We start from the raw sequence: 72,089 nt of genomic DNA on the forward strand, positions 1-72,089 counted from the left end.
ATGACTAAATGTCACTTCATATTTCATAAATTTTTAAAATTTTACTATGTAAGCTTTATAATTTCGATTAATAATTGCATTAACAATGTTAGTGAATGTAGTAAGATAATTAATGGTTTATCTAATATTAGATATTTAGGTTATTTCTAAATCACTTTTTTAATATTATTTTAAACATCTGTTGGGATTATTTCCTATAGTTTTGCTCTCAAAATTTTAAATTTGGATGTTTTCAAGTTATAAAGAAAAATACACATGTATTTGGACATCAAAATTTGATGTGTATCAATATGTTTTGGAGGAATTGAATAAAAAAAGGAACCTTATTTGTTCATCATGTATGTGTTACCAAGGTTATTTTCTTGTATTATTTTATTCATTGAACACCTTTTTTTTTTTCAAATTTTCACATCTTTTGTATGTTTATTTATTGGCATGTTGATAATTTTGTTCTAATTTTATTTCACTTGCTGTTATTTTCTTAACCTATTTTTCTTTTCTATATTAGAATTTTGTTATTCAAATATACTAATTTTTCAGAGTTCTAAGACCTTATTTTTACCCAAATGTGTTTGAATTTTAAAATATTTTCTCCTTTACCTCTCTTATGGTTATTTTAAAAACTTATACTCACCTACCCATTGCATTTATTTTGGTTTGTAATGTAAGTTTTATGTCTAAAACACATTATTTCCTTCAAATCCTAACATGTCATATCAGTGTCTTTGACTAAATGAACTATTTTCAGATGCATAATTTTATCTATTCTCTTTCAGATTTTCATATCAGCAACATATTGTTTTAATTATTATAGCTCTAGAAGGGATTATTATCTGATAGGGAATTTTTTTCTTTTATTCTTCCTTTGTTGACTAAATATTTTCTTTCATTTTTTGCTATTTTTCCTACTAGACAAAATTGAGATCTGATTCTGTTTTCTATAATTGCATTATTTATATTTTTGTTATTTTTGTTTTGTTGAGTTGTATGCTTTCTTTATATATCTTGAATATTAGCACTTTGTCAGATAGATAATGTGCTGATATTTTCTGCCATTCAGTATAGTTTCTTTTTGTTTTCTCCCCCCACACCATCTGTTGTATCCTCTTCACCCTTCCCTTGCTTTCTTCATGTTAACCCCAAAGCCTTTACAAAAGTTTAGAGATACCTGCTGGTTTTTGAAGTGTTGTATGTTATCAAATTTTCTGATATATAAATGTCCAATATTTGTTTTTATCATTTTGACTTGCTTTACAACATATAATTCTCTCAAACACCTTCCATTATTGTTGAAAACTGCTGAATTTTGAATTTCCTTATAGTTGAATAATACTCCATAGTGTGGATATACATATCTTCAGTCAGTCTTCTGTTGATGACTATTTTAGGCTACTTCCAGATCCGAGTTGCTGCAAGTAATGCTGCTATGAATGTTGTTGAACATATAGTTTTTGCATTGATGGTTTCACATTCTTTGGATAGATACCCATAAATGGGATCCTTGGGTCATACTTATTTCCATTTTTAGATTTTTAAGGAAAATCTGCATTGTTTCCATAATGGATGTACAAGATTACATGCTCACCAGTAACATAATAGGATTCCTCTTTCTTTCCTCTTCCTGCTGTCTTGAATGTTAATCTTGAATGGTAAAGGATTCTATGCTCAAATCATTCTCCTTAAATACTTTAAATATCTTCTGCTAAATCCCTTTGTGCTTATAATGTTTCTACTGAAAATTCCATTGAGGGTCAGATTAGTGTTCATTTATAGTCTGTCCTTTTTTTCTCTTTTAGTTTTTAGTATTCTGTACTTGTTTTTCAACAGACTTATTATAGTGTGTCTTAGAGAATGTCCATCTGATATTAATTTGTTTTGAATATTTTGTGCCTCTTGTATCATGACATGCAGTTCATTTCTGAAATTAAGATGGTTTTCAGCAGTTGTTTCTTTAAATAGTCTATTTCTTTCTTTTCTCCTTATGTTTTTTTTTTTTTTTAAGAAGGATTCTGGATTATCCCAAAGGGCTCTTACATGTCTTCATTATTTTTAATTCTTTTTATCTCTCTGTTGCTCTACTTGTGTGTTTTCTTACACTGTGCTTTTGAGCAACATTGCTTGTGTTTGTCCATTATTGAGACTCTCAGTTGTATTTTTCAAATTCTATCATAATGTTTCTTAACCTGTTACTTCTAATTGTAACTGCCTCATACTTTCTTAGTCTGTATTATGTTTGGTTTTACATCCTCCATATTTTCTTGAGTTCCATAAGCATCATTATAATTATTAACTTGAATTCCTCTTCAGACATACTCTGCAATTCTACTGGATTGAGACTCTACTTAGGATTTTCTTTTGCTCCAGAATTTGTGGTATGTTCATCTGTCTCTTCTTTTTTAATTCTTATGGGTTGTAATAGGGATGGACTTTCACACTGTTGCATTTACATCTGTTAAAGGAATCAGAGAACTGGTACCAGCCAAGGCTAGTAGATAGAAAAGGACTGGGCTGTAGAGATGCAAGGGATCCCCTCTAGTGAATACAAGCTTCCCACTGCACATGGGTTGTAGACCCAGAGTTGTTCTCTTTTCTTTGCCAGAACAGAGCCTCATCCGGGATGTTTGCTCCTGTTGTTAACAGGTCCTTAAACTCTAGTTTATGCACGTGTTCATGTGTTATCTTGCTTTTCACCCAGCCTTCTTTATGAAGAGATAAAGTAGATCCAAACTCTGCCTGTTAAGTTTCCAGCTAGTCTGTATTGAGATACTCAGTCTCAAGTCAGTTCTTTACCCCAGCTCCTACAGTTCTCAAATACTGTTTGTCCTGGGCTCTGACTCTGTATGCCCCGTTATCCATTGCAGTGTTGGGTCTCGAATCTTGAAAGTACTTCATTCACACTTCACCAAGTTTCAGTTCCAGGCAATGTCCTATCACCTTCCTTACCCTGTCCCCTCCTCATTCTCCCACTATTCCTTCTGGTAACTGGTATCATTTTCAGAGTCTAAGAATTATATTTGCTGTGCTTGGCCAGTTTGTTTTCTTTATTGTTTATATTCTACAAACAAATGAAACGTCTAGTAACTGTTATTTCACGTTCTGACTTATTTTACTTAGCATAATCATCTAAAGATCCATCCATTTTATCTCAAGATACACTATTTCATCTTTTTAAATAGTTGAGTAGTATACCACTGAAGATATATTACACAATTCCTTTTTTTTAAATATTTGTTTATTTATAAAAGAACCAGAGTACAGGCCAGATGTGCAGGAGGGTGAGGGGATTCACCAGAGACAGAGCGGGGAACAGAACAGGCAGACTGACAAAATACACTGCTGAGGGGAGCAGCAGGTAAGACAGGAGAGGTCTGCCATGCCGTGTGGGTATCTCCCTGGGCCAGCCAGGATCAAACCCGCACTGCAAAGGCTGCGGACAGCTTCACAGCTCTGCGCTCAACCGCCTGCACCACCAGGGAGGCCCTCCACAATTTCTTTATTCAGTTATCTGTCAATGGACATTACTTTATCATTATGAATAGTGCTACTGTGAACATAGGAACACATAAATCTTTTCCTATTAGTGCTTTCATGTTCTTTGATAACTACTTAGCAGGGTTGTTACCATTATCACTTTGCATGAGGTTATCCTTCCTTCTTTCTCCAGAACAAATTTTGTCCACTGCTTCAGGGAGTCCAAATTCCAAGCCCTGTCTCCTTGCTGCTTCTCTGTGGCATGGGGTACATGGCATGAGGCGCTTGGTGTGGGGTGCTAGGCAAGGGGTCCTGGACATGGGCCAGTAGGCAAGGGGTGAAAGTCTTAAGCTAAAGGGCCAAGAAAATTGAACAAGTGGTGCCAATCAAGGGCCACTGGGCTCACATTGTGTGGCAGGCCTCCTTCCTGAATCTTCCAGCTAAGAGAGGGGAGGCAAACATACAACCTGTGCCACCAGCAGCCAGATTTTCCATAACTGAACCAAGAGTCCCTGTACATGTGTACGCTTGTCTGTGCTACACCCTCACAGAAAATTCTCACAGGAAAAATTTACTGTACAGTCCATGCACAGGAGCATCTGTGAGAGAGCCCCAGCCTGTTCTACTGGGGCACTGCCCTGACTGCAAACCACCCTGCCACTCCCTGGCTGTCCCCACAGCAAGTCACTGACCACAGTGTAAAACCCCCTGGGGAAATTCTCCCATTTCTGGTGAAGGACTTTTGATTTTTTTTTGTTTGTTTGTTTTCCCACAGTAGCATGCAATAGGTCCAAGTTGTTTAGCTTTGAAAGTTCTTTGAGAGTATCATAGTTTTAACATTTCCTAATTTGTCAGCTTTCTTAAAATCCACTGCTTAATAGGGCCTCCCCGGTGGCGCAGCGGTTGAGCGCTGGGGTGCAAAGCTGCCCGCGGTCTCTGCCGCACCGGTTCAATCCCCGGCTGCTCCCCGGCCACCGGAGGAGGGTCCCACATGGCACGCAGACCTCTCCTGCCGCCCGCTGCTCCCCTCAGCAGTGTACTTCGGTCCTTCTGCCTGCTCTGCTCTCCGCTCTGGCTCTGGTGAATTCTCTCACCCTCCCCCGCTTCTGACTGTGCCCAGTGCATGCATAAAACAAAAAACAAACAAATAAATAAATAAATAAAACATGCCTCTATTAAAAAAAAAAATCCACTGCTTAATATTTCAGCAATTTTAAAAATTGCCAGTCTGTCAGAATTTAGGGTTATTTCATTGTGCTTCTCATTACACCCAGTGGGAACCTCCAGTCATCAATTTGATGCAGACCTATCATCCTAATTGCTGGGAAATATTTAAGTCTAGAATCATGTCAGTGAAAATTCAAAATAATTTTAATGTTGCAAAGCTTTTATGGGTAGTAAAAATTCGGAAGAAATTAGAGTCATGTGAGATTTGAGATAATCATTTGGTGAACTTCACTTGAATTAAATTGGTAAATAATACATATGACTATAAATGTTATCATTTTTGTCACCTATTATATTTTCATTGATTGATTCAACAAACCTGTTAGGAAAAATAGGTCAGGTACAATTACATTTTTTACTCTATTCTTATTTATACTGACATTGCTTTTCATTCTGTAATAAATCTGCTAAAATGCGTAATCATTTCTCTGGTATTATATATGTAAGAGACCTAAAAGAAGAAAGTGACATATCATATAAATATTTCTTTTACATTCTTTTAAACATAGATCCAGGTGAAATTTGAGATAATGAATTAATAATGCTTTATAAAGTCTTGTTATCTGAGGAATTCACTATACCCCTAGTTTGTTTCTTGAAACTAAATTTGAGAAAACAGAATCTGAATTTAGCATCTTGTCATCATTCAGAAGATTTGGCTATTACTCTAAATCATGTACTGTAAAGTCAGAAACTTATTTTGCTTTGGAAAAAAGAAACATTTATTAACTGTTTTATGGTGATCCTGAAGACAGAAGAAAAACAACTGTGTTTAACTTTAATTCACTGTTGGCTCTTTGTGTTAGTAGTTCTAAACACATATTGTACTTTCAACATCTTTTCTTACAAGATGTTTAAAACTGCCATAGGAAATATGGATGTGAGAATTTAAAAATATTCTGAGTTCAGAAATGGTTTATGTAAACAATTCAAAGTCAGCAGAAGATTTTGCAGAAACCCTTGTCAGATTACTGCTTTCAGTTTATTGCCAAAATTTGGTCTCAGAGACATAGTGAGCCTAAAGGGTGGCTACAAATATAAATATTTAACTTCTGTAGCCTCTGTAAAAGAGGTTGTCAACAGAACAGTTGCTTGGAGATGATCATTGAATTGGTCCTACAATAGTATTTCACCCTCAATTATATGCCAATCATATGCACCTTTTAATTTATTTAAATATTTATTTACTTAGAAGAACTGGGGTGTAAGTCAGAAGTGCAAAGGGTGAGTGGATTCGCAAGAGATAGAGTGGGGAGCAGAACAGGCAGATCTTCTGAAATATACTGGTAAGGGGAGCAAGCAGTGATACAGGAGAGGTCTACTTCACCAGGTGGGTTAGCTCCTTGAGGGATTGAACTCAGTTGACAGTGCTGAGGCTTAACCCCTAGGCCACCAGGGAGGTGATAGCACTGAGACTTAAGTCCTAAGCCACCAGAGAAGCCCCCAGTATGCACTTTTATAGGCCAGTCTGAAATTCCTCCTCCATAGATTTGAAACAGATTTCTTTATGTAATTATTTACTGTAATGATAGTAACATAATTTAAGAATTTTGTTGTGGTAGGTAGTATTCCAAACATGTTCTGAATATTAATTAATTCTCCAATTCTATAAATAAGGGTTCATTATGCTCATTTTACAAATGACAAACTGAAACACAAAGTAATGTTTCTTATTTTGAATTTAGGCAATGCACAGTATAGAGACATTCTTAACCAGTTCCTTTATACTTCATCTATACTCCTCATAATTATCTTTATATTCTTTATTATAGGTTAATGACTTTAACATTTCACTCCTGAAATCTTTCTTTTTCCTTTTTATATTAGTTATGGCTTAAAAAATTCATTACTTTTGTTTGTATTACTTTAGAAAACCTTGAGCCATTCTCTGCACACTTGTGTGGCAACACAAGTGGCCACACGCCACACAAGAGTGGATCATTTTCTAAAGCATAATTTGTGAAGACAACTTGACAATACCTCTTATCATATGGTATAAGTTGCCCAAAATGCCTAACTTCCCTTATTTTCAAAATTATGGATTCTTTAACATGCTATCTATCAGCCCTCTGAGACATAACATGAGGTAATCTCTAAATTTTAATCTCTAAATTAAAATTAGACTTGTGAAGGCTCAGCAGAATATAGCCACATCAGCCCATTTTTTATGATAGATAATAATTTAATAGATTGCCTTTGAGTCATTGCTAATAAGCTTGCAAAGAATCTTCATTCCAAAAGCACAAAGATAATCCTTTGAGGGGAAGGCAATGTAACAACTAGCTGGAATGTGTTGACTAAGAATAAATAAGAGATCATCTGACTTCTTGCAGATATTCCTCTGCATGAGAGAAAAAAATGCAAACTTTATAGCTAAGGCTATATCTGATTTATTGTTGGATTTGCCTGGTGTAAAAATAATTGTCATAAATTACTCTGAGAAGAATCTAAAAACATCAAGAATGCTGCAGTATTTCCCTTTTGGTATATAATCTTTCATTAGTAAAGAATGAAATAAAGCAGGCTCTGAAAATTCTTCCTCCCACATCGGACAAATAGACCCTGTGCAGGATATTAACAACTTGAACGAATGCCAAAAATAAGCAATGTTTGGAATTTTAGTAGCACTCATAAATACAGGTAGATGTGATATAGCCCAGCACTGGTTCTTGTTTGGCTTGACCAGGCTTTAGGTTAATCATGCTGTACAATAATCCAAAATAATGGTGAGAAGACTTAAAGAGAGTATTGTTTAACATAGAATGGGATACTTACTATACATTAAAAACTGGTGGTTATTATAATATAGAAATAATGTAAGATTGATACACCAATCAATTAAGTCTATGCCAAGAAATACAAACTGTAACTTTTGGTTCAAGGATGTCAAATTCAATGCAAATCCAATTCTGTCTGCTTCTTTTGCTTTCCTTCTGTCATATCCCTGCTTAATTTCCACACTTACCCTGAGAAATCCTTTAGCTTTGCAAAACTGGATTTAAGTCTTTCAGACTTAGATAGCATGATACCAGACCATAATAAAAACAGAATAAACTTTCGGTACATTTCAGGCCAAGAAAAAACAATTTGTGTTAAATAAAATATTTTTGTGCTACGGTATGAATGTTTTAGGAAGCTTTAGTATTGGAAATACTTAAGTTAGAATCTTGGATGTGATCATTACTTTTTGAATGAACTTCAGCAAATTATTTGGAGATTTACCTAGGATAGCATATATTTGCTATTTAGAGACTTAACTAGGATAGCATATATTGCTGTTGTACCCAAGTTCATAAGATTACTCCAGCAGAATATTGTTCTCAGTTCCATGTGATGTAATTTCTAGTAATTAGTATCTGATATTAAGGACATATATATTTTCATTCCTTTTTGTATTTGTACTGTTTCTGTTCAATAATTCCATCCCTTTGGGACAGATAACAAGTAAATGTTACATTAGCAAGAAATCTATCAACAAACTATAAGCCACCTGTGTTAATTGGTATTAAATATTTTCTTGGAAAATGGTCAAGTATTAAAATATAAGTTAATATTTGTTAGATATATGTGGAAACACTTTTGTTATGTCTCTCTTAATAATGAAATGAGTAGTAAAATATGCATTCCTATACCATACTTTTGATATTTCCCAAGGCTGTATTAACTGGTTTTACATTAATTCAACAATAACCTTTTCCACATGAAATCATGCTTCTTATTCAGCAGCTATCAAACTATGTTGTAAGTATCTGTCTTCATTCTTACTTAAATAAAAAAAAAACCTTCATGTGAGCAAGGAACATATCTTTCAAAATAAATGTCTAAAAATATTTCAGAAAATTTTGATTTTTCCGACTGTGGCTCAGGTGGTATTTAAAACAAGGTAAAAAGAAGATAGTATACTGGCTACAAATGCATTTTTTTGAGGCTAATAATTACAAATACTTTTATAACATACATTTTTCCAATGTCCTTATACAGGAAATGTCCTTATAACCCAACAGCTTTTCAAATAAAAGCTCATCAAATGGTTAAGTACTTCAAATAAAGGATAACTGTGAATGAACCGTAACAGTAAGTGAAGAAATAAGCAAATGAAAATTTTGCATGGGTGGGCCAAAAACAAAAAATATCTTGTGGCAATTAAAACACCCAGTGCTAAATGGTGGCTAATCTCCCATTTAAACAGTGTGCTGGGAAGGAGATTACAGAGCACATAAATAATTGGTCTATGCAATATGGTTCAGAGTGGAGATTGCAAGTGGTATTTTTGCTTTTAGAAGCCCAGGCATATTCATAGCATTCATCTTGTTTATTCATGAAGTCAGAACATCTGAAAGTGGAGATTTGGGGGTCATTAAACTAACATACCCAAGTTTGTTCTCTCTCTCCCACAAGGCATGTGTGTCAAAAATGCAAATGTCTTCAAATATCACAATACAGTAAAATTTAAGTCCAAAAATATCATTTAAATCTCATCACCTCAGAAGTCCCAAATTTCTTAATCTAAATCAGGTTATAGATGAGACTCTTGGTATAGCCCATCCTGAGGCACAAATTCTCTCCATGTGAAAATCTGTGAAACTCAAGAGAAGTTATCTGCTACCACAGTACAATGGTGGGGCAGACACAGGTAACATTTATAGACATTTCAATTCATAAATGGAGTAAAGGAAAGGAAAAAGGATCACCAGTCCCAACCAATGTCAAAATGCAGTTGAGATTTCAGCATTGGATTTCAAAGTTTGTGAATACTCCTCTGTGATACTTGGATTTGCCTTTTGATTTTATGACTGAGTCTTCCCTCTGAAATTGAGTCTATGCCCTTGGAGTCATTTCTTTTTTCATCAGGAGTCGCAAGTATCTACAGCTGAATAGTTGAGTCTTTTCAGCCTGTTTCCTGCTTGTTGGATTTTAAGGGTCTTACAGTATTCTTTCATTTTGACCTTCCTACTCTTTCAGTGCAAGATGGCAATATTTCTCTTGGTATAAAATTCTCAAGAACTTTGTGAGTCTCCTATGTACATCACAGGAATTAATTCCATTATACAGGAAGTCCTTTCATAGGCCTTTCTTAGATAATCCTATCTCTATTTTTGATTTCTGCTGATGAGGTTGAGAAAATGCATGAGTCACCTGCTCAATTCCAACAAAGATATCTCTCTATGACTTAATATGCTAGCCTTTTGAACCTTCCAAGGAAAGGGAAAAGGATGTCTGCCACACCCTTGGCTTCTATTCAAGAACAAGCTTTCTAAACAGTAAATTTCTTGACTTTAGTATTACTTTAGTATTACTAGCTATTAATAATCTGAATAGCTAATGATTTCCTGTTTCATCAAGTCCTGACTATTTTTTGATTATGCTCTTCTCTTTACATTTGCATTTTACTATAAGAAGCAAAAGGAAACCAAGCTACATATTCAAAACTTTGCTTGGTAATCTCAGAAAAAATATCCAGGTTTATTGCTTACAAATTCTGCTTTCCAAGTAACTGTAGGAAATACATTAAACTTCCTGTAACCACATAAAAAAATTTGATTCTTCCAGTTTCCAATAATACACTTCTCATTTGCTTCTGAGTCCTCACAAGCTGTACTATCCTTTGTACCATAGTCAGTTTGGAATGGTTAAGTCTTTAATACAGTATAGTTGTCTATACCATACTCCTCACTTTCTTCTAAGTCTTTACTAGAAGTTTCTTTCAAATTTGTATTTCTAACAGTTTGTTCAAAGCAATATCAGTTTTCCTATCATACTCCTCAAAATTCAGTATTCATCCTTTACTCTTAAAATTCTGGAGTCAGAAGTCCAAAATGTGTTTTTCGGCTTCTAGAGGCTTCTAGCATTTCTTCACTCATAACACTTTATTCTGTTCTTACCAGCAGTATAACATATTTACATTCACACCCTTCTCTCCCCTTCTCCCTTCCTATATCCCTCCTTCTCTCTCTCTCTCTCACATCCTGGTCACTATGTTGAAGACATAGATAGGGCTATTGCAATAGTCACACAAGTAAGTGATGGTCACATGGATTAGAGTGGTAGCAAAGTGGTAGTGGTGAGAATTTGTAGTTCATTTTGGATGCACTTCTAAGGTAGAGCTCATGATTTGCATGACTGGTTATGTTATGAGAAGAAGTCAATCGGAATGACTTCAAGGATTGGGTTGCACATTTGATGAATGGAGTCACCATTTACTGAACTGAAGAAGGTTGCAAAACAAAAGCAAAGTTTTACTTTTGGATATGTTCAGATTGGGAGTTTTATCAGATATCAAGTAAAGACCATGTGGAGGCAGACTTTAAGGAAGATTAGAATTCAAGCCAGAGAGGACCTCCACGGTGGCACAGTGGTTGAGCTCTGGGTTGTGAAGCTGCCCACAGCCTCTGCAGCACCAGTTCGATCCCCGGCTGCCAGGTGAGGGTCCCACATGGCACGCAGACCTCTCCTTCCACTCGCTGCTCCCCTTAGCAGTGTACTTCATTAGTCTGCCTGTTCTGATCTCCGCTCTGGCTCTGGTAAATTCTCTCACCCTCCCACGCTTCTGACTGTACCCAGTACTTGTATGAATAAATAAAATAAATCTAAAAAAAAAAAAAGAGTTCAAGCCAGAGATAGGCTAGCAACACATTTTTAGTAATCTCAGCACATAGATGACATTTCAAGCTGTGAAACTGGATGAAATCTTCAAGGGAGCCATTTTAGAGGAAAAGAGGTGCTCTAGAATAGAGCAAAGGGGTACTTTTGTGTTTGGAGGTCAGAAATACAAAGATAAATTAACAACTGAAAGTGTTAACAAGCAGGCAGTTGGAAATTATAGAATTCAAGAAAGGGTGATTCCTGGAACCAAGTGAAGATGTCTATCAAGAAAAGAGTGACCAAATGTGTCAGATACTCTGAGACATTGAAATAACTCTTCATTTTGGCCTCATGGAGGTGATTATGTTTTAAAGGAATTAGGGATATAAGTGCCTGATTAAAATTACTTCGAGAACTCCACATGCTTTTGTAGTCCACCCAACAGCAAAGAATTCTTACTTCATTTCTAAACTTTGATGAATGCTTAAAACTTTATGCTATGTAATTTGGGGTTGACTGGTAGTATAAATACTCAACTTTCTTTGAAATTGAATTAAGACTTTAAATTTGGTCATCTAGTGATTTTTCACTTGCAAAACCTCAAAAATGTTCTAGCTTTAAATTGTCTAAATTCCTTACCTTCAGTTATCTCTGGTTCATTACAAGACAGATGAATTCATAAAAATAGAGATTAATGTAACTGAGGAAAATTCCATTTCTCTGGGAGAACACAGTTTGTTGCAGGCAGGATAGTTTGAAATGCAATTTGCTTTAACTTTTACCCCATTTCTTTATGGTGCTGACAGAGATCAAATATCTAATAGTCCCAAGATTAGTTATGGGGCTCTTTAGTTGAAAATACATTCATTCCTGGACTTCTTCTGGTGCTGCAGTGGTTGAGTGCTGGGCTGCTAAGCTGCCCGCAGCCTCTACAGTGCCGGTTCAATCCCTGGTGGCAGGAGAGGGTACTATATGGCGCACAGACCTTTCCTGCTGCGCTCGCTGCTCCCCTCAGCAGTGTATTTCGTCAGTCTGCCTGTTCTGCTCCCCGCTCTGGCTCTGGTGAATCCTCTCACCCTCCCACACTTCTGACTGTACCCAGTGCTTGTATAAATAAATAAATCTTAAAAAAAAATACATTCATTCCTGAGACTAATGAATATGTTACTAATTGGCGTGGTTTAACTGTATATTCCCTTTCTCTTCTTAAATTCATCTATTAAAAACATTGTTGATTTATATGTGACTACATATATGTAAATCATGGGAATTTTATATTTGGTATCTTTTGCAAAAAAAAATAATTATAAAACATAAAATATTGAAAGTCTGGGTCTCCCTGGTGGCACAGCGGTTGAGCGCTGGGTTGCGAGGCTGCCCGCAGCCTCTGCAGCACCAGTTCCATTCCCAGCCGCTGGACGAGGGTCCTACATGGTGCGCAGACCTCTCCTGCTGCCCGCTGCTCCCCTCAGCAATATACTTTGGTCCTTCTGCCTGTTCTGCTCCCTGCTCTGGCTCTGGTGAATTCTCTCACCCTCCCATGCTTCTGACTGTACCCAGTGCTTGCTTGTATAAATAAATAAATAATAAAAAAAAATATATTGAAAGTCTGAACCAAAATACTCCCCTCAAGCATTCTGTCAATATTTATTATAGATTCTTTAAAATAGAATGTGCAAATGAAAATTATCCCATATATGCCTCCTACATTATACTCTTCTGCTTTTCATTTCCTTTGTACTGAGGGGAAATTTATAGAGTGTATGGAATAGATAAAATAGCAGGGGAAGCTGATAGGAGGAAGGAATGTGTAAAAGAAATTTGACAGATTGAATTTACAATCTGAAGATAGAAATCATCTTTCATGTATCTGGCTTCTTCTGGACAAATACTAGGTTTTTAAAGGGTTAGAATTTGCTCTTGATGCCTCTTCTAATCTTGCTGTCTGCCCACTTTCCTCTTGTTGGGGATGTTCTCCTTGTAGTGCTATAGATATATGGTTACATATTTGATACCCTTCTATTTGAAATTCATCAGTCTTGATTACAAGAATATTTTCTCTGCTAGGTCATAATGCATGCTCTTGGATTTTAATCTGACAAAAAAGTTGTGTGAAAAACAGTTTAGTTTAACTTTATGTTAAAATTAAATAGACAACCCACCGGCCTACGCTAAGTTGAAAATAAAAGTAAGCAATAAAGAAGGAGAACTATATGAGGAAGAGCTGGCATGTGGCCAACTCTGATTCATTTATTAAGCACCAAACTGATTCCAAAGATGTACAATAAGGAAAGGGTTCAGTGAACACAGTGCTTGAGAACATGGGTCCAATTGGTTGGGGGAAAATGGTTGGTTAATTTTCTGGTCATGACTTAAGTTTTCATAGTCATCTATACTTTATTATTTAATGTTCATGGACTCCAAAGGGGCTATCAAATGATATTAGAAATCAAATAGACCCAAGTTCATACCATATCTCTGACACTTACTGAGAAATTAACAGTTATCTGCTTTCTACATGCCTCAGTTTACTCAAGCATAGAAGGGAGCCAATCCCCAAATCATGATATTATTGTGATCAGGATAATATCAAGCACGCTATGAAGAAGGACTAGAGTGAAAGGTAGACTCTGTATATATATTGAATATATATATTCAATTGGAAATTTGACAATATGTCCTGGAAATAATGAAGTTGGCATATATAATAAGCATAAAAAGGAAATTTGGGGGAAACTGCTTCTTAAGGGTGGACATTTTTCAGTCTTAAATAAGAAGACTTTTTGATTTATGCTATTAAAGTACTTAGTGCAGAAACATATTGTTACCAAAAAAAGTTTGAAATCTCAAATTCACTCACTAGGAATCCTCAAGGTAAAATAATAAATCATAGAGGATTAGTAATATCACATCAAACTAAATGTTTACTATATGAATTATATTTTTATGCATTATTTCTGGTAACTAAGATTATACATAAAAGGAAAAAAGCTATATTACACTTCTATAAATGAATAATCATTGTATTTCCCACTCTATATCCATTCACCCATCCATTATTCTGTCCATCTGTTTTCTATGTGTGTGTGTAATATATATAAATATATATGTGTATGTGTATAATCATAATTACAAAATGCTCAAAATTAAATGTTAACAATGTCTAGTCCCCCACTATCCCAAACTGGATGTTCCTATTTAAATAATTTGGTAGGTTGTTTTTGGAGTCTGGGAATGTTGTAGCCATTTATTTATTAGAATAATTTTTAAGTAACCTAGATACAAAAAATAACCTACCAGATCATACCCCCTAGGAACACTCCATTTTCAGATAGCAAGGAAAATCTTATAATCTAATCATAATTATACTTTGAAATTTATGGGGACTATATATACAAAGTTGGATTGAACAGATTGCATATAGCTGGGGCCACTACTTGTTCGTCATGTAGGAGTGTATGACTAATGGTATTGTTGACTGTGCATGAAGAAGTCATGACCAAGAAATAATGTCTAAATTTGTTCTAGTCAACCTAATAAATAAATCACCATATACCTCAATTATCTTATAGAAGATGAAACTTTTGAATGTCAAGAATACAAGTGACAAAATTAACTGTTATCAGACTTTGGTTTATTGTAAAATTTAGCAAAGTTTATCTTATAATCCCTGCCCCCTTGCTCTGAAAACAAAACCATAATTATTGCTTATTCTTTCCCCCTACTTTATTTGTGCAATTGTAAAAGAAGGGAGAAAAATCATTGTAATAAATAAAAATAGAGATGTAAGAGAGAAAAATAAGTCAGTCCAGATGAGAAACATTAGAAGCAACAGAAATACCACCAAGCAGTTTCAAAATAAGCTTCTTTTTAGAAGGTTGTCATATAAAAAAAAATCACACCAAAAATATAGCAGCGCAGAAGAAAGATAAATACAAGTTAATTGCACACCGATCCCATGCATAAAACTGGGTCATCAGCCAAAGCAGTAGTATTCAGAATTCAATTTGGGATGCTTGTGCAGTGCCTGCGAGTCCTCTATTATGGAGCTGTCACTGAACTGGTCCAAGTCTGATGGGGTCTGATGGCCTGGGACATCATCCACCAAAGTGTCCAGGTAGCTCCCCACTGAGATGCCATCGAGTCCATCACTGCCATCGTGTAGGCTGTTGTAGCTGCCCTGTAAGGAGGTGCTCTGACTCTCTAGCAAACTGCAAAGGCTGCCGCTGAGACTGCTGCCTCGGCTGGTAATGGTGCCTTTCTCTTCAATCATCCACTTGATGGATTCAATGCTCTCATTGATGACAAGTAACTGTCGCATGAGTCTAACATCTGTGGCTCTGAGGTTAACCTATGGAGAAGGGGGTGGAAGAGGAAAGACATGCCATTTATTCTACATCCTTGAAAGACCCAACATTCATGAAATTTCTATCTTCAGCAGTTCATAATTTTCAATTCACAGAACAAAATAGAATTTCACTTGATCTCCGGATCTTATTAAAACTATTGACCAGTGGTAGGATAATCAAAGAACTCCCTCTCTTTTACATGTATCAGGGTCTGAAGGGGACAATGAAAGTCCCATTACATCTCTGGCTCTATGGATGCTGCCAGGAAATGTAATATTGAATGTCAATTTTTCTGCTAAGAAGTTTACTCTTTCCCTGACAGGATGAGTAGTTTATTCATGTTTAACTGGGAGAGTATGTTGTTTTAAGAGGTAGGGAGAAGAGGAAAATGTAGAAATTGTGAATCGTCATCATCATCACCACGATTCGATTCTAACAACTCTTATTTACTGACTGCTAATGTGCTACCATATATCATTATACAAACTCAATCTCCATTATAATAGTGACCCTGGACCGCGGACATTATTATTGTTATCTCTATCTTACAGAGGATGAAACAAATCTACAGAAAAGAGGAGTACAAATAAGGTCTGTGTTCTTTGGGACTATAATGACATGTATAATGTGGAATAATGCTTGTGTTATTTAGGAAGTATTAAATTGCTGTAATATCCCCTGAATCCAAAAGGGTGACAATATATAGGCTGATCTACTTCACATGATGAAGTGTACAGATATTTTCTGTAAATCTATTTGCTTCAGATATGTCAAGTTCAACCCTAATCAAAATTGGGATATGAGATTCTGAAAAGGTTCTAGAATTCCTTTAATTGCTTTCTAACTATTTGGTCCTTATGATAGTTCTAAGGTACTTTAGAGAAATGTCTTTATAGTCACAAGATTTTCTCTGTAGGCCTACAGTTTAATGGAAACATTTGCTAAGGTTGGGAGTGGGAGATGGAAAAATTCTCCTGATTACCCCTTTTCTTGTTAGAATTGAAGAAGTGTGGCTCCTATGAATTCTAGTACTGGAAATAGGAGGCAGGGGCATATTTGGCCACTAGAGGTCCTAGGTTCAAAATGGATTCCTATTCTTTCAGTTGGGGTCTTTAACCCAGGATACTGGGCCTTGTTAAGTATAATGATATATAGCCCTGGATCTACTTCAGATTGTGAGTTCTGGAATTATCAGTGGCACTCTGTCTTGAATGACTCAAGTCATAATGGAGAAAGGATACTATTGTCTTCAAATGTATGCATTCATATAATAAAAATATTTCCTGGTTGGTAGTTAATCCATAACCAAAGGTGAACTTTGGATTGAGTGAATGTGATACACAAACATTAGGTGAGGTGGAATTTCTGTCAGTGGGTTCAAAGATGTAAGATTTTTTGTTTATTAAAATATAAATTAAATTTTCTTAATTTTACTAGAATATTAAATAAAGTGAGTTAAGTAACTTCTTTGTAGTCTATGAAAAAATAACCAAACAATAAATTATGTAGACAGTAATTGTGAAAATAATTCCTCTCTAAGGTGTTCATGAACAGAGATGTGAACTTGGTGAGTTTTGCCATCATGCTTTTCTACTTTGCTGTCGTCTCAATTCCCTTGCTGTAACATATTGGGAGGGAGACTTTCTGGAAGTCTTTATGTTTGAATTCATCTACACACCCCATGAGCCATTAAGATACTGTTCAAGTAATGAGTAATACAACAAATATTTACAAACGACAAAAATTTGCCTAGATTTGCTGAGGAGCCCAGAAAATCAATATGAGCCAATGGCTTACAAAATTCTTTAGTTAGGCATCACTAGCTGATAAAACACTGTGCCCATTTTAATCATGGTGTCATATAAATGTGATCATTTCTTAGCAACTCCCAAAATGAGCCACATCTGCATTTGCTAGCATCCCCACCCTGTCCATGAAATAGTTCTAGCCTATTCCCAGCTCTCAGCATTCCATGAATCTGTTCACTTGAAAAAACTTATTTTTTTCCCAAATCTTCCTTATTCTTGAAGTCCTACTTCTAGCATGCACTGCTTGCTGATTCTAGCCTCTCGTAAGGGCTACTTAACTTAACTTCTATTGTCCTTTTAGATTTTATCTCCTGGTATAGCTTAATTGTTACTGTCTTTTATTCTTATCTATTATTGTGTCTTTCAGTTATTTCTTCAACTAATCTGTAAGTTCCTTAAAGAAATCATGGCTTACATTTCTTTCATATCCCAAGATCTACATTGATTGATTGATTGTTGTTGTTGTTGTTTTAGAAATAGGCATATTTTTAAAATTTGTGAAAGTTCAACACTTTTGACAATATAGTGACACACACTCATGGTAACTATGTCACCCTAGGGTTAAAACATATTTTGGTTAATTTTTTGGCAGCATTTTTTGTCTAAGTTACACAGTGGATGCATCATATGCTGATTTTTCAATTTTATTGTGCCATACAAATATGAAGAAAGCTGACTATGAAGTAACAAAAGCTTCCTTTGACCATGAAGTGATTTATTTAAATAAAAAATTCTTTTTCTCTGGAAGGCAAACATTCACAGGCCATTGAACCACTACTGAGGAAAAATGACGAAAGCAAGTTGAGTAGAATGTGTTGCTCTGACTGCTAATGATTACAGATTCAACCATGTCTCACTGTGTCCTCCTGGAGAGAAAGTAAACAGTGTCAAACTGTGGGAGTGCTGGGCCAGCCGGTTCACACGGATGCCTGTCCAATACTTGGAGCACTCAGAGCTCCAGGTTGCTTCATACTACTTTCTCCTAGAACGAAGGTGCAGTTACCCTGTTACAGATGAACCTTGAAAGTATGAGCAATCCACCACAGGCTAAATGACAATGTCGCTCTGTCTGCAGTTGCAGCCCCGCCTTTCCACACTGTTGTTCATGTCTGTCCTTAAGAAGTCTGCCTATTGATGAACAGAATAGCCTTGCTCAAAACTGGAAACCCGAAGATTTTTTTTTTCCCATAGAGATCTTATATGGCCCCTTGACTTTGTTCTTAGGAGATTGAGAGTTAGGAGGGTCTCTTTTTGGCCTGAGTTTTAGTATCTTCTCTTTGGAGAGCCCCTTCCTGAACCACTGTGATTTCCAATCCCCATACCTAGTTTTATACTACATTTATATGCTTTTTTGTTGTTGTTGTTGTTCCCTTCATAATATATATGATGAGCTGAAATCAATCAGCTTATTATTTGTTCATTTAGTATTTTCGGTTTCCGCTATGAGCATGTAAGCACCAGAGTGCAGGGGATTTCGTCTGTCAAGTACTCTGTGCCCAAGATCAACAAGAGTGCTTGGCACACAGTTTGTGCTCAAGGGCTGAATGACTGCCTCAAGGTGAACCATCTGTCAGGGATGCACTTTCCTTGGGTTTTGCTATGTGGCAGTGATACGTGACTCGAGAGGAAAGAAAAAGGTAGCTCCAGGAAGTAGCATTCCACTGTTGAAGTATTTCCAGCATGCAAAACCATTCCGATTCATCCACAGGATTCAGACATGAGTAACTGGCAGAAGGTTATTTCTAGTTTAAATGTACAGATTATGAGACAGTATCTCTACAAGGAAGTGAACTTCGAGGTATGACTCACTCTCTAAACATAATTGTGTTTCTCCCAAAGTGATAACTGGTGCTAGCTCAGCAAGGTGTTCTGTAAACACTTGGTGAAATGAGTTGAACAAATAAACAAACAGGACATTTGTCCTCTTTAAAAAAGTTTGCATTCATTGATCCATAGAAATGGATGCCCTTTCTTTTACTCACCCCCTCCCTCTCTGATCATTACAATTATTACAGTGTGGTCTACGTTCATACTTAAGTTTCTCATGATACAGAATCATAGCCTAACACCCGAATGCTGAAATTGAATGTCAGCTTCAGACAAGTGATGAACTGGGTCTAAGGTAGAATTTGAGATGAGAGATCATGAAACAGCCTTAATAATGAACTTTTCTTTATCCAGACTATGATTTTAATAGTGATAGAATATAAAGTTTATGAATTAGTACACTGGAATCCAAGAAAGAATGCATTCAAATTTTCTTTTAATCAGGGAGTTACTAATCAGCTTGGCTACTTCTGTTGTTTTGTATGAGGAACACAAGATGTAGTTCTAGTCTGCCACAATCACTGTCGATGTATGTGACCTTTGAACAAAGTGGCTTGGCATACAGGATTTCAGTTTCCAAGAACAGGAAGAAAATCATAAGGTTTTATTCCAAGCTCCAGTAAGCCATAAGATTTAGTGGATGTGGTAAAGCAGTTTGTGAGCAGAGAATAATTTCTTTTCAATAGTATGAAGATTTAAAACAATTGAGGAAGCCATCTATCACTTTGTCTACTCTTTATATTGAGACTATATTATTATTATTTTTATTTATTTTTTAAAGCTTTATTTATTTATACAAGAACTGGGGTACAGGTCAGAGGTGCGGGAGGGTGAGAGAATTCACCAGAGACAGAGCAGGGAGCAGAACGGGCAGACAGACCAAAGACACTGCTGAGGGGAGCAGCGGGCGAGATAGGAGAGGTCTGCCAAGCCATGTGGGTATCTCCCCGGCCAGGGATCTAACCCATGCTGCAGAGGCTGCAGACAGCTTCACAGCATGGTGCTCAACCCGCTGAGCCACTGGGGAGTCCCTGTTATTATTTTTAAAGATTTTACTTATGCATACAAGAGCTGGGGTGCAGGCCAGAGATACAGGGGGTGAGAGGATTCACCAGAGACAGAGTGGGGAGCAGAACAATCAGATGTACAGAAATATAAAGCTGAGAGGAGCAATAGGAGAGACAGTAGAGGTCTGCCGGCCCATGTGGGTCACCTCCCTGACTGGGGGTCAAACTCATGCTGCAGTGGCTGCTGATAGCTTCATACTGCTGCATCATAACCCTTTGTGCCCCCAGGGAGGCCCCACAGAGCCTGTATTTCAGATGTTATTTGATAAGAAGTTTCTGTAGATCACATCTTCCCAGAATTTCCCTCCTTTCTGACATAATCTCAGATTCTATGTCATTCCTGTGGTCATTTAACTATTAAATTGTTTCTGCTATGAGAAAATTATGTGGCTATAGAGGTGAGAAAATAGTCAACTTTGCTACTCAGTAGCCTCAGCAAAAAAGCTAGTGAGTTAAAAGTCATGGCTGAAGTCAGAAGTTTAAACTCTGTAAGAATTTTAATTAGCTTATCAAAAACTCTTTGTAATAGTAATTTTGACTCTTGTCATTGGGTTTAAATAAAACTCCTAAGGATGTTCTCTTTCATGATAATATATATATTTACATATATAAACTCTTTCATATGTCTATATATTAACTGAAATGTGCATGGGAACTGCTGAATGATTATATCTTCCAAATAAGGACATTTTCCAATGTATTTTCTCATACTGGAAGCTTGGATAACATCATGTGCTCATATTCCTCATAAATTTCTCCTTCACTGTTTTTTATCCTTTATTGGTAAGAGTTGACTAGGTAGATAAAAACAGTCCTGCTCCTAGTTATACATTCCTGCTGTAAGATCTACAATATCCATGACCTAAATACCAAATGTTATAATATAAATTGGAAAGGAGCGAGACTCCTGGCAAGCCTATAGTCACGTATGTGAATAAGGAAAATAGAGTAGATTTGCCTTTTCATGTGATGCTCTAATCCCAGTTTCTAATAAGGAGAAATCAATCAGCGTTTATTTTCAAATTTGTAATTGGTAGAAGGCTTCTTTTCTAGATGTATTAATTTCAAATGTAAATAAATTTCAAAGTGTATATGTATATATATACAATGTATATATGTATGTATGTTTTATTTTATTTTTTTAAAGATTTATTTATTTATATAAGAACCGGGGTATGTATGTTTTAAAAGAACTGTTTAAAGGTGCTTGGAATATTTCCAGCAGTTTGTCTCAATTGATTTGTGTCTTCTATTTGTATAACTCCCTCATACCCAAATTTGCTCCCTCTTCAAATTCACGACATCTTCAATTTGATGATCACAAACGATTTTCTGCCTACCCATCCTTAAAATTTCCGGTATTTTCATTAACCGGTATATTTATAAAGCACTCTTCTAACTGCTCAGAGGATCCATAAGGATAGTACTGTCTCTTTGTAGTCTGCAAAGACAGTGTGCATTTTCATCCCTTGTTTTTGGTATGGAATGCTTCAGGAAGAAAGCCTGTGACCCTTTATAATTTAGTGCTGCTCCACCAAAGGTTTCCTCTTCTTTCTCAGTCTAATCAAAATTTATAACAAAATTTCTTTCTGATTGGGCAACAGAGGATTCCATTTTTATATCAGTCAGCTTGTCTCCCTTCATTTCTCTGGTTTATATGTGGTAGCGAACAGTAACTGAAACAGTTCACTCTTTCCCCAAAACCTTATAGAAGAATAATTTCCCCAAAGACTAAATCATATACATAGAAACACTGTCCTCAGCAGTGCTGACTGATGGATGTTGTTTTGATAAATTGGAAAGCTGCATCTGGTTTATTTGAAAGGGGCACATGTGATTTCGCAGAATCTTAAACAAAATTCCTACGCTTGGGCCTGCTCATGAGATCTGCACAATTTCTGCTGGGTAGGCCTCTAATTACCAAGGAGGAGAGGAAGCTTTTCTTATTCCATGAGGCTCTAGGTGCAGTTAACACTTAGTTGTCTATGCTCTCCACTTCTTTTCTATATTCTAATATAGTAAAAAGTGTTTCCTTGAGCAAAACATAATTTTGTGCAAAACTTAATTTTGGCGAATGCAAGAGACTATATGTCATTTGAGCAGAAATTCACTTGGCATGGTTTAAGAAAAACATGGACTCCCCACATTTGTAACAGGGTAGCTCACACAGAGCAGCCAAGAATTATTTCTATTACCTTATAGTAAAAGTTTTTTTCAGTTTGTGGATTTTCTGATTTAGAACTTCAAACAGTATTTTTATTTGGAAGCTAGGATATGGTACTGAGTCCTCTGAGATATGTAGTGGGGGCGTTTATACTGAGAGGAAGGAGGATGCGGGGGTGTGTGTTGTAAATGTTTAACAACTGGCTCCTTGGGAAACACATGCATGTACATGTGCATGCACACACGTATACACACACACAGTTATAATAGGAATTGGGCTGATAGAAAAGATGAGTGGCACTCATTTTACAAATAATACCTATATTACACAGTAACTTTTGTTGTAAATTCCATATAAGTAACTGATTCTCAGAGAATGTTCTAGTTCATTTTTCCTGAACTCTCATATGCCTAGTAACCTATGGCTGCAGATAATCACAATTTAACAAATAGAGTTGAACACAATCCATTAACTCTTTTCTGAATTTTTTGGTTATTAAATTTAATATGTGATCTGCTATTAAATTATTTTTCACCTTCGTGCAAATTTTCATGAAAAAATCTGTTTCTGCTTTCACACCTAGTTACATAGAATTATATTGTTTGTCAGTGATGGGAATGATTTGGCTGAACTGAATAATAGTTTTTGAATACTGAAGATTTCCCATTTTCTGTATGTTATTAGTAACATAATAGCTGTGGTCATGACACAATTTTAAGTTTAATATGAATATAAACATTTTCTCCATCACTGTGCTAAGATAATCATGAAAATATATTCTAATTGAAATTTTTGTTGTTTTCCGTTTTCTGTGCTGTAAATATCCCCTCCTACCATTGCCATTTCAAGCTATCAGTGTAATGTCGCTCACTGAACATGGGTTTGGAAGAGATGGTTAGAAGTGCAGTGTTAGTTTTTCACCCTATAGATAAATTATTTTAACCTCAATAGAATGATTAAAATGTCATAAAATAATAACAAAGTGATGAGTTTTGAGTGCTCTTCATTTTTTTACTAACTTTTTAATTTATGACCTACTTTAGGTTTAATAATGCCTGTGTATAAAACTCCTGAAAGTTCAACAACTGACATCCTCCAGTAGTTGGCTCTATTATATCGTTGAAGACACAGAATAAAGGCTTTACCTAATCTGCTTCAATTTGTGATAAGTAGATTTAGAGATTTTCATTTCTCACCATAGAGCTTTTATTTTCCTATACAGGATTAAAAACTCAGTGTAGTTTTATCTTTTCCACTAAGTAGAATTTGAAAAAAGAACTATAAGATATTTATATCAAAGTTATTAATGTTTTTATGGAAAGATTTCAAATACGGAATATATGTTCTTCCTTCCACATTATTGAGATGAAAAGTAGTAGGAAAAGGAATAGAGTAACCGAAAACTCATTAAAACATTTTTAGCCTGTAATTTTTGATAGTTGTATTCTAAAATATGCTGCACACTTCTCTATCTTGGTAACCAGAACCAAGTAGAATCAAGTGTTAAGGGGTCACCATTATAAACAGTATTTATAATATGAAATTATTCAGCAATGCACTTGAGAGTTGTTGAGGAAATAGGATTATAGTCCCTTTTTCCACATGGTTCCAGGGATCCCTCCTCACCCAAATACTTAATCTTCTCTTTCATTAATTTCTTGGTGATGGTATTAAATATGTTGTCATAGTCCTAATCCTCCCTAATTCTTCCTCAATCCCCTAATTCTATTTCTAATCTGCTCTCTATAGCCATGTGGCACTTCAATAAGTTTTTCATGACATATTGAGTAGGGGAGAACTGAGTTGCAAGGAAACCTGATCTTTGCACCTCCTAGAAAGCAATATAAACTGGTGATTGAAGTGGCAGCCACTGCAACAGAATCAAATACATGAGCCTTGCTCTCTAGAGCAGTGCTGCTCAACATTCAATGTGCAGGTGGTCACCTTAGAAATCTGGTTCAAAATCAGATTTTCCTCACTAGTTCTTACATTTCCAAGAAGTTCCCAGCTCATGCCAATAGAGGTAGGCAACCTTTAAAACAAAATATCTCCCAATCACCTCCTCTCTCCTGGTATCTACATCTTAATGTAGTTTCTCACCCTTGAGTGTGTACTGTACCAATTGACATATTTCTAAGGAATGAAATGAGCAAATATAATGGAAAAGGTTGCAAAAAGACAGTGGTTTTTGTCTTGGGTACACTCAGTTGCTCTGAGGAGAGCCGTCTGTCAGGCTGTGAACTGTGCTATTGTGAAGTATACAGGATGAGGAATTGATATCACAGTTCCTAGTTAGCGAGGAGTCTGTCTGCCAACTGCTACTGGCTACATGAGTGAGCTTGGAAGGGGATCCTTCTTGAATAGAACTTGAGATAAGTGCATCCCCAAATGTAATGTTGACTGAAGATTTGCTAAATGACCCTGAGCCAGAGACACTCAGTTAATCTGTGCCAAGACTTTGAACAGATGCTATGAGATAACACCTGTTTGTTGTTTACCTTGCTAGTGTTGAAGTGTTACCCAGCATGAATAATACACCGACACTGTTAGTATTGACCACACTTAAGAGTATTAGGACCTACAGATATTTCTTCTTGTGGCTAATTTGGGGTGATGAATGCTGAACCACTGTGTGTATGGAATGCCACCTGACTGTGACATTACCTTATAGTTTAAAATAAGCAAAAATGGACTAAGTTGTTAAATATTTGTTGATAGAGATGAAAATATTCAAGAAAAATCAAGGTGTTTGTTGAGGGGACCATCTGTATCTCACACAGGATATCTTTCCGTCTTTCCTAAGAGAAAGTAGCTTCTTAACCTGAAGGAGAAATGATAAATAGTATTTCTGGTATTTAGTGACACACATGATGCTTTCAATAAAAGTCCCTTATAAAGCTCTAGAATTTGAAGCCCATAAAACATGCAGTATATAGTAATAATCTAACCAAAACTTAGATAGTAACATTCAGGTGTTAAGTTTAAGAGTTTATAATATACTGAGAGATTATACTGACATGATTGAATTTTTTCATCACTGATAAATTTATTGAATTGTAACCTTACTTTTCAGATTCTCCTCATTTGATTAGAAGCATTCATTTGAGTTTGGCCTCAAGAGGAAAAGGGGAAGAGGTTAGAATAGCTGTAAGAGTTGCATTTATTGAGTGCCTCCTATGAGACAGACTTTGCTTTTCACATGTTAACCCCTTTTCCTTAGAAGGGCCTTCTGTACAATGGTCCTTTATATAGGAAATGTAACTGAAACAATGATTTTGTTGCAGTCATTCATTATTATCTGATGTTGATAATTTGGTAATATTTAAGATATTTCATTGTACGATGCTGAAGATTAGGCTTCATTTTTCATCTGACGCCTAAATTGTGACTACTCCCATTTGAGAAACTTTGGGTGGGTCTCTCCATATGACACCAGTCCAAACAGTGATCTCAACCCCTGAGGAGTGGCCAGTGAGAAACACCTGCCACATTGCAAACTCAGTAATAATATATTTACTTTTTTGACTAGTGCTTTCTTTTGTCTCATTTTTACAAAGCAGCTCCAGCAATATTAATAAACATCTGGCCTTTTATTGAATAGCTCCATTGTACTATTACTAAAATACTAATTTATTGAATGCAAGCACACCTCATTTTACTGCAATTTTGCTTTATGGTGTTTCAGATACTATATTGTTTTTATTTTTTTATTTTTAAAGATTTATTTATTTATTTATATAAGCACTGGGTACAGTCAGAAGCGCAGGAGGGTGAGAGAATTCACCAGAGCCAGAGCGGGGAACAGAACAGGCAAACTGAGGAAGAAATACACTGCTGAGGGGAGCAGTGGGTGTGGCCGGAAAGGTCTATCACGCCATGTAGGACCCTCCCCCATGGTCGGACATCGAACCGGCGCTGCTGAGGCTGTGGGCAGCTTCGCAGACCAGCACTCAACTGCTGCACCACCAGGGGAGGCCTGATACTATGTTGTTTTTAAAAAATTGAAAATTTGTGGCAAATTTTCTTCATTTGGCTGAAGGCTCAAATGATGGTGTTTTTTGGCAAGAAAATATTTTTAACTAAGGTCTGTATATTGTTCTTGAAGGAATAATGCTATTATAATATTTCAATAGACCATAGTATAGGGTAAAAATAACTTTTATATGCAGTGGGAAACCTAAAAATTAATGTGTACTTTATTGCTATGGATTGGAATGAACTTGCAATATCTCCAAAGTGATAAAACTGATAATAGTTCACATATTTTTTTAAAGATTTATTTATTTATTTATGCATACAAGAACTGAGGTACAGGCCAGAGGTGCGGGGAGTGAGAGAATTCACCAGAGGCAGAGTGGGGAGCAGAACAGGCGGACTGATTGGAATACATTGCTGAGGGGAGCAGTGGGCGAGATAGGAGAGATCTGCTGTGCAGCCTGGGTTCGCTCCCTGGCTGGGGATCAAACTCTTGCTGTGCTGCAGTGGCTGCTGCCTTTACAGTGCTGTGCCTTAAGCCCTTGCACCACAAGGGAGATCCCACATACTGATTTGGTATGGCATGTAGAGATCTTAGAAGTTATCAATCCTATTCTCACAAGAAAAAGTGAAAACAAACTGAAAAGCAACAACTCTTCTTAAATCCATTGGACAATTGAGATCACAGGCAAACAAATGCTCCTTGTAGACAAAGAGAGGCTACCCAGAAATATAGCTTATCAACAACAGAACCCAGAAGCAGAAGACTCCAGCTGGAGTCAATATCAGTAGGAACATTTTAAAACTGTAATTGATAATCTGATGGTGCTTCAGGGTGGACTAGCAGAGTTAAAAATTCCAAAAGCTGTAGTCTCAGAGAAACCCCACACTTTCATGAATTTTACCTCCAGAATCCTACCTGGGAATTTAAAATAAATATGATTAATATACTAAAGGATATAATGAAAAAGGTGGCTAACGTGCAATAATGGATTGTTTATGCAAGAAGAGATGACTATTCCAAGAAGGAATCAAAATAAATGCTATGAATAAAAAATTATATGAATGAAAAATGCTGTTGGTGGCTTATCATTCATCTGGACATAGCCAAGGAAAGAGTCAGTGAGCTTTGAGATATACATGTAAATAGTTTGACTATCTCTTCAATGAGCAGTTGAAGGATAGTGTAAGAGGCCCACTGTTAGGTAACACTCATTTCTGCAACTGGATGCTGAACCCTAATGAATAAAACACATGTTAAGCAGTCATTTCCAGGGACTTGTGGTTACTGGACCACTAGACCAGTCAAGGTCACATAATCTATATGTTATTCCCCAATTAGGGGAGCAATAATTGGCAATTTGATTTCATGCTGTTGTCAGTTGGTAATCTCTATTAGGCTAATAGGATCTATTCTGTTGGGTAAGATATGACATAGAATACTGTTAGCTGGTATATATTGTTTATCTATTGATATGCTTAAGTCCATGTAGAAAAAGCTCTGCTTTCACTGAATACTAGAATATCTCTTTGAAAAGGTCTATCCCCTGTTTTCTAGTACTCTGTGTCCAAAATAGTAGAAGTGAAGTTTCATATCCTGTTTGTGGTTGTGCATTAAATTGAGAATAACCTTTCATTGCTCATTGATAAGAAAATGAAATACTTTTTCTATTTCTAAAGTATATCAATAAATTATAGTTTCTTAATAAAATACTTTTCTAATTATAGAGGCTAATAAACACCTGGAAAAACTTAATATTCCCAGAATTTCAAGAAAATAAAGATAACATTATATGCTGACTACAACGGGCTTTTAGAGATTCATTTTTTATATTTTTTATTGATGCATACAAGAACTGGGGTGCAGGCCAGAGGTGTGGGAGGTAAGAGGATTCACAGAAACAGAGTGGGGAGCAGACAGAACAGGCGGATCTACTGAAATACTTTGCTGAAGGGAGCAGTTGGCGAGACAGGAGAGATCTGCCATGCTGTGTGAGTTAGCTCCCTGGCTGGCAGAGGATCAAATTCAGGCCTCAGTGGCTGGTGAGAGCTTGACAGTGCTGAGACTTCAACTCCTGAGCCACCGGGGAGGCCCAATACACTGGGCTTTTAAAGTAAAAGGAATAAAATTTCCTCACAGGCCATATTAGCTTAGAGGTATTTTTATAGATCAATCAAAGTGAATCCCTTGACATGAATGGGTTTTGTAATTTTAGGTTATAGATAAGTAATTTTTTTTTCCTTTTTTTCAGCATGGAGAATAAACAATTTAATTTTTTAGATTTGTATTTTCTAATAAGTGATATTAGATTACATTTCTTAGTTTTACTGATGCGATAAGCTAATGTTTCTTCCCTATATTAAGATTAGGAACATATAAAATTATGTGTTGAACTATGTTAAATTATAATTCTGAAACTTTTTAATGCAACTGTTATATCCCATTCTGTGTCAGTGTAAATATAATTTGCAAGCTAATGATTAATTTTAGTGCTTCAACTAATATTAAATTAAAATTAATTATTTAATTCAAATTTGCCTTTGTCACTTCTTGTCTTCAGCTTACTAGGAAAAAGTTACCTTTATTAAATAAGAGAAAATTCATACACTGAAATTTAATATTTCAAATAAGACTAAATAATTTTGTCTTTTCAGTGTGAACCAAGGTGAATAGCATAAGGAAGGAACAAATTTGCTTTTTATATACCAAGTATTATGCTGATACAGTGTTCAGTGACCTCTCTGACATGGCACATTGCCAAAGACTACATTTTTATGCTCTGTCCCTCATCTTGTAGAAATCAAACTGTTTAAATTGTTCTTTGCATACCATTTTGAAAAGTTTTGGTGTTCATTTTAAGTGAAATTAGTGATAATTGAAATAATATTGCCTAAAATATTATATTCATTTTACCAGTTAGATTTCTCCTAGAATTTCACTCTAATTAATATGGATGATTTCACCTGGATATGGTAGTTTGTTCTCCATTGAATATGATGTAATTTGTTATGTTTATTTCTACACTGATCCATTTCCAGCAGAAATTATATACAAAGAAATTTATAACAGAGATGATTATCTATTTCTAATATATTTACATCTATGTTGCCCAGAATAGTTTAGGGAGAATGGCAAGGAAATGTGAAACTTTGGTTCAAGTGTTGATTTCATTAGTAACTTAACTGTGATTTATGACATGCCACCTAATCTCTCCATATCTCATTTTTCATGAGAATATTGGCGATCATCTTTAAAATTCCTTCCAGCCCTAAAATGACATGATTCTCCAACTAATACATTAGCTGTTTAACCATAAAACACTGTTGGAATGACCTCAGAGTTTGACTCTGGGAAGTGGCTAGATTGGTAGAAACAATTTCCACATGAGCAAGAGGATTTTTCAAGATAATTTTTTTTTCCAGGACATGAGACAATCACATTGGCAACAAAAGAATATAAGACAAATGACAAAGAAGTGCCGAGCATGAATTCCCACTGTGCCGTGGTTTTATCCCATCCATTACTCCTAGTTCCTAATGAGAATAATTGGTACAGAGCAAATCAGTAACATAGATTGAATAAAGAAATGAATGGAACAGGAAAACACAGTGGTAACATAGAAGAGAATAAATATGTATCATTTTCTTTGGAAAAAGGTGACATATGTCAGTTGCTTAATGAAGAATAAGAGGAATTTGGATATAGAAAGATGGGTGTGGGTGACCTGTGCTAAGGACACTATAATTTGAGCCTGCAACGATGAAAATAAGTAGAGTCCTAGAGAGGTAAAAATTCATATTATGCTCATAAAAGGGCAAGCTAACAAGATAGACTAAGGATCTAGAATGTGGTGAGAGATAAAGGTAGAAAGATAATAGAGACATACTGTGTCTGGGATGTTGAGCAATATAACTCAGAAATGCTGTGTTGGTTCATTCCATAGAGAAGATCACCATCTTGTCTTGATCAGAATGTTATCTTAAGGCAATGCCGTGGGCTGATGACTTTGGGATGCTGACTTTGAGCTGCCCTCAGGAGTGCTTTAGGGGGTTTCATTAGCATCTCAGGCTTGTTTTTTTAGTGTCAAAATAGTGCTGATTGCAATAACAAAGAATATTAAAGAATAAATGACTTTTTTTTTTTAGGGGCGTTGCACAAGGACTGCCACTTATCACAGTAACATTGTCATGTACGCCTCCTTCTGGAAAGGATCACTCTTTCCGAACTGATTTTGCTAAAATGTAAGTAATCTGTTTTGTTCTCCTGAAACCAAAGTGATAAATTCACTCTTAAATGGAATCAGGTTGAGAATTCAGAGTCCATTGGTATATGTAAAGTGAAGTAAGACTGTTTCTATTTTGCAATGAGAAGCAAAGTTGGGAATGATATGCTTTTCAAATATGTGACATAGAAAGACCCAGAGAGGGCCTCTCTGGTGGCGCAAGGGGTTAAGCACTGCACTATGAAGCAATCCACAGCCTCTGCAATACGAGTTCCATCCCAGGCCGGCCAGGGAGCAACCCACATGGCACAGAAGACCTCTCTTGTCTTGCCCGCCACTCCCCTCAGCAGTGTATTTCTGTCAGTCTGCCTGTTCTGTTTCCCATTCTGTCTCTGGTGAGTCCACTTACCCCCTGCATCTCTGGCCTCTACCCCAGCTCTTGTACACATAAATAAATAAATCTTAAAAAAAAAAAAAAGAAAGACCCAGAGGTCTAGACTTCAAATTCTTACTCTACTCTTCTGTTTCCTTCCCATAAACCCATGCTTATTGTTCTTAGAATTCTTGTGTGAAATATGTATTTCCTCTTGGGTTTTGACTTATTCTATTTGAGGACTGACTTAAATTCTCTAAAATCTCTTTATGTTGATGGACAAAATACAAGTTTTGTTTTTTTTTTTCAAGTAAGTGGATAAAATTTTATTTTTCATGGACAGAAAAGGAGGGTTTTTTTTTTACATTTTTTTCAAATGTACTGATATTAGTTCCTAACTTCATTTATACTTTATGTAAATGTGTCCACTTAAAATATTCTTGAAATCAAGATTTTCTTTTTAAATTGCATCCCTATAGCAGTATAATGAAGTTAATGAAGTAAACATTTCTTAAGGTGATAAGTGATTTGAGAATCCTATAGTTCCCTATAGAAAATAAAGTCAGGTACTCCATTCGAAGGAACAAAGAAATAGATTAATATGATATACACTTAGTAACTTCTAATTTACTTCACTATGAGCAAGTTTCTTATCAGCTTTAGCCATCCTTAATATGCTTAACCATCTTTAAAATAACATCCTTATGTTACTTCAGAGAGATGCATCTAGACTCAATTAGTTGTAGCTTGTAGAGTGGTTAGATGTTCTTGGATGAAAGGTGCTATGTGGAATTGCAATATGATTATTATAATTAGATCACATTCTCAGCTTATGCAACTCACTGGGAAAGTATTTTAATACCAAGGATCAAAATTTGATCCATATCATTATGTAAAAGCCCTGAATATACTTAGTTGCTTTTATATTTTAAGTATCACAATTAACTTTATGCCTAGTCAAAATTACAGTGAGAGGTATCAGTTTCTGTTTGAGCTTGTCAAGAGAGACTACTCTACAGACACTATTTCTTTTTTACTAGATAATTATAAAGATATGAGTTCGGATGATCTTAACAGACTCAGTCATAAAATTACTACCTTACAAAGTTTATGTAAGTACTTTCTCTAAAGTCAACTAAGGAATAATAGGCTTTTTAAAATTTTATTTTTGTTTTTTCCCCTTTGAATGAGTGTATTGGACATTTCTGTCCTATATCCTGTGAAATTCCAAATGCATACAGTATAGGAAAACGGTATCCAATACAGATTGGTACTCTAGAATAAATGTGGGTTTGAATCTTGCAAGATCAGGATAAAATGCAATTCTCTTTGATTTTGTTCAGTGGGATATGTTACTCAATATTATCTTAACACCAATTTTCTAATCCGTTAAATGGTGTATATTCTTTGATTTGTAGATTAGCATAGCTGGAGGAACTGTGTGAAACTATGTATACATGTAGCACAGAGGCTATATCAATGATGCACAAGAAAATTTAGTTCCCTTATCAAGTTTATAGCAGCATATGCCTAATTCAGAAAGGAAGAAAAGATCTCAAATGAAAAACAATTTTATATCTCTAGGAACCACCGAGGTATTACAAATACCTAACAGTTACATATATATTAAAAACATAGCTGGGAATAAATATACTTAACTGATTTCTATTCACATCTTCTCGTATTCCCTAACATCTGAAAATTACTGCTAGCAGATTAAGTGTTGTGCAAATAGCTGTTCTCTTGCAGCAAAAATTAGCATAAATTCAATGTTAATTCATCACTTCTGACTTTGAAGGACCACAAATGAGGGTGATAAAAGCAGATGCCTGGCATATGGCAACAGATGGGTCACCATATTTAAAAACAACTACTGGGAATAGGATGGTTCACTTTTCTTAATTATTATCACAGAGGTGAAAAGGATGGATAAGGAAATAATCAAGGCCATGCAGACTTAATTGGGTCCTATTTTTTATAGTTTTTAAGTGTCTTAATAAAATACGGCATTTGTAGTTTGCTAGCATGCTTCATGCCATAGTATTACACGTAGCTATGTAGAAAATTCTGTATTAGTGTCAAGCAAATATAGATAAGACCTATAATAACTACTGGCACAATATGCTTGCCAGTGGCAAGAATTATTAGAGCAGATGGCACTTGATGAATTTATCAGGACATGTCCAGACACCCAGCTTCATCATAATACGAAGTTTTTTTATTTTTGTTCAGATAACACCTTATCCTAGCATTATAAAGAAAATGTAATCTATGAAAATTATAATTTTATATTATAAATTCACAGGCTTTTTACTCTAAATTAGAAATTAGAAGAATGCTTATGATATAGCTTTGTGTCAAAACCATAAAATACTACAGCTATACCCTGAGATGGAATGCTTAATCAGCTAGCACATAAATTACTGTTAACTTTTAAGAAATATTCCATTATCCATATAGAGTTGGTTCATTAATATAATTTATAAATGCAAATGATAGAAAAAGTATATTCACATATTATATGAAATAATAGCTGGATTTTAGTATATGGAACTGTTTGCCATATAATCAGTTAAAATGATATGAAATCACATATATTCTTGGGTGTGAACTTTCTAAAAAAGTCTTCATTTAAGTGGATTTCATCTATCTGAAGGAAAATACATAATTCCTATTCAAATAAGATCCTTAAATTTTTTTTCAAATGACTATTTAAAGAAAATATATAAATCCTATTAAAATAAAATCCTCGAAACTTACCATAAATTATTGTACAGAAGACAGTTATAACCATAGAGTTCAGACTTTCACTCAAACTTACTGGAATTTAGGATTATTTTCTTTTAATTAAAGTAGTAAAAAAAAATGACCAACAAAATCCACTTTCCCTTCCCCACTACCTCCCACTACCTATCTCCTGATTCAGAAATGTAATTTTTGCAATCAGCTAAATCTTGGCATTGTTCCCTCATAACACTTAGTGTGTGCTGCTTTTATAAAGTAATCAGAAGAAATGTGATGTGAGCATGATTCCCACTGCCACTCTTCAGTAAAGCATTAACATCTTTTTAGGCAGGTTTTGCAATTATCCAAATTCACTGCTCAAGAAGTAGGGTAAGGAAACAGTTGGAGATGGTGTATTGAACCGTAGGAAGTAAATATAGTTTGCCTAAGTAAAGCCCTCTTGCTGATGGCAGAAATAAGAAAAGCGCAGGTAGAAGTGCATCTTAAAGATAGTGGAAGTTTTCATTGTTGATAATGTATTTGCTGTTTTGATTTTTTTCTTGCTGGTTTTGTAATCCCACCCAGAAATTTTTAACTCAAGTTAACTTAGTGTAGCAAAGAATTCCAACAATTATAACGTCATAAATAATAGCTATCCTTTAATAACAACTAATTCCAGGCATGATGACATGTGCTTTATATACACTTTAAACCTCATCTTCATAAAGCTCTAAATAGTAAGCATTATTATGTTCACCCTGAAACTCAGGAGAGGATCTCACTTGCCTGTATCACACAATGAGAGTATGATCCAATTGGATTAGAACTAGATCTACCTAGATCTAAAGCCCATGTGCTTTCCTGTTGTTTCCTTTGCCCTATGCAAGAATTCACAAACCATAGCATTTATCCATCACTTTAAAAATACAATTAAAATATTCAGTCTTATTAAAAAAGAAATACACTAAATTCAGAATTGGGGAATCATGTTACAAAGGAATGACATATATATTCCTCTAACCTACAAATTATTAACAAATGATCTGAAATGTTACACCATCACAAAAAAAAATACAAGAAGAAAGTTCGCTATTGAAAATGGATTTTTTTTTCAGGCAATACAAATTAGGTTTAGAAAAATCACATAGGCAAATGTTTTGGTTTTGTTTTGTTTTTAATTTAAATACTTCATTTTATGTAATTCTTACATATTTTTTCATCTTTGCACAATGTATGCATTTTCATTTTGGTTATATTCCCCGTACAATTGCACCACCCCCTTATTTTGACTCTAGTTCTTCCTTTCGCTGCCCCTCTGTTAAGCTGAAAAGTAGGCTCTATAAAAAGTAAGATGTGAAATATGTATTATAACTTCAGCAATGCAAACATTACAGAAGAAAATTATTTGAATAAAATACAAAAATGTTACAGTAATGACCTCAGAGTAATTAGTCATAGCTTTTTGTGCCCGCACTATATTTCATGTACTTTCTAAAATCTCAGGAGTGTATAGTACATTTTAATCAGAAAAATCCCTTAATTATAAAATCAGTTAAAATAGTAACAGAATTACATAAATACATAATCATAAGTAAATGTCATTTGGATGATTAAGCCACACTTTAATTTTTTTTGTTTAGAAAACTTCCACATACTAATAAAAGCAACTTACAGTAATTTATTGAGGGCATATTGTGTAATCGTAAAATCTGTGTTTCACAGCAGAACTATATCTGATATGGAGAAAACAAACATTTTTGAAATATTTATATCTTGAACAAGTATAATCTCTCTTTCCTTGTTCCAAAAATACTTTTGTCACTTTTTAATTTTATTACATACTTTCATGCCTTAGTAATCAACTGTGTGCTTTCTTGTTTATGAGTATTTCCAAAGTACAGCATACTTTAAGGATCCCATAATATAAAACACATGGAAATTGTTTAGTTTTCAAGAAAAGAATTGTAAGTAAAAAAATAGAGTATGCATGCAAAAATATAACACAGCTTCATTACATAATATCCCTAAAATAACAGCTAAAATTAGTCCTCATTGCAAATCAAACCATATTCAAGCTTCTAAGCTTAGTAAACTCTACTAATAAGAATTATTTTGCTCTTTCAATCTTATTTTCATTAACTACAGTATAATTTCCCATCTACCTCAATTATTCTATTTTCTTAGGCAATCAATCACCGCATATAGCACTCCCTTATTTACTGAAGCTATCACCTCTATCAGTTGGCTTCGTCTCCAGTCACATCTTTGAAGGTCATGTTTTAGATAATTTTATTATTTTATTGCTCTTAATACTAAGCTCGTGCCCTATGCTAAATTCTATAGATAAAATAAATTGGGCAGGAACTATGGGACAACTATAGTATAGAGGGATATATAAAAAAGTGAAAATTAAAGCACACAAAAATGCAATGTCAGTGATATGACTTGTAGTTAGAGTTCACAATATGAGACATGATATGACTTGTAGTTAGAGTTAACTATATGAAGGGATGGAAGAGAAGAAGATTCCAGGCCAAAGGAATGACGTGTACAAATATGAGAACTCAAATGGCACAAATGTGGCACATTTAAAGAATTGAGATGGGGGTGGGTTATACATTAAAATATAAATAACTAGCTCTATATAAACGATGAACACAGCACTAAGTGGTTATATATGTTTCCAGTAAATACTAAATCTTATTACTGATCATGGACCTTATGGATTTGGCCAAAATATTCACTGTCATGGAGGTTAAATATTACTACTGTTTTGGGCCTCCCCAGTGGCGCAGCGGTTGAGCGCGGGGTTGCGAAGCTGCCCGCGGCCTCTGCAGTGCTGGTTTGATCCCCGGCTGCTCCCCGGCCACCGGAGGAGGGTCCCACATGGCGCGCAGACCTCTCCTGCCGCCCACTGCTCCCCTCAGCATTGTACTTCCATCCTTCTGCCTGCTCTGCTCCCCGCTCTGGCTCTGGTGAATTCTCTCACCCTCCCATGCTTCTGACTGTACCCAGTGCATGCATAAACAAAACAAACAAATAAATAAATAAAACATGCCTCTATTAAAAAAAATCAACTTTAAAAAAAAATATTACTACTGTTTTAATAGTAACTCTGTCTTACTTGCATGTAAATAACCTGAAATCCTTAATTTGTGTTCCTTCTGGGGCTTATACATGACTGGTATATAACTGCCTTAAGATATGTGTTGTATTTGCTTGATGTCTATTATAAAAAACATTTCTAGAAACAGAGATGAGGAACAATGTCCACAGTGAATATTTACATAGTTAAATGGTGTGCAGTTGAGAGTTTCCATCTGTCTTCAAGGTCCAACAAGAAGTGAAGACTTGGAAATATGTATGTTTATTAAAGATATGCATCATCAGTGTTTAATTGGAACAACCAAGATTATTTGGCAGGGGCACAATTAATTTCATGTGTTATGTCAAGAGATAGCAAATAGATTATTTTTAGACTCATTTCCAAGTGTGTGAATCAATCTGACATTCTTAGTATATACTTAATTTATTTTATTTGTTCCTGGAAAAGTTAATGCACTTGAGCACCAAATTCTGCTTTTTTTTTTTTTTAAACATTGGGTTTTTTTCATGTAAAACATAAATTTTTCAGGTTATTGAATTCCATTGGCAAAATCAATAAATCAATCCAATGTTATGAAAGAAAATAAAAGTATACTTCTCCTGAAAGAGAACAATTTGGGTGCAATTCAGCAGGACAAATCTTAAGACTGAAAGCAAGCAAAAATAACCCAACACAATGTAAAATTACTGATCGTTCCCAGTAATGACATTTGGATTTCTGGAATTAAAATAGAAATGGGAATGTATTTCCTCTCTACTGGTCACTCCATAACACCTTGAACAACCAGTCTGGAAAGTAGGAAACTTGGCTCTGTTTTTATCTAATGTAAATCATTCTCCTGTCTCCATTTCCAACTCAGTAATATGAACATTTGATAGGGCTCTGAGAAGACTTAATTAATGGTTAGTGGGTTTGGATAAACCAGTTTATAGACTCTAACAATAATCATTTCAACCCACTTGCTTGCTAATGCCAAGTAAGGTAAGATGGTACTACTGTGATTATTTAAATAGCTCCAACAGAGAAAGTAGCATCTATTTGTAAGTTCAGGCTTGTTATTTATTTATTGCTGCTAGTGACCACATTCTGAACTCATTTCATTTATTAATAAAATCAAAATATTTGGGCAGTTCCATTTTGCCCTTCAAAGCATGTTGATTTTCCATGACCAGTATCAAGTAAAATTATGGTTCACTGAAAAAAATTGAAAAGATTGCTTTGTATCATGATTGGAAGAAATAGTGCTTCAAGAAGCTTTTTCCTTGTGTCTTTCTAACTGCCCTTTAAAGTTATAGTACACATTAATATAATATGTGACAACCATTAAGAGTCTCTCAAAATTGTTGATCTTATCATGTGTGAATCTATATATGGTTTCAACTTCAGCAGAGTGGAAACAGTCAATTGCTTCATTAAGTGTCCCATCTCCTATGAATTAGTCTCTTTTAATCCTCTTATAATGTAAATTGTAACATGGTTGGAAAGGAGAGCAGTTAAAAGTACTACAATTGAGTAACTGAACAATTTCAGAAAACTCGCAGTGGTACATTCAAGATGTTCATTAGTCTTAACTCCACAAGGTCATGGGCAACAAATATGTAAACTAATAAAAAATCAACTTGCTATTTTGTTAAGCTTGTGGTTAAGTGATAAACCAAAAAAAAAAAAAATCATAGCAATAACAAAATAGTTTCACTTTAAGCATATGGGTGGGGAGAATCCAGATTTAATTTTCCTATGGTAGCAGATTATCTTAAGAAGGATGTGTGTTAGTTAGATATTGTGTAATTTACATAAATTCCAGGCCACTGAAGGATGATGACTGGCGAGAGAGGGACTGGACAGAGTGGGGAACATTTCAAGATCTGTATCTAAAATCCTCATTTAAAGTTTGTCCCTATTAAAACAATAAGTAATCTGGGGTCATCATTGTGTGCCATTGATGTCTACCAAAATAATCCTTGTCATTTTCTAGTTCATCTTCCTGCACTGACAAAAATGCTTATGTAGAAAAGAACATGAATTTCTTAGTTATTCTGACTTTCTTCCCACATATTCGTTCTGGCATTTCCAAAGTAATTTTTAAAAATTTCCAAACAAGGGCTAATTGGAACAAGTATTACATTACAAGTCAAACATGGAAACATATTTTTCAAATGAAGTCATAAACTCAAAGTAAGGAAGCAAAATGTGAAAGTTAAATTATATTTTATTTCATCAAGGTTGTTAGGGCCACAATTGCTAGAAAACTCTGAACATAGATTAAAAGAGCAAGTAGATATTTTTCAAGAGTTAATTAAACATAGGAGTTTTATAATTAAATGTAATTCCCCAATGGAGCTTGGCTCTTTAAAAATAAATTTAATATAGAATATGTTGATAGGGATAATGTAGCTTGAGTCATTACTTTCATGACCAAGTAACTATAATATTAGGCAGAAGGTTATTATTAATAATTACATTTATTGGCAATTGCTATATTCTAGTTAATGCATGCTGTAAGCTTTGTGTTGAAACATCTTCAATGATTGTTGCATTTATTGTGTTATGACTGTATCTCACAGCCCCAGGGCAGAGGAAGAAGATAGCATATGTGAAAATGCTCTCTAAGCTGTGATGGACAATACAAAATAATGAGTCAAAGGAGAAATCTTTTTTTAGAAAAAAACACCAAAAAATTATTTCCTTATCCTGTGTCCTTTTCTTTCTTTTTCCTTACTCAATAAAACTGGCTTTCTAATCCTTGCTCCATAAAGCTTGAATAGTAGAAGGAAATAGTGTTCTTATGCTATTGCTATCCAACATTTAAAGTATATTTAAATATATTTTAAATATATATTTGGACTATGGTCCAAAGCCTTTCATTTACTGTTACATAATTTCATATGGATCAGAAATTCTGGATGAAAACATGATTTTGTGAGAGGAAAATTTCTGGCAGTTAAGTCAACAGGAAAGTGAGAAATTGAGCGTGTGTTCTCCTACCTGCCCCCACCATGCTTTGGGCAGACCCACTAACCGACTGACTGCTTGCCTCAGTGACATTTTGACTGATGTGAGGTAGACACCTGCACTGCTGTTGAAAAAAAAAAAAATGTTCTTAGAGGGAGCTTCCCCGGTGGCGCAGCAGGTTGAGCACAACACTGGGAAGCTGTCCGCGGCCTCTGTGGCACCGGTTCGATTCCCGCTGGCCCAGGGAGATACCCACATGGCGCAACAGACCTCTCCTGTCTCGCCCACTACTCCCCTCAGCTGTGTGTTTCAGTCCTTCTGCCTGTTCTGCTCCCTGCTCTGTCTCTGGTGGATTCTCTCACCCTCCCGTGCCTCTGGCCTGTACCCCAGTGCTTGTATAAATAAATAAATCTTAAAAAAAAAAAAAGAAAAATGTTCTTAGAAAAGGTCTGTCCTCAGGAGGAATATGTGATGTCAGTCTTTGATTATGATTTGAAGGTATATATAAGGACGCTATTTAAGTTTCATAGCAGTTCTTGTTTTTTGAGAAATGTTCACTGAAATTTTTAGGGGCAAAGTAATGGCATGCCTGCAACTTTTTAAGTTAAAAATGTTTAGGAGTGGGGTGTGTGTGTGTGTGTGTGTGTGTGTGTGTGTAGGGGAGAGTGGAGATAAAATGGAGAGAATAAAAAGGCAAATGCAACATGGTAATGTGTGGGAAGCTGGGAGCAGAGTATTAGATAAAGCCTAGTATTATATTAAATTAAGTATTTTTTAAATGCCTGCTACATATTTGGAATCTTTCCAATTGTGGATGATATAAATAAGAAAGACTAAGATTGAAAGCAGCAAGGACCTATGTTATGTAGGCTCTTGGAAGGCAGTAAAATTAATGCCTTTGAGAAAGGCATTTCTTTAAAAAGTTCACATAGACAAAAAAAAAAAAAATCCAGAAGGAGATCCACACAATTGCTGTTTTGCCAGCAATACTAGCACATTTTATGGTAGCCACATTTTATGTTTTGAATCTAGCTCCAAATTATAGACAACAACATGGGGTGCTTTCTTGACATTCCTTAATTCCAGAATCTTGTAAGAAAACTCAAAAAACTTGTCTTCCTCACCCTGTCCCTCCACGTTACTCATCTGGACACTGCTGATGTGATGCCCATTGTGGGTTTGCTAACTGCCTGACATGACACAACTAAGAGACAATGTGTGCGTCAGAAGCACGTCATGTCATACTCTTACATCCCCATGTCTGTACTGAGGACTGTGTCAAAGAGAGTCAGAGAGTGCCCTGACCATTAGCGTCTCTGTTTGCTAATTTGGACTGCCTAAACAAATTATTAGTTATTTTTAATCAAAACTGCATAGATCATACCATATAATTAATATATACAGTGCATACTATCATAAATAATGCTGTTATTTTGAATTTCTTTCTTTTTACTCTGAAAAGTCAAAACTTTATTCCAGAGTAGAAAAAAGTGGATAGCAGAAACTAAAATGTCCACTCTTTTGATCACTTATCAAGGTGAAAAATCAACTTTCATTTCTAAGTTCTGCTGGTAACCCTGAGGTCAGTAGGTCCTGAGATTGACAGTATCTGAGGATAGGGGAGGTCTGCACCAAGAAGAAATACAGATGCACTTTAAAGCAACTGGGGAAAAAAACAAAGCAAAACAAAACAAAAAAAAAAACATTTTTTGAAGTCAAGTGTCACAATAACAGATAGTTTAGTCTTTCTTTAGCCAGAACCTACCTTCCAGGTGACAGGGTTGAACTAGTAGGAGGAAAAGGAGAGATTAGAGTTCTTTGTTCCAGTCCAAAAAGGAACAGATGCTAATGCACTCCAAATAAAGATTAGAAATGGGAATATATACTTAGATTCACACATTAGACAAATGTTGTGTCTCTAAATAATCATCTTGGTATCAGGGAAATACAAACATTACTTAGTCAAAGCCTAGGCCCTAAAGGTGATTATAGTGAAAAAGAAAAAGACAGTAATATTACTTGGTTTGGAATATATAGCCTAAAATTTGGTGCATTAAAAAAGTGACAGATGAAGTTATACATATATAGAATTTTGTCAGACTTTCATCCTGTGGAAATCTTTACCATCAGGTAGTCATAAATACATTTTAAGCATTATTGTGTTTTTGCTGCAAAAGGGTTTCATCAACACCGACTCTTTGGTCTACCATTAAATCATTGTTATATTATGACTAAAATCATGATCTAAGTGAATATGTTACACTTGGTGGCTCCTTGTGAATTACTCTTTACAATCTAATTTTAACATTACATTTTAATGGGGAAAAAGAAAACTAGAGTTACAGATTCTTACCCAATATTCTTGTGAAATCTAAAAGGGGGTTTGTCTCTAGTAAAATATTTTGTAATTATTTTCTACTTTTGGGCAAGGACTAATTTTCTCCCTAAATAATCTATATGGATGTCTATCTGAGTCCTATTATGTCTATACTCTATCTCTAATAAGAAATACAAGGCTCCCATCAGCTCAGGTGAGTATCTATGGGATATTTTTATATATTTGTATGGGATATTTTTATAATTTGTATATTTTTGAGAGTCATCTTCAGCTCCATTACTTGCTTTTTGTAGACTTGTCCGTGGTTAGCATCAGTCAAAATCCTCAGGACAAAATCCTGAGTGGTCAGTTGGCTGTTACATCACCTTACTCTACAGAGAGGGTGTTAAAGAGTTAAAGTGGACATTTCTTGCTTGGCCATTAATCATGGTGTTGCTTCTGTGCAGGGATGCTCAATGCCAAATGTATATTCAAATGGAGGGTGTGTAGGATAAGAGATTACTTTCCATGTGGTCGTGTGTCACTCTTCTATAAGATAGAGTAAAAAGAAGAAAGAGAAACATGAAAAGTTAAAAAAAAGTTCTAGTTTCATCTTTTCCTGTAAACATCAAAGAGTTAAGTCATTAATCAAATGGGAAGGACAAAAAAAAAACCCCTAAAGTTATTAATATAACTTTAATAACTACAAGCATTTCTTTCATATGCACAAAAATAACCTAGCCAACGTTACTGTTACTGGTTATTTAGATTATTTCCACTTTTTCAATCACATGTAATACTAAATATACACAGTTTGGCTATATTTTTGTATAATTTCATCATTATTATTTCCTTGAGTACATTTCTATATTTATCCTAAGACTTGCTGGTATCAGAAATATTATGTCAAGGATTTCTTTTTTTTAAACAAATATTAAGTTTGCTCAAAGGTGCCTTCACCTCCAGCAACAGTGCTGGGACTTTCTCCTTTCCATCCTTGTCAGTGTGTGGCATTGCTGTTCTTTTCTCATTTCTCAAGAAAAGAAAGTTTTCTTTTAGCCACATACACATGAACTTATGAGAAACTTATTCATTTTTTGTTGTATTTTATACCTGACAGAACTTTTTTTTTTAAGATTTATTTATTTATTTATACAAGCACTGGGTACAGTCAGAAGCATGGGAGGGTGAGAGTATTTACCGGAGACAGAGCAGGGAATAGAACAGGCAGACCAATGAAATACACTGCTGAGGGCAGCAGCAAATGGGAGTGGCAGGAGAGGTCTGTCGTGCCATGTGGGACCCTTGCAGGTGGCCAGGGATCGAACCGGCGCTGCAGAGGCTGTGGGCAGCTTCGCAGCCCAGCGCTCAACTGCTGCACCACCAGGGGAGGCCCCCTGATAAAACTTCTATCTCAAGTTTTCATGGCATGTAAGTACATGTTCTGGCAATGGTAATCCCCCAAGGGTTACTGATTGTAAGGGTGTATCACTTGACAAACAACAACCAAAATTGCCAGTTAACAGCTATAATGCATAGAAATGTATGAAAATGGAATGGCCTGCCTTGGAAGCCAGTGAAATCCTCGTAACTGAAGACACTCAAGCAAAGGTGGATGATCGACTGGCCAGGATGATCAGGAGAATTGGTCTGGGATGACCTCTGTAGTGTCCTCCCACCTATAATGATCTTTCCTATTTCTAGAGATTATTGACTCAGTCTTTTTATAAACTATATTTTTTATACTTATGTGATTCTATTGTTCTTTTTTAGTGTACACTGGGAACATTTAGTTCCAATTTTATATTCTTTTGTACTATTTTTATGTTTTAGCAACAGTGTATCATTTTTTAAATTATATGAAATTAATTGAAACCGGGGAACAAAGTTAATTTGTATCAACAAAACTAGTAGCCATTTATTAATAAATGTCCAGCAGATGAATTCCAGGTAGTTCTCTGAACTGAACAGACTTTGAAAGCTGAACTTTTAATTTATTTTTTATAATTTTTTAATTTTTTTTATAATTTTTTATTCAAGAACTGGGGTACAGGCCAGAAGTGTGGGGGGTGAGAAGATTCACCAGAGACAGAGTGGGGAACAGAACAGGCAGATTGACTGAAGTTCAATGCTGAGGGGAGCAGCAGGTAAGTCAGAACAGGTCTACTGCACCATGTAGATAGCTCCCTGGGTGGGGATTGAACTCATGCTGCAGTGGCTGCGCAGAGCTTCACATGTTGCATCTTAACCCCTTGCGCCACCAGGGAAGCCCCAAATTTTTTTGAAGTGGGGTACAGGCCAGAGTCGCTGGGGGTGAGAAGATTCAGCAGAGAGAGTGGGGAGCAGAACAGGAAGATGTACCGAAGTACACTGCTGAGGGGAGCAACGGGTGAGACAGAAGAGGTCTGCTGTGTCATCTGGGTAGCTCCCCGGCCGGCCAGGATAGAACTAGTGCTACAAAGGCCACGGACAGCCTCACAGTGCTGAGCTCAACCCCCTGTGCCACCAGGGAGAAAGCTGAACTTTATCTCTAGAAAGGGAACTTTCCTCTCAGCTTTCACCTCAAGCTTTGTTTGGTTGACACCAACACCAAAAAAATGGATGTAGACAACTTTTCCTAAATATTGTTTGTTAAATAATTCAGGGAAATTATTAGAATAATATGTGGTAGCAATAACTTAGTTGTAACAGACATATCTCACTGCTTGGGATGCTGGTATTCAAACATTTCATGTGTTTATGGAGGTGGGTATTAATATAGCAATAATTTTATTCTGCTCACCAAAAATATAGAAAATCAAAGACTTAATTCTAACTCACTTCAGGTGTCCTCATTTAAAATCAGAGGGAAAAAAAAGAACATCCTGTAATTTAAATTACAAATAGATAATCCTCATCATTTTGTAGCTTACCTAGAAACAGGCCACATTACCAAGCCAAATTTCTTAATTAAAAATTATTCTTCAAAAGCAATGTGATGCTGATGGTACAGGGGGTTATACATGTGAATGTGATGTACCCCCTACAATTTATAAATGAGGGAAGTGATTACCCGCTGAAAGCCTGAAATCAATAAGGCATGAGAGATCAGGTTTGAAAACTCACCTAAAAAGACAGTACAGTGTGACCAGCTCTTGATGGATGAGATTATAATTTTGATGACTAAATGTGTCAGTTAGCCAATAGGTTGAACTGCAGTGGATAAGCTGGAAGACCGGACCCACACAGGTAAGGGCAGGGTCTGTCCTGGTGCAGCCAAGTGAAGTGCTGGGTCCAGTAGTGCAGGACACAAATTCTTAAATGTTGTTCTCATCCTGAATCCTCACTTCCCCAACTTACTAGCTTTCCATGACATGGGCCTTCAGATAGAGTGTTAATCAATCAATAATATAATATTCTAGTTTTATACACTATTTTCTTATAAGAATTAATGTTAAGGTTATTTCTTCAATTGAAGGATCAAATGTTGTAATCAATCTCTAGTGGTGGAATCTGTTCTGTCATCATGAACATTCCAAAGTCTGACAAAATCTAAGATGTTTTTGAACCATGAAGGCTGAAGCTACTCCAGATTCTTGGTGGGTCATGTGGCATGGATCTCCTTGTATGGGGCCAGCCTTCTGGCCCAAAGCACATTCCAATTTGAAGCTAAAAATTATTTCTTCAGCTGAAAAATGAAGTGTTCTTATTGAGATTTCTATGAATGAAATTACTTTCTAAAAGAACTGTTAAATGTCCAGATAATCACTATAATAAAAAGTAATTTTCTTTGTAATTAGTAACTAGTCGGGGTTCATACAGAAGTGAGAGAATAAGATACAAATCGACTAGATAAACATCTCTTATGTTTCATCAGGAATCTGTTTATATGACCTTACATCCACTTACCACATGGGTGAGGGCTGAGAATAAAATGAGGTAGTATATAAAAGTTGTTTAAAATACTATCTAGCATGTTGTAACCATTCATTAAATGAGGTTACAGTAAATATTATTTCATAAGATAAGGAAAATGAAATCCAAACACCAAAATTATAGAAATGATTGTGTGTGTGTATATGTGTGTGTGTATATATATATTCATTAAATGAGGTTACAGTAAATATTATTTCATAAGATAAGGAAAATGAAATCCAAACACCAAAATTATAGAAATGATTATGTGTGTGTGTGTGCGTGTGTGTGTGTATATATATATATATATATATATATATATATATATATATATATAAAACAGGCAAAAGCAGGAAATGACCTGAGAGGATTCACACCAAACTGAGTGGTTTCCTTTGCGGTATAGAGTAATATAGGGCAAGTGCATTTTGGAAGGAGAAAAGGAACTTCTGTGTTTTTATTTTTATTTTTATATTATGTGTGTGTCTATATTTTTAGAATGTTCATAATGAGAAAGCATGTATTTAATTTTTACAAAGGAAAAAAAACAGTATTGCTAAAAATTACCAAAAGAGCCATTCATAGATGTATAATGAAATTATCATAAATAATTATCAAATTATTTATGCACAATCAATGGTACATTCATGGTGTGTAGAGTGTGACTTGGGAGTAATTTGGATCAAGTACATACAATAGTTTTTGCTTGAATGAATGGCTGGAAGTCAACCTCAAGGGACTTAATCAACTTACTTAACTTATAGTCTCTTCATGGACATAATAAGAGTTATATATAAACAGCAAACACAATATTTAGACTGTTTTAAATGAATTATTCAGGGTTTTTTTTTCTTTAAAATTCTAAACTGTATTTAACTAACACAGATCCTATTTAGAAATGGATGTTTGAAAATATAACACTTTTCTTTATGAATTCTATAAATTCAGTTTACACCTAGCACAATTTAGATCAAAGGGTTTCATTCGTACATCTGAAGTCATAGTGGAACTGGTATCATTTCAGAAAAATAGTATAATCAAACTCCTATTAAAAGAATAGTGATTTGAAAGCATTGCTTGAATGACTTCAAGATGGTGTTAGGATTTTCAGTTTCTACTTTTCTAGTGTGTTAAGATTCAATCTTTATCCTGAATAGAATCTCTCAGAGAACTAAAGTGGTACCAGTGGTAAGCTGTGAAATTCTAAGTTATAGACACTAATGAGCTCTGAGCAGGGGATCCTTCATTAGTAGCTCTTGTGGAGTGGGAAGAAGTATTTATGGAGATCTTGACAAAAAAGGAAAGGTAACAATTGTTGGGAACCAGGTGACTGGAATATTTTCACCCAGATCATGAAGAGACTCATCTCTACTTCTTATTTCTACTGGCAGGGCTTATAGAAAATAAGCCAAAGTTTGAGGGGTTTAATGTTGTGAAATTCTTGAAGAACAGATTTATGCATGTAATCCTGGGTGTCAACATGCAAGGTATTCTAAAGCATGTAAGGTATTCTAAAGCATGGGAATTAACAGCTAGTCGTGGCTAAAAGCTCAGGTTCTGACCTCAGCATAGTTCATTCCTTTAATACCTTGGTAGTCTGAAGCACTAACAATAAACCTCAAAGCTTTATCTATAAAATAGTTGTGAAAATTATAATTATTTAAGATTATTATAAGGTGACAGTGGGATAATATATATAAAATATTTAACAGTGTCTTGCACATAGGAATGTCTCAGGATTGATAGCCAAAAACTAATCTTACTTCCTCAGACTTTCTAGGCTACTGGAAATTAGGTTACACATTCTGTAGCCTATATTTCTAAACTCTACTGTACTTTAGCATAACTTTATAAATGCCAAGTCTGGAATCAAAATCAAAATTTCTAGTTGCACTGAAGCAGGGGAAACTACAACTATTTCTTTTTTTGTTGTGTTTTGTTTTGTTTTTGAGTTTGTTCAGAAAGGCGGTCTCTGTGGAAGATCTGATGACCAGAAAGTGTTAAAGTAGTCATCCTGGCCAAGCAGGTGCCTCCATTTTACAGTCTTAAAGCCACTTTGTCCATCTTGGGCAATTGTGTCAGCTCCATCAAACAGCCACCTGTTGACATTATACTTATGCCTGCCGTCATCCTTACTATTTCTGAATTCCTGTGTGATAGTTTTCTTATATTATTGAATTTGTACAATGCCTTAGTAGAGATGTTAACATATCACTATGTTAACAAGAAAGCTGAGTTCTAGTGTGATTATATAATTTGCTCAATGCCCATACCAGAGAAAGAGCTAAGACTACGATAAAGCTTACTGAGAGAGAAGACAGGCCTTCTGTCACAGAAAAGGGCCTAAACATTTCTGTTGGTTTACCAGGTAGGGCATTGGCAGTCTCCTATGCCCTGTTAATTGTGGCCTTACAGACTTTAGACTTGAAGTGAGGTCTAGCTTTTCTGGGTCTAAAATTTATAAGTCTCCACCAAACAAGAGGTCCACCATTGAATAGTGAATGTAAAACACCTTTAAAGAAAAACAAAAAGGAACATCCTTCAAAGAAAAGCAGCAACCCCATAGACTCCAGCCATGAATCCTAGTTCCAGAAGCACTGTCTAAAAAAGTGAAAGTCTTGATATGTGAAAAAATCTTTGAGTTGTGAGTCATAACTACAAAATGAAATGTAAAACATGGTTTTATGTGATCAGGGAAATTTATGTACTTATTTTAAAAATTCTCACAAAATTTGTGGATCTCAAGATCAGGGCTGCATGGTTGTATAACTTGAATGGACTGGACTGGAATTCTTTTTTGTCAGAAAATGTTATTTAGCTATGTACCAGTCAGTCAACAGACATTCCTAGGGGCAGGGAGGCCTCATCAGTTTTTGAAAATGTCACTGACGTCAAGTTATGCATAAATCCTCCAAAGTGTATCTCTGGATTTCTAGCAAAGTGATATTACTACCTTTGTTTGCACTGCTGTCAATTTTTGAGCCACTGTATAAGGAAACAGGTTTCAACAAGATTGGTTTATGAGATTAAGTAAGTCTAATAACTTTCCATGGGCAAAATGGCAGAAGCTACAATTTGGAAACCGATTTCTCCATCACCTCCATGACTTTATCCCTAGTATAAAGCCTTAATTAGCATAGCTATCAGTACCTTTAGTTCCTTGTAGGGGAACATTTACTGTGAGAAATCTCCTTAGCTTTATCTATTCATCTAACACTTGTATCTGATCTACTAGGGCACCATGCACCTGCTGACTTGTTAGTTTGCAATCTCCTCTGACCAAATTATATTCCTGTTTATCTTTTCAACTATCTTGGGAACTCATCAAGCAAGTTGCCTTTTACTTTACATCTTCTCAATTACATACCTAATTGTTTTCATTTTTGTCCAACTTTAAAAAATAACTAGAGGATAGAATTGTAAAAAATACTGTTGAAATATTTAGTTATGAAAAAATAGCTAAGTGATGTAATAACTGATAGAAATCTCTTAGCCCACTTTGAAGTATATCCAAAGTAGTTGTGAAGTTAATTTATGAAATTACCTTTTTGAGGAAATGTAAAAATATTTTTCTTTTTAATATAAGATATGAGAGACATTTAATATAGTAGAGAACAGATGAAAAGATCAACAAAAGAAATATCCGTAAAAAACTAAGTATAAATTCACTATTCTAAAAAATGTTGATATTTTGATATATGTTCTTTAAGCATCATTTATGTGTGTGTGTGTGTGTGTGTGTGTGTTCATGTATAGTTCTGTGTATTGCCTAGAAATATTTATTAAAGCAAGGGTTGAGGAATTGGGTGGAGTAATTTGATTGTGTTAATAGTAAGGAAAGATAGGCAATTAGTTTGCGATTGTTTATTCTATTAGTCACTATAACACAGCTGCAATGCAAACAACTGCCAAATATGAAAATCAGGAAAAGTATTTTCACATTACTTTCATAATGACATTGCATTATGTGAAAATTAGAAAGCATTCTGACATAATGCAGAATTGACTAGAACTAGAATCTGTCATTAATGGGTAGTGTTTCATTCAATTGAAACTATGATTTTCTAAACAATAGGCAAGTGTGGAAGGGTGCTTTAGACTTCTAAATCCAGGTTCCCATTCTTTCGTGATTGCCTTTATAATCTTAGGCACTTAAAGTTTTCCAGAATAAATTGATAAAATAATTTTCATTTTCAAACTAGAGGCATGATATGGACATGTTGATAATACACTAAGAACCTTTGAAAAAAGTATAATGTAGCATTTATTACTAAGTGGCAAAACACAGGTGTTGACATATTATTTACATTTACTGGGAATAACTTTAAATGAGACATTCTAAATCAAAATTTAGAGTAATGTTTGATTAAAAAAATACTTTAAAAAATTAACAGAGTATTTTGCATAGAGATTGGGATGAAATCTCTGAACAGGACAGGACCTCTGAAGAGTGACTTTTGAAAATAACCATTTCATTCTATATTTTCAGGCTCTACAGGAAGGCCTGGAACTTAGTAGGTACTTGATATATACTTGTTGATTATTGAGTGAATCTGTATCTAGAAACCCCCCTGATATACATCCAGAGAGCTTCTTTTATTGGTCCCTTAGTACTTTAGGGGAGCTGAGATATCACAGATTTATATAAACTATACTATATTTTGAAGTGAAATTATTGGAACACAAGCTATACAGACCATATTGGGAGGAAAAACACAGTATATAGAGCAGATGATTAGTTTAATTTGTGATTTTGTTCACTAATGAGCTCTGTGACCTTGAAAAATGTGAATGAAAATACTTTCTCTTTCCCAATATGACCTTAGGCTCAAATGATAGAATAGATATTAAGGCAAAAGGGCAAACTGAAATATACGAACACATATTACTGGACAGATTTTATACGAGGCCTGACATCCATTTCCACTTTTGTTACAAATTTCATATATATATACATATATATGCGCATTTGCTTGTGCATTGCCAAATTTTCTTATCTCTAAATTCAAAATAAAAATAATTAACATAATTGGAAAAATTATGTCCTTCCCCAAACACCCCAATCATTACATTGGAGAGGCCTATTATATAAAATATAGCAAAATGTTTTTCCTGTATTTCCCCTCCTAAACCCTCTATTATGTGTGGTGCTATTTATGTTGTTAAGAAAGGATTCAGTATTAAGACTTTGGGCCACAAAAATAGTTTTTCCCTATTCGTCAATCTTTTTCCACCTGTCTTCTTTATAGTTGTGTTTCTCAGACCAATACAAGCATTGATTGTAACTTCAAAATTAGGGGTAAGGAAATTATCCATGAAGGAATAAAAAGAGATGAGAGACCATGATCAAACCATGTGCATGTGAAGAACTTTGTGGTGAGGCTACCTCCATGCAAGTCTATGCTATACTGGCTCACATGCACGTGCATTCCGATAGAAAAGAGGGGAGGCTTAATCCTGATATCTAGAAAAACTTGTGCATGACTAAGGTGTTCTGTAGGAAAGAGTTGTAAGGACAGACCTTGAAGCTGGTCATTCCAGACCATCCAGAAGATAAAATCTGTGAACCCTAAAAATGGTGAGTATGAAGTACAGGGTCATGCCTAATAACCAAGGAGGTTAACTCTGTGCTTAGAGTGTAAGGAGGAAAAGGACATACAAGTCACAATGAAGATGTTATATCCCAACTGTTGTTTCCTTACTTCTCTACATGTGATGTGGGGAGGAGACAGGAAGGACTGCAGAAGTGCATCTGTTCAGTGTTTATGACAAAACTGCCAAGTCTACATAAAAACAAATCTGTTGCTTTGCAATTATGCTGAAGTTGGGGTTTTTAGTACTCACAAGAGTTATGTAAAATGGGAGAAGCCAGTCTTAACAGCAAGGGAATATACCTGTTTTCAATCCCTTCTCTCTAAACTCTGAAAAGCCAATATTATCATTGATCCAATGGAGACCTTTTTTAGAGTACAAAGTTGAACACCAAACATCTGTTCTGGCATAAATTCTCCTATGTCCATAGACATTGGTGTCTCACATATAAAATGCAATGAATAGTCAATTTAGCAATCTACCACTGCTGTTATTACTGTTTCTGTCTGCTTTTTAAAATGTATTGATATGCCATAATCATCATACCTAGAAAGATCTGGTTGGGGAAACAGATTTTTATTAACTCTGACATTTTCATTAAGAAAAATAGATAAGTCTAGGAAGTGTTTTTAGTGTAAAATAACCAGATTTTTTTTTTTTTTACCCTATGGAGTTCTCCAACCACAAATAATAAATGTCAAATGAGTGCAAGAGATTTTAAAGGCCTAAACAGACAGGATCCTTGACTTTTTCCATTTTTTTTAGCACCCAGTTAATTACCAACATACAGTAAATGCATAACTAATATTTACAACCTATTGTGTGTATTTAGATAGTTGAGATGGATATAGAAAAAAAATAATTTGCGTTATATTACACATGGTGTATGATATATACACATGTGTAATTTATGAACATGTTTATGTAGGTACATATATAATTATGTTTACACACATGCATGTGCACACACATCTATATAGGTACATATAAAAGCTTATATTTTATATACACATTTTCACATATGGAACATTCCAAGTGGGAAGAAAATGCATCATTGAGACATAAAAACTAAAGTCCTTAAGTAGAACAACTTTAAAGATCTTGAGATCGTTAAAGGTTTTTAGAGTGATAGGTTTTTAGAGTGATATCCTGGACTCTTTGTGTATGGTGGTGAACACAGGACATGATCTCTAAAGAGCATCGTTTTACACAAATGCACTTGCCAAGATTACTTAATGCTATGGAATTTATTCCCCCCAAGTGTTCCAACTGCAGAAAAAATGAGCAGAGAAAACCTTCTGGTTCTTCTTTTTAATGCAAAGCCCCAGTAGGGTCATCTATGTAGAATATTGTCAATATCCTCTGGGTGACTGAGACACTTATTACATTCTTTCTCTCCAAGCTAGTAGAAAGTGCTGTTGCTTGTGGTTCATTTTCTTTGAAGGATTTAGGAAGGAATCAATTCCTCCAGCCAGTTCATTCTACAGATAAACTGAGGTCCACAGAAGCGAAGGAACTTGCCCAAGAGCTCCTGGCAAGTAAATGTTTCTAAGTACATCCGGAATAACAAGTATACTCAGACCCAGTATTAGTCGCATTATTTTATTCTTAGTCTAACGTTTGCAAACAGCACAGAAAACAATTGCAGGCTGAGGATTGAGGGGGCAGGGTAGGAAGTGGTCCTTAGCAAATCCCCAGCTCTAGGCATCACCTGCTCCCTGGGATCAAAACAGTGAAACAAGCTATTCATAAGGACATCAAGGACGAGTGGGCCTTTGTTTTCAGAACCAGCTGTGGAATACCAGCTTAACGGAGGCCTTGAACAGCTGCAGATGCTGCATCGGGAGGCCTGGGCGGTAGTGGTGGAAGACGAGTAAGCAAGGAAGGCAGGCTGCAAGGATCCGGCCAAGCCACCTCTGGGCAAACCAGGAAGTATTTTTGCATGAGTGCAAAGGATTGAGCCACCCACCTTTTGAACCGAAAGTGTGAACCACAGATGGCAGGCCCCAAATGGGTGCAAGGACTGCAAATCCTTGCCTGAGAGGTTGCGCACTGGCAACTTTAAAGGTCTGAGCTAAAAGCAGCTACTTGGCGCTATCAGAAAGTACACAGAGCAGGGCAGGAACCGCTGTCTTAACAAACCTTGACAGAGCAAAGTCCAGGGTAAACAAGGCTCGCCTGCTTCTGTCCCCAGACCCGCGCCCCTGTGCCAGCTGCGCTCCCCCCGGCCCATAGCCCATAGTACCGGGGCACCACTCCCACAACTGGCGCACCACACTCACCATCTCTTGCCTGAGGAGTTGAAGCTTGGTTTCCAGCCTCTCCAGGGTGCTGGAGTGGCTCGGTCGCGGGGAGTCAGAGGTTGGAGAGGACGAAGAGGAGCAGGACACGTAGGGAGGCAAACTGCAGCTGCTACTGCTACTACTGCAGCCGCCACTGCTGCTGCTGCTGCCCCCGCAGCGGTCCCTGTCCCTTTCCAGAGGAACCGGCTCCTCCCCGCGGAGCGAGCGCACTAGGCTGTCTGGTACTTTGCGCCCCAGCTTTAGCTCGATGTCTCTGAGGTCTGGCAGCTGGCTGTCTTCCATGACTTTTTAAAGAACGCCGATGATGGTAAAGCACAGTAGACGTTAGGCAGCAGCGGCCTCCGAGGCTGTGGCGAGCTCAGCAGACCCCTCCCGCACCCGGGTCTGACTCTATCCCCCGCGGCGCTTAGAGTGCACAGTCCTCTCCATGACCGCCTGCGCGGTGTCAGCCCTGAACCTGCACCCGACGCTGCAGGTCGAAGCTGCAGTTCCCTGGGCACTGCGATCTGGGGACTGTGACTCCGCCGACACTTACTAAGATTATAGAGACCGTCTCATCCTCTTCCTTTTTAGCCACCCCACTGCAAAGTTAATTGATACTGCAGAGGAGATATGGGGGAAGCAGTGATTCCAGATTGAAAGAAAAGAGGGAAATAAAAGTCTGTTCTAGATGTAGGTGGAGAAAGTCATTTCATAAACTGTCCCTTCGAATCCCTGCGCCATCCATTGACTGCCCATCTGGTGCCATGCGACACAAAATAATGATGTGGCCACACTCCAGGGTTCCTTTCATTTTCCAGCCATATGTCTCCAAGCTTTCGGAATATCCTGGATTGTCAAAATCATCTCTGGTCACTGAAGGAGGAGGTCGGCCGTGCGCAGGGACGCATTAAAAAAAGAGAGAGCTAGTTTAGGCGGAGTTTAACTGTTTCCTCCATGCAGCAGAAATACCCTTCTTCCCATTTAAGCAGTTTGATCCAAGTCATTGTGTTGCTCTGAGCCTCAGAAACTTTAAACTCCGCTGGCAGGTGGACCAAATCAGGGCCAACCCTTGTACCGTATATCACAGACAAGAGGAGCAACCGGAAATTTCCCAAACTTGCTGCTGGTAGCAATTTCTGCATCCTTCTTTTACTTGGGAGTATCTAATAGGGGCATTAGATTTATCAGCTTTCCATGTGAAATTGCCTGGTGGCTACATCCTTTACAACAGCAAAAATTCTAGGCAAGAGAATGACTTTAAATTTGAAGTCAATTCCCATCCCACCCCCTTCTTCCTATAGGATAAAAAATCTAGTTTTAGAAGCATTTCCCAATAATTTTATACAAATGGAAAGAATGGAACTAATTCACTAACAGCTCAATGAGAACGTACAACCAAAATTAATCGTCTTGCCAAATGGTACAGTATGTCATTGCAAGCAGAAGTGAAGAATTAAGTAGAATAATTTATATGACTATTGATAGATTTCAAAGGGAGGAATTTGCTGAGATATTTTAATTATGGAGAAAAAGTAAGTGAACATAATGAGTAGAAAAAGGTGTCTATGCAGAGCAAGATTTGATCTAATGTTATATATCTCATTCACATTTCTTAAATGCAGTAAGCAAGGCTCTTCTAACCTTTGTAATCCAAAACTGTCTCAAACTGACAGAGCAAACTATGATAAACTATGGTCCATTAATACACTGTTTTCCAATATTTATTAAAAATTAAAAACTTTATTTTAGGATACCACTATTTAGGGAAATGCAAAGCAAAACTACAAGATACCACTTCACAACAAGATGAAAAAAAAAAAGAAAAAGAAAAAGGTGTCTATGATGATTTCTCTATATTTTTCAACTATTTTGAAGAAACTCAAAATGTGTGCAATTGGATTTGTAGATATTTCTGCAAACTACTGTAAACTACATGGATTATAGGTTTGATTTACCATTGAGAGTTTACGTTCATAATCTTCAAGGAGATACTATTTTCAACTAATTTTGAATTTCTACTGGAAGAGTTCCATATATAGGCCCCTCTGTTTCTAAAGGAAAAAAGTATTTGTGTTCTTGGTTCTTTTAGGGCTTCTTTTCATTCACTAAGTTTTTATACTTGTTAACACGTAAGACAGGTAGCTCTCAAGGTTGATTTTTTGTTTAGTTTTGCTTATTTAGACAACCTCGGGATAGGAAACTAGTCTGATGAATGAAATATTTCATGTTAGCATGAAACTTGATGATGTTCGCTTGTCAATAATGCCCAAAGTCTGTATGTTAATTCTCACTCTTAAAAAAAAAAAAAAAAGATGAAGAAGAAAATAGTTGTAAACTAAGTGGCCCATTTCTAAATTTGGAACAACCACTTATGGAATCAAAGGAGAACGAGAGTAAATTTCAACTCACTGATAATACAACTTGCATTATCCTAAATTTGGAAAACCACAAGCTCATTGGCTAAGAATTACACTATGACTTGTAATTATGGAAGACTAGCATTTCAGTCAAGAGCAGTTTTCTATTATGAAATGCTTACCAAGTTCAGCATTGGGCTGGCAGAAAGAAATAGTTAAGTGAAATATCTTCATGGTACTTGGTTGATTAAAAAAGTTTTTTGTCAAATTTTCCTCAGTTTAACCGTACAAAAATGGAACACCTCCTTTGCTGTGAGTCACAGTAAAATTGCTATCTGCTATTCAAGATAATAACTTAAAATAGAAAATATTTTTGAGTGTGTGTTTTATTTTATTTTTTAAAAAAGATTTATTTATTTATTTATACAAGCACTGGGTACAGTCAGAAGCACGGGAGGGTTGAGAGAATTCACCAGAGCCAGAGCAGGGAGCAGAGCAGACAGAAGGGCCGAAGTACACTGCTGAGGGGAGCAGCGGGCAGCAGGAGAGGTCTGCGCACCATGTGGGACCTTCCTCTGGTGGCCGGGGAGCAGCTGGGGATCAAACCGGCGCTGTAGAGGCTGGGGGCAGCTTCGCAACCCAGCGCTCAACCATGCCACTGGGGAGGCCCCTTTTTGAGTGTGTTTTAAATGTCTGCAGGGAAAACTCCTCTGAAAGTAAAAAAAAAAAAAATGACCTACATGTAAAGTAATACTTTGCATCAGTGCAATATAAAACACATGTAAACTTCTGAAGAAAAATTAGCTCTCACTATTACTTTACTCTTATGAAGTATGTTCTAAGAATATACTTACCTACCTTTGTTATTTATCAATAAATAAATATTCCTACCTTTGTAGGAATATTCTGTTCCTACCTTTCTTATTTATTTTCATCTGTCTTTTCTTTCGTTAAATAATAGTATCTGCCAGCATTAACCTAAACTCAAGGTGTTCCCCATGTTTTTTTTTAAGATTTATTTATTTATGCATATAAGAATTGTGGTACTGGCCAGAGGTGTGGGGGGTGAGAAGATTCACCAGAGACAGAGTGGGGAACAGAACAGGCAGATTGACTGAAATACACTGATGAGGGGAGAAGCAGGCGAGTCAGGAGAGGTCTGCTGTGCCATGTGGGTAGCTCCCTGCCCGGGGATCGAACTCATGCTTCAATGGCTGTGGATAGTTTTCATAGGTTGCATCTTAACCCCTTGCCCCACCAGGGAGAGCCCTCTCCATGTTTAATATATTGAAAATTAAAATATCTGAGATGTACACACATTTTATATTCTGAAATAATATTTTGGACTTGAGCTACTTTATTACATACTCCCTTTTCTGTCTACTGTATGCATGAGCTGATTTATCTTCTTTTCAATGTAAAATACATAAGGAATCTCAGAATGGTGGTATCAGCTATGAAGAACTTCAAGAGACTGAGTTCTTGCCAGAATTATATTCACAAAGAACAATTAGTGGCTACATCACCGATCGACAGGGACATTGTTGAACTCAGATGACAGGTTTTAAAGAATGACTCAGTCACAAAATCAGAGGGATGCCATCCACATTTCACATAGTCCACACTCAGAACCCTTCCTGGTATGAGGCACAGTGCTTAGAGCAAGAGCCGACTCAGCAAGACTTTGTATGCTATGAGTAATGCCACTCCTTCATCTGCTGCTGGCATTATGGTTAAAAGAAAAAAGGCCTTCCACCTTCTCTCTGGCACTGACTGAAAGTTTACAGCATTCCCATTTCTTGCTGGCACAGGGTTCAAGGACTAGGTCAAGACCTTTTAACCTGAGATTCTATGCCCCACATTGGAGAATAATATCAAACAGTTAACAGCCTCCAATTACTCTCAAGAATTTTAGGAAGTAAGTGTTTAATGGTATCAAATTTCTTGAATCTTTGTTTTAAATGTACTTTGGTGCTGTTGAGCTAAACATATAAGTATACAAATATATACATATTTGGTGTTGATGTTCAACTGATGATATGCTTAGCAAGATCCCGCCCATACATTGTGGAATTTTGAATCTAGTAAAATTATGAAGATTTTATCCTATTTATAGAGGCATTTATTTCGGCTCTGATTTTATAGCTAAGTTGGGTCTGCTTTACTAAATAAAAGAATATAGTTTATTATCAAAGTGAGTAACTTATACATGAGTATGCCATATATATTTCTATCTATCACCATCTATTGATCTATCTGTCTATTTATTTATCTATCTTCTATCTATCTAATCTAGCTATCTGAAATGTCTCTCCCTAAGGAGCACAGACCCTTTAAATAGTACACATCGGAATCTAATTAATATTTATAATCACAGCTAAACACTTCCTTGGGAAATTTAGTAGACAATACTAGAAAAGTAGGTCACCAGCATCTAAGTCTGCTGTATCCCCTCTCCACAATCCCTGTCAAATCTCTTTGCCTTCATTATTTGTAATTGAGTCCTTTATTTGCTTTTCCGTGCTTGCCTGAGTTCTAAATTCCTACTGAAAGGTAGGGCCCAGAAAATAAGCTAACCCAGTTGTGTTCAAGGAAGCTAGCCTTGGTGTGTTTCTCTGTCGCCATGCCAACTTGTCTCATAGAAGACTCTTACAGGTTATTTCAATGGTGTGCTGGCAAATGTTTAAATCTAGCTATCAGGAAATATAAAAATAACTGAAGTATAGTTTTTGACAGTTTGTAATGCTACCACAATGACAGATTTCAAGTAGCTGACATGAGTTGGGGAAAGATAGAAGATAGGACAGTATTATATAATATTTCCACTGTATAGATACATTAGGCAAAAGAAAAGAAAAGTCAAGAGCATTTATCATAGTAAAATGTATTCAAATAATTGGGAAGTGATGGATTTTTGATTATATTACCTTGGTCTTAGCATGACTTAACTAACTTAAAGTGTAGAAAATGTAATTTAAAAAATAATGACTCTCTTTAACAACCAGCTTGCAGAAGTTCCCAAGAACTTAACAGCTGGCTCCTGAAAACTGGTATACATTATATCCAACACCTCTGTTTTCTAAAATATTGGGGGATCATCATTATATTATATTTTAAGTATAATATACTTAAAAAAGGAAATAAAAATTCAAAGCCTGAAAAGGTAGTACAGTTTTAAGTCTAAGGGTTAGGCAAAGTGATGATTACAAAAGTAAGTCCCAACCTCAAATGCTCGAAGATTAGGGAATTCAACCAACTGTATTAGTTTTCTAAGGCTGCCATAATATATTGCCACAAATGGTTGCTAAAAACAACAGAAATGTATTGTCTTGCAATTGTGGAGACTGGAAATCGAAGCTTAAGGTATTGACAGGGCTGTGCTCCCTCTGAAGCCCCTAGGTGAGGATCCTTCCTTGCCTCTTCCAGCTTATGGCAGCTCCAGGAGATCTGGGTTTTAAGCCAGGGAAACTCCAGTCTCTGCTGCTGCCTTCACATGAGTGTCTTCCCTCTTAACTGTCTAAATGTCTGTCTTTTAAAGACAACTGTCATACTGCATGAAGGGCTCATGCTACTTCTGTATATTTTAGCAAATTAAAATGCAACAACCTCATTCCCAATTAAGGTCATATCTGACCTAGCGTTGGATTAGGATTTCAACATATCTTTTGGCAGGATATAATTCCACAACCACGTACTGTGGATTGGTATTTGTTTTGGGGGGTATATTCAGACATGAGACTGAATAATATGACAGAACTGGAAACTTCTTTTTATTCTGTATTTTTTTATACTTGGCAGTAAGAGAGGCAGCTTTGAAGGCTTAACGCCACAGGGAAGAGAAAGATAACATTTTTCCTAATCAGGAAAAGTGTATTAAAAATGACAAGATAGTTTATGTCTTTATTTATAATCACCTATGAAGTAGATAATAATGGCTGTAAGTTCGTTGGTGTTGTTTTTCTTTTTTAGTGTACCTTTTATAGACTAGAAATTTTGATCACAGAGACATCCTTATCCTGCAATTCAGTGGTGTAGTCATGGACATAATTCACATAATCTACCAAACCGACTCTGCTATCTTTCACCAACACCTTAATAGTTTCTAAAATTGAATTTGAGGTAGGCTCAACATTTTAAAATATAAACATTAAAATAACCATAAAAGGCCTAAAGAAATGTCCCATTTTATATCCCAGCTTAAAAGGTATTTTTATGAATTTGATTTCAAAAGACTTGACAGATTTCATTTGAAGTACTGATTTTATATGAAGTGGGAGCTAAGCATTTTGAGCTTGAAATTGTGAGGGAAGAGAAAAGCAGTGGTGAACACTTACAGAAAGGGTTGTGTCTAAGAAGTTTCAGATAAAACTATGATTTTTTTCCACAAGGATTTATCAATATGTGTGGCCCATGCCATAGAACTGCCACTTGAACATCATGACTTAAGATCAATGCCCCTTTCTGGAAATGTCTAAAAGAATATCTCAATTCCTAGCCATATTTTACATGTCTGGCTTCTTCTTATCCTTAGTGTTCTAGACTCACAAGGAAAGGCAGATTGCCTTTCTGAAGTCCTGAGAGGAAGAAAATGAGGGATAAAAGATTTTATGCTTAGAGAGAGTGAAGACTTGCTGGGGGCTGGGAGGCCTGCCAGCCGTGTACCTGGTAAATCCCAATAAAAGCCTGAAAAGACAAAAACAAAAAAATATTTTATGCTTTTTAATTAAAAAAAACCACAAAGATTCTATATAAATATGTTCAAGATTCAGCATTATTTTAGAGTTAAAATCCCCCATATTAAAATTATGTTAGCCTTATGACTTAAGAGCATCACCCTACAATTAAAAGCTAGCACTAAGTTATTAAGTAGCTTTGCTGCACCTTGGGTGTGTGATGCTGTGATTTTATTTTTTTTTTAAGGAGTAGCTATGACTCAATGAGAACACTTGAGACCATATTAAGACATATTGATTATATGCACCTTAATAAAAGATAAATACTATAATTGTGTCCTCAAAATATTAAGTCAGATAGTTACTGGTTATTATAGCCATTGGATGAATCAACAACTGTTATAATGAAGTAGAAAAGCACTTTTAAATTCAAAGCAGCAAAAGTCAGTGATAAAGTAATGTGGAGGGACTGAAAGACACTGGCAGTGAGAGGAGCTGTGCTGTATTGAACATTATTTTATGACATAGCTCAGATGTTTTACATTGTTTTAATCTTCATGACAACTCAGAAACCTATGCCCTTAACCCTGCTCTCATAAGATTAATTTGAGGCGCCAAGAGGAAATCATTCACCCAATATTCCACCAGCATCAATAGGGAAAGCTAGAATTTACCCCAAGTTACTCCCAAGCCCATGTTGTTTCCATTGCCGATAGAAGGGCATTATTCATCTCACAGAAATGGTAAGGGATTCCACTGCTGAACCTGTATTTTTAAAAAGCTAGCATCATTATTGCTTTGGATGTTTTTGGAGAATTCATATTCCAGATGAGGCAGAGATTTAAAAAATTAAAACATTTTGAAAGTAAAAAAAAAAAAGACAAGCTGATGCACTCATGGAAGATTCATACTAGGATATTAGGTTGTTCTAGAAGGCTGTTCCCATTCTCCACCTTTGATTTCATGAGAATAATAATTCCCTCTTCCAGTGTGGGGCCAGTATTTGAGTTTGAACTTGGCCTGGGAAGCCTAGATCTTAGTACATATGAGAATTCTTTAGTTTAAAAGGTTATGGCCCTGAAAGAAATGGTGGAGGGAGGAGCAAAACAATGATAAAAGGGTTCTGCATGAATGCTTGTGCAATATCAGTACTGAGCAGAAGGGTTGATGACCTTTTGACCAGGGAGGTAAATGCCAAGGGCATGGCCAATTCAGAGTGGAGGAGGGGGCCAGGAAGCCCAAGCATGCTGCCCTTCCAGAAGATAAAAGGCAGTGGAGAGAGCAATTGCTCAACCTCTTCTCTTTCCTGATCTACCCCTACTCAGCCAATGTATTGCAGCTGATTTTGCTCACGCTTAACTTCATAATAACCTTTGGCTTTGGTAGTTCAAAAACTTCAACATTTGTTTTAAGAACATGGCTAAGTTCTATGTAAATTTCTTTATGTTCTTCCAGAAACACTTCATATTTGGATTGTGTGAGTCTATGCTAGCTCTTGACCGGGGCGCTGGGGTAGGTGAGGGTTGTTGGTGATGTCAACTGAAAAAAATGTGAGAATAATATTGAGGTATTATAGCACAGGATACAATCTCAAAAGGAAAGAGAGGGAGAGAGAGGCGGAAAGCAAAAGGGAGAAATGGAGAAAGAGAGAGAGAAAGGGGGCTTGCTAATAGGACAAAACCAAACAAATATGGTCATTCTAACAATAGCAACAGATCTCATTGGACAACTGTGCAGAATTTGGAAGCTACATATTTTCTTCCCCTCCAACCCTCATGCACACACACACACACACACACACACACTTTGGATTTGTGCTAGGGATGATTTAGGGGTAAAATGAAATAGTAAAAGTCAAATTTTAATTCTTTATAAGTAGGTATTAGAAACTATTGCAAGAAAAACAGAAAGCAAAACATTTACTTGTTCACTAAATTACCTCAAATTTCAAAACACCCAACTTGTGATTACATCTGGGGTGGATTAAATATACTGTTGATGTAAATTTGTAACATTTTTAGAGACCAGCAAATTAGTTTTAAAATCAGTTACACCAGGGGCCTCCCCTGGTGGTGCAGTGGTTGAGTGCTGGGCTGTGAAGAGGCCAGCAGCCTCTGCAGTGCCGGTTCAATCCCTGGCCACCAGCGAGGGTCCCACATGGCGCGCAGACCTCTCCTGCCATGCCTGCTGCTCCCCTCAGCAGTGTACTTGAGTCCTTCTGCCTGCTCTGCTCCCCGCTCTGGCTCTGGTGAATTCTCTCACCCTCCCGCGCTTCTGACTGTACCCAGTGCTTGTATAAATAAATAAATCTTTTTTTTTAAAAAAAAATCATTTATACCATTGGACTTGGCAATTTATGCTCTAGGAATTTACCTCTAAAAAGATAACCAGCAATATATGGAGAGATTTATTTATAACAATGCCCAATACAAAACAAAGCAAGCAAAGTTGCTACATAAAAGCCTGGCAATAAGGATTTGATTAAATAATGTATAGTCATAGCTTCCATAACTCAGAAACCAGATGAAAGGGAAGTGTAACAATACTTAATGACATGGAAAATATTGTCAATAGGTTGTTGACTGAAAAAAAGAATGAACTAAATTTGTGTCAGCAAAATGTTCAAATATAAATATTTATGCACAAATATATCTGTGTATATGTAGTCATCTAAAGTCACAGAGCACAGAAAATATATATGCATATTTATCAAATAAGGAAGCTACCACTATGCGCTAAGATTTTAATTTAATCTTTCTGATTTCCTGTTTTATGATTATTTATAAAGATAACCCAGAACATTGCTTTTAAAATTTCTTTTTAGTCTCTTTATTTTATTTTCAAATGTTTTACATAACTTTTATAATTATTTTTTCATCCTAAAAATCATGTAGTAGAATAATTTTTAAAGGGAATCCTGGGTGTTTTAAAAAGTAAAAATGTCATTTACCAGTAGCTCAACATCTTAATTATAGGGAATTTTCGTAATAGCCTTTGGTAATACTATATATAAAAACCTAGTTCTATAAAAAAAAATGCCAAACTACTATCTTTCTCTGTCTACTTCATAGCACATTTACAAACACAGTTCTGTCTTCCTTACTGAAGTTGTCTGCCTATGCTGGTATATTGTATGATTTTAGAATAATGACATTAAGTAGAGAAAAGGATAATTTTAGAAACTGGGAAGGATTATTCCTTGATGAACAGTATAACTAGAATAAAATGGTCAAGAGCTGAGAATACCTTTGACTTTTATATAACATCGATGCTCTGTATTTTTTTTTAAAGATTTGTTTATTAATACAAGAATTGGGGTACAAGCCAGAGGTGCGGGAGGGTGAGAGAATTCTCCAGAGACAGAGCGGAGAGCAGAACAGGCAGACGACCAAAAACACTGCTGAGGGGAGCAGTGGGCAAGACAGGAGAGGTCTTCCAAGACATTTGGGTATATCCCTGGCTGGCCGGGATCAAACCCACCCTGCAGAGGCTGCAGACAGCTTCACACCACTGTGCTCAACCCGCTGTGCTACCGGAGAGGCCTGATGCTCTGTATTTTTTAATGTGATCTGGCAAAATTATCTTCTCTATAGCAATACGGCTGAACTTATTTTTAATAGTTAACCTTTCAATTTAAAATATGTTAACTAGAAAGGAATTCAGTCTCCCAGGAGAGGTAGATGAGTCCCTGGGTCTGTGTACCTGGGTGTGTCAAAGGGAGAATGTTGAGAAGTGACATGCTGTCAAACATATCACAGTTTTCCCTGCAGCCAACCTTGAGTGTGAATGTCTTACACATAAGAAGTGTGCATAAGTCTGGGACCTCCCTGATGGACAGGAGTTAAGTCACAGCGCTATCACCACTACTGACTGAGTTTGATCCCAGCCCAGCGAGGTAACCCACATGGCACAGCAAACCTCCCCTGTCTCGCCCACTGCTCCCCTTAACTGTGTATTTCAGTTAATCTGCCTGTACTTCTCTCCACTCTGACTCTGGTGAATCCTCTCACCTCCTGCACCTCTGGCCTACACAGTTCTTCTATGCAAAGATAAAGAAAAAAGAAAGGTAAAAACAAAAGGTAAAGGTTTGCATAAGTGTCTTGGCCACTAAATTTGTAAATTTCAATTTGTATGAAATCTGTAAGAAGGATTTCTCAATACACAAGAAAGTTGTATTGAGTCCTAATTTAGTGAACTTGCTTCATTTAATAACAATCATTTCCAAGAATAATGTGAGCACTCTGAAGTTGAATTATTCTTATGTGGAACTGTAATGAACTGTAATTGAAAGACCACAGTTTTTTTTCATTTCTTCAACATACCATCAACTCCAGACAGATTCCTTAGGCATTTGGGTTAGAGATTCATTGGAAGAATGGTTTAGTTGATATATAACCCGGTGTTACATCAGTCTGAATTGTGTATGAATAGGGATTATTAAAAAAAAAAAAACAAAAGGAAAAAGAATTTGCCAGTTTGTTGGAATGCAGCCTCTGTTTTATAGAACTTAGGTTTCCTGGTGTAATATAATATCTTTGCTTTGTGTCCTAGCACCATTCCTAATTATATAAGTATATTTTGTTTAAAATAGCCTATAAAGGCCAAAACCTTATTTGATTAAGAAGGCTTACATGAACATTATTTAAACAGCATTTTATATAACTAAAATATAACTTATTTCATAAAAATATGAAATAAGAAGACAAGAAAGTTAGATGAAGCATATTTTACTCTGTATATCAGTTCCCTTATGTTCCTCTGTTACCTCTGAGCTTTCCAGGGAATTTTCTATTAATGTTTGTTTTCAGTTTTATTCAGTATTTTATTATGTTCTGCTTCTATTTCAGTTAAAAAAGAACAGTATCTAGTGATTTCAAATTATAAGTATCAAAGAACCCTTTCTCTGTTTTCTTTTGACATTGCTCTTTCTCTATTTTCTCCTGTCACTTTTCCCTTTTTGCCTTTATTCTTCATTTTTATCTCATTTCTCATTCTTTACTTAGCATTGCTATCTTCTCTCCCTGTTCCTATTTCTCTTTTTCTGTTCTTATATTGTAGACTAGAATGCAGTGATGCCCTCATGTTGATATGTTGATTAAAGTGCATTTGACATTCTTCCCTTTAACAATGTAAGCATTTTTTTTTTTTATTGCATCATACAGTAACAACTCTAGGAGTACTTATGCTTTTTGTGCCCATGTTACAATTACTAGCTTAGCTAACTTAAGCAATTTTCTCATGGCCTCACAGTTCAAAGCTGTGTTTTATCTCAATCTTCTGTCTGATTTGAGTCCATGAACTTGCTAATTATCAAATGCTTTCTCCCCTTTGAATCAGAACCTCCTGTGATCATATCCCTACTGGGTTCTTGTGCCCTATAGATCTGCCATTGTTCAGGGTGCCATATATTCCTCTTATCCAGCACCACTTCCCCCCTTTTATCTTGATTCAGTGACCCTGTTCTTATGTTTACAGCAGTTTGTAGAACAAATTAGTTTAATGGTAAGGGAGGTGTTGTTTTGGTTTAATAGCTAGGAAAATAGAGATACTTGGTTGACAGAAGAAAAAATCAACAATTCTTAGTTTGCTTTTTTTTTCCTTTTTCAAGAAAACAAATCCTGTGTTCTCTGCCATTTTGTTATATTCCATCATTTTGAAAGTGGACATTGAAGAGTAGCATTCCTCTGTAAGATCCTAGATCCATGTTTATATGGATCAGGGAAACATTTATACCTATACTTCTGACCTCTGATTTATAATTTATGAAAGTAAGACAAATTTCCAAGAAGACTTTGATAATTTGCCAGAATTCTAACAAGCACTATCTTATTTTATCGTCACAATGTGGTCACCATACCAGGGATTTATTTTTCTTTTTAATATTTTAAGAAACATAAATGTCCAGAGATGTTAAGTTGTTCAATGATATTTTATCTCTATTAAGAACTTTTTTCTAATACTGCATGCTTCATAACATCATCATGTCCAAAATTAGTCATTTTCCTCAAATAACTATTTTTTCTGATTCCTTATTTTAATTTGTGACCCCACAATGAGTGAGCTCAATGTCTCTCACCATTTAGAAATTTTGAAATATTTACTATGTCTCTCTGTCTTTTACACTCAGTTAATCATAAAACTCTACTGATATTTTTCAAGAAAAGGTTTTCCTGTTTTATGACCCTGCTTTAGTTCTGGTTCACCATGTAATTCCTAAAATGATTTTCCTTCTTTGGTGTTTCCTTTTTGTTTCCTTTGTATATTATATCTAACTATTTCTTAAAAATTATTTTAATCTTAAGACACTGTAATAGATCCATTGTCTCTAACACCAATTTTAAATTTTTCATCCTCATTTTCACAGTATGACCACCACAACTTGACAAATACCTTATCTACTCAATATATTATTCCATGCCAGCAGAAAGTACATTTTTTGTTCTGGGTAGAGGAGCTTCCACTTAATTTCAAAACACGCACAGTGTTCTCACACACTGCCCATTTCAATCACTCTGCCTTGCTAATAATATCTTTCTAGTCTAGAATTCACTTATTTTTCTTGTATCTTAGTCTATTCAATATTTCAATACCAGATTTATGTCTCCCTCTTTTCAAAGCTCCTTCTCTTTCTACTTTCCTCCTTCATCAAACATTTCAATAATCTGTGGTGTGTTGAGTCATGCTAGGTCAAAAACATGGGATAAAACATGAAAAAGAGATATTCCTTATTCCTTAGGAACACACAGTAAAGCGAATCCAGGGGGCCTGCAGTTATAACAGCCTCTTGGAAATGTTGCCCCTGCAGTTGCTCCAGTCTGTGAATTCATATTTCATTAACGATATTCATTGCTCTTGTAATCAGGTGAAAAATCAGTGATACATCCATTATGTAAAACAAAGCATCTGGCTCTAAAAATAAAAGAACAGATCATATAAAATTCTTGATCAAGAGACTGAGAATTAGATGGGAAAGCAAGTTACATAGTAACAAATTAGAAAATTCAAAGAGATATATGTAATTGACAAAAGCATGCCTCAGCTTAAAAGTGATCAAAGGGAGGAAGCTATTAGGTAGAAATTTTTAGTTGATTGCTAGAAAATGTGTTTAACAATAGCAGTTAGATGGGACCAAGTTGTTTCATGCCATTTCATTCTATATTGTCTTCTAGTGCATTCTAATTCATTTATGTCTGTATATTCTCTTACCAATTTCCTGCTAGACTCCAGTACTTCCCGGTAGGCATATATGCCAGTTGCTTGTTTTTATCTCCTCCAGCATCTAGAACTGTGCAATAAAGGATTGCTAGTTGATGTGTGTAAGCATTAACTATATAGGCCATATGTGATATCACCATCAAATTACTCATTCTTTTTATAACTCACTTAAGTTGTAGAATTTTTATTTTAGAGAATAAAATCAATATATAAGTGGATTAAATAACTTATCAAGTATTTTTCAGCAATGTTAGAAAAATCCTCAAAGGTGTGGGATCAAAACACATACCTTCCCCATTACCATTAAAATTCTTTGGTGATGTCTGTGCATTAAGATTATTATTTGCTTTCCCCCCCCCTCCAATTATGTTTATTGAAGTAAAGTTGGTTTGCATCATTGTATTTGCTTTAGGGGTGATAGGTTCAAACCTCTACAAATGTATGCTTTCATACCAAACCCACCACCAAATTCCCGATAATCCTCTACCATGTATTACTTGCTTTTAAAGTGCATGTTAACAGATATATAAACTGATAGCATATTTCCAATATATTTGCTGAATTTTTTTAACCACCCCATGCCCCAGGCCACACACACACCTAGTATTATTTGACAACAGTAACACTCACTATTCTTAGTTACGTTATTTGCCTTCATTAATTATTTCTTAGGCAGTGATGTTCCCAAAACATTATTTTCTGAACCATGCTTATGAATGCAGTAAAAGTCATGAAAAGGCCAGGCTGTGAGGATTTGAATTGGATTTAAGAATATCTGTGTTTTCATCTAGGCTTTCTTGTTTTCAAATTATGTATTTGGCAGAAGTTGTTGGGTCCAGTTTTCATCATTTAAAATATAAAGCTAATGATACCGGTATCACAGGATTGTCTGGAGAGTTAAATTGATTTTTAGCTCAATGTTTTAAGAAAGTTAACATCTTATCTCATATCAGGTGTTTTGTTTTGTTTTGTTTTTTTTCCTGTGAAAGAAAGATGATAGACTGACCCTGTCCTCTTATGCTATTAGGAATTCTGTGGCAATTAATTTGAAAAAGAATGAGCAGCATAGTCACAACACTGCAGACTCTAGGACAATGAGAAGCCCTTCTGGATTCTAAGTGAGACGTGTGAAGTGGCTCTGCCCTAAATATTACCCATTTATTGTGGCCTTATTTCTGGATGGTTAAAAACACACAGATTGAGTGAAACTTCTATACATGGACAAAGCACACATTTTGAGACCCACAGAGCTGTTAACATGCTATAAGGTAACAGAGTAAACACTTAAAATTAAAGGCAGCTGTCAAAGTTTCCCAGAAACCATGGCATGGAGTCTGTTGTCATAGCAATCCAGCTATTGTTTGTGTTTTATTTGCTTTTAGTCACACAAAGCACCATCTACTCTGTTATTGGTTTCCTGGTGCACACGTGTGTCTGTAAGCACTAAGTATTATATTTCTGCCATTTGTGACACATTGACTCAGAGAGAGTCTGTCCCATTTCACTGCCATAAGACAGGGAAAATGAACAAAAGATGAATAAACATGAAGGCTTCTTATATTTTATTCCCACCTTGTTTTACTTTAGGTCATATAGAGAGCATTTGGGAAGTCTGATAGAGGATATAAAAGAAAAAAGAAATAACTTCATTCAGGAAAATGGGAATGTGGTTATGATATTTTTTTTTATTTTCCTTGCTTTAAATCCCGATTCTACAACACCTCACCGGTGGTGTAGGGGTTAATTCTCAGTACCATTACCCTGAAGGTCTGAGTTTGATCCCTGACCAGGGAGCTAGCTAACGCATATGGCGCAGCAGACATCTCCTGCCTCGCCCACTGCTCCCTTCAGCAGTGTATTCCAGTAAATCTGCCAGCTCTGTTCCCCACTCAGTCTCCAGTGAATTCTCTCACCCCGCCCCACACCGCTGGTCAACACCCCAGTTCTATACACACAAAAATAAAAAAATATATATAATTTTAAAAATCCTTATTCTTAATACTATCAGAAATTTTATACAATATTCTTTTTACTAAAACAATATTATTAATGCTTATCTTAATTGGGATAGGTAGGAAGTTGACATTCATGTGTCTTTGCAAAGAACATGATTATTTAATTCCTGAAGAAATATGGATATAAAAAGTATGTAAAAATTAGTGTTCTATTTACCTCTACTCAGAAAAGAAGACTGTTATGAAGAAATTATTTACTTCTAGAACTTGGGTCAGAGAATATTATCCTATATATTCAGGGCTGGAAAAGAATGTCCCAATAGATAGATGTTTGTTGAATCTTTAATGTGCCATAAATATGAACTAGTGTACAAAAGCTGTTGATTTCTCTATACATGGACACTTATGTAATCTTTAAAGACTTAAATTTTAATGAAGCTTCTACCATGAAACTGCTTTTACTTCATTGTTATTGCTTTTGATTTCTTACTAGGTGCAGGGCCCTTACATAACTTATCTCAATTAGTCTTCACATAACTATTGTCATCTTACATAACAAAGGGGAACAGTATATCCCAGAGGGATAAAGTAACTTTCTCAAGGCTGTCTAGAATCCCCGCAGTTCTGTTTAACTCCAAAATCAGTTCAAATATGACACCAATATTTTCTTGAATTCCTTTTATGGGTGGGTCATTCATTACTGGTCGAATGGTAAGGTTGATTGCATATATTTCTTCTCATACTTTCTTTCTGTTTATATGCATGAATGCCCAGATCTATTGATCTACAGTTTACTCTTTATTATTCCACAGAATATAAAACAAGCCATACACCAAAATTGTGTGTATATATGTATATGTGTGTATAGAAGGACTGGCAGGGGACTAGGGGAGAGTGAGGCAGATACAGAAATTGTACCCATATTATCCTGTGCTAATTCTTGTGGTAGAAATGAAAAAAAAAATAAATGAAGTTAAAGCAGTGCTTTTTAGCCAAAAGATGTTTGGTTTAACATTAGAGCTTAATGCCTAATGTAGTGGAAAGTACTTGAGACTCATGATTTGAATGACTGTCATGAACGCACAAAAAACAGATTCAACTTTTGCATGCTTTATGATACAAATTATATATACGGTGTTGTTCATGAACCCGGGTGTTTGTCAAAGCTATTGAATATATCACTCCCAAGGGAAAGGAGTCCACCAGAATGTTTCCCAGAACATGGGCATTGTCTAAAGAGTTCAGTAGTCTAATCAGCTAGGGCAGAGTTTTACCTAAACAAACATTTCCATGCTGCAGAGCTACTCATGTAACAGAAGTATCTCCACCAAAGGGGAAGGTGTCATGTTCTCTGCCCCAATTTACATGCAGCTGGCTTGGACTAGGGGGTGGAATGGATTGGCCGGAGGCATGGAAGGCAGGTGGGCTCTGGTGAGACACATGGAGAAGGGCTCACTTGTTTCTTGGCTTTGGATTTGCATCAGGGACTTGAGGGACTTTGAGGAGACAACAGGAGGAGAGATACATAGAGATACTTGTAAGAAACTTGTGGGTGAGACGTATGGAGAGTCCGACAGTGGAGGCCATTACCTTGGTTTGTACTTTATTATTATTTTTTAAAGATTTATTATTTATTCATGCATACAAGAACCAGAGTACAGGCCAGGCATGTGGGAGTGTGAGAGGATCCACCAGAGACAGAGCAGGGAACAGAACACGCAGACTGACTGAAATACAATGCTGAGGGGAACAGCATGCGAGACAGGAGAGGACTGCTATGACATGTGGGTATCTCCCGGGCAGCGGGGATAGAAACTGTGTTGCAGAGGCTGCGGACAGCTTCACAGTGCTGCACTCAACCGCCTGTGGCACAGGGGAGGCCCTTCATTTGCACTTTAATTTTGCTCCTTTCATCCCAGTTTTGCCTGGGCCTTCTCAATGGTTCCCCCACTG

The 72,089-nt window shown here is 35.9% G+C and overlaps 1 protein-coding gene across 1 annotated transcript; it reads right to left on the reverse strand.

The window, feature by feature from the left end:
• Positions 1-15,256: 15,256 nt before the first annotated feature.
• Positions 15,257-54,236, reverse strand: LURAP1L (leucine rich adaptor protein 1 like; the record flags this gene model as incomplete). The annotated part of the gene is made up of 2 exons (XM_084239197.1): positions 15,257-15,631; positions 53,934-54,236. 2 exons carry the CDS (start codon positions 54,234-54,236, stop codon positions 15,257-15,259), a joined length of 678 nt encoding a protein of 225 aa, XP_084095323.1.
• Positions 54,237-72,089: the final 17,853 nt, after the last annotated feature.

This window comes from Talpa europaea (assembly GCF_964194135.1).
Source record: "Talpa europaea genome assembly, chromosome: 7".
Classification (NCBI taxonomy): Eukaryota; Metazoa; Chordata; class Mammalia; order Eulipotyphla; family Talpidae; genus Talpa; species Talpa europaea.